Source organism: Panthera onca, chromosome B2, assembly GCF_046562875.1.
Source record: "Panthera onca isolate mPanOnc1 chromosome B2, mPanOnc1 haplotype 2, whole genome shotgun sequence".
Taxonomy (NCBI): domain Eukaryota; kingdom Metazoa; phylum Chordata; class Mammalia; order Carnivora; family Felidae; genus Panthera; species Panthera onca.
This window is the reverse complement of record NC_138343.1, coordinates 75,454,843-75,526,931: the sequence shown is the minus strand read 5'-3', so window position 1 is coordinate 75,526,931 and position 72,089 is coordinate 75,454,843. Positions and strand designations below refer to the sequence as shown.

The 72,089-nt window shown below is 38.2% G+C and overlaps 1 pseudogene; it reads right to left on the bottom strand.

Moving 5' to 3' along the window:
• Nucleotides 1-13,519: 13,519 nt before the first annotated feature.
• On the bottom strand, nt 13,520-48,381 carry LOC132667972 (protein CRIPTO3-like; annotated as a pseudogene).
• Between the last annotated feature and the right edge of the window lie 23,708 nt (nt 48,382-72,089).

The following is a 72,089-nucleotide window of genomic DNA, read 5'->3' as shown; positions in this document are numbered from 1 at the left end:
ATACACATTTATTTGTTTGTCTTCTATTTCCAGAACTGATTTAAGGCAGCTTAAAATAAAAAGAACAGAAAACATTGTGACATTGGCCTTGGTATTCCTCTGGTGCACTTTTTTTTCTTTAATTTTCTGAAACTTTTTTTGAAGTAAACTTCACACCCAGTGCAGGGCTTGAACGCACAACCCTGAGATCAAGAGTCTCATGGTGTACCATCTGAGCCAGTCAAATGCCCCTCAGGTGTACTTTTATTCCATCCATGGTACTTGACTTCATAGAATGAACAGTTTCCTTTTTTCTAGGTGATGTTATTTTTTTCTCTCAAATTCAATTTATATACTTAATTTATTAAATGTGTATTACCCTAACATCTTCCAGAAATCAAATGAACAATAAGAAGTCACGCAAGGAAAATCTATCTCTTACCCACCCCTGTCCTGTAATCACCTAGTTCCCTCCTGCCATTCTCAAGCCATCCTAACCAGAAACACTCGTAAGAATTTTCTTAGGTATCCTTTGTGAGTTTTTTAATGCATATTCATTATGCATGTATATGTACACATGTGTATGTGTACACACATGTACACACATATACATACATACATAAAATATTTTTTATACTATGCACCTGGTTTCATGCCTTGCGTTTTTTTCACATAAGGATCTTGGAGGTCTTCCTTCAGAACATAAGAGTGACGTCATTCTTTTTTAAGTTGGGTAGTGTCCCACTATATACATATACTCTAACATGGGTATACCCTAATATGGGTATAGTCTCTTTTAAATGAACATTGGGTCACCATGTCAAAGTCCATAACTTTATATTTTTCATGTATTTTATATAATTGATGCATGTATAATTTTGGCAACTTTTGCTGAGTTGTTTTCCATAAATGGTTGTCAGTCTACACTCCAACCAATAGGAGTGAGTCTGCCTGTTTCCTCACAGCCTCACCAAAAACTTCGTGTCAATCTTCTATTGGATTGTTAGTCTAGGGCTTTTTATTGATAATTTCTAGGAACTCTTGGTATGATCTTCCATTGTTAAAATCCATTGTTAAAAAAGTGAAATGGTTGAACTGCAGTGGTGAACTTTATATAAGGAGATCAGCTTTTTATTCCGTGATTATAATTGTGTGGGTTTTCCCCCTATTTTGTTATATTTTACTTTGCAGAAGGGATTATTTTTACTTGTTTTTTTTTTCTTTCTGCCATGCAGAAATCTTTTTTTTTTTAATTTTTGAATATGGTCTGATTACTTATCAATCTTTCTTTTATGGCTTATAGATCCTAACATAGTTACAAAGATCACAAGATCACAAATAAATGTTGCTATTTTTTTCTATTACATTTATGGTTCCAGTTCTACACTTAAATTTCCTATATCCATTTTGTAGTGTATACTGATGTACATGACATGAGGTACAGTTTCAACTTTATTTTTTTCCAGATGGTTACTCAGATGCTCCAACATCATTTAATGAAAAATTCATTGTTTATCATTAATTTGTGATGCAACTTCAGCTTTTTCCTCTATCCCATTGTTCTGTCTACCTGTTCCTGTGCCAGCACCAGAATTTAATTATTAACGTTTTCATGATACATTACCTGGGAGGTATAATCCCTCCTTATTGCTGTTTTAAAATTTTCCTGGCCCTTCTTTTTTTGTATTGCTTTCATTCAAACATTAGAAGTTTCAAGTTTAAAAAAAGATCTATTGGCATAGGGGTGCCTGGGTGACTCAGTCAATAAAACATTCGACTTTGGCTCAGGTCATGATTTCATGGCTCGTGAGTTCGAGCCCCACGTCAGGTTCTGTGCTGACAGCTCAGTGCCTGGACCCCACTTCAGATTCTCTTCTCTCTGCCCCTCCTCTGCTCATTCTCTGTCTCTCTCTTCTTCAAAATAAACATTAAGAAAAATCCATTGGTACAGTTTGGAGAACATAATCATCATGTAAGTTAATTCAGTGTGTGTCAACCTCTTTGTGGTAATTGAGGTTTCCTATCTAAGAACATGGTATGACTTTGCACTTATTTATATTTTCTTTGTACCCTTCAGAAGTATTTTAAAGTTTTCTTTATGTGTTTTGCATATTTATTGTCATATTTATACCTCTGGATGTTTCTTTGTATTGTTTCTATAGAAAATGGGATCTTCTATAGTAGCTTCTAAATTTGCTGATCACTTATTGTTTGTCAGGTATAGTAATAAGCACTGGAGTAGAGCACCAAACAAAACCAACAAGATCCCTGCCCTTGTGAAGCCTTACGGTAAATGAATAATCACACCAGTAGTCATATGATTATCATCATAGTGATAAAGCCCACAAGAGGGAACTACTGTGGCTGAGTTTAAATAGGAATATAATCTAGACTAGAAATTCAGATAAGATTTCCCTGAAGACACGTTACTTTAATGGTCAAAGAGAGGCGGTCCAACCTGTGTAATTAGGAAATCTTGAATAACTTCTTGTGATCCATTTGTGCTCCATTTGTGTATACCTTTTATATTTGCGACTTAGTCCTTGAAATACTGAGATATTCAGAGAAGAAAAATCCTTGTACTGTCAACATTCGTCAGTTTGCCAGGTTCCAGAAACGGTTGTGTCAAGGCAAAGCACCTCAACTCCTACTAGAGTTGCCAGATAAAATACATACTTACGCAGAAATAAGTTGTACCTGGCGATCATTCTCATGTGCTATTAGAGATATTTATAAAGAAGATTTCAGGGGCACCTGGGTGGCTCAGTCGGTTAAGTAGCCGACTTCAGCTTACGTCATGATCACCTGGTCGGTGGGTTTGAGTCCTGCATTGGGCTCTGTACTGACAGCTGGAAGCCAGGATACTGTGTCTCCCTCTCTCTATGCCCCTCCCCAGCTCACACTCTGTCTCTGTCTCTCTCTCTCTCTCTCAAAAATAAATAAACATTTAAAAAAAATTATGAGGATTTCACTAGGAGCATCTGGGTGGCTCAGTCAGTTGAGTGTTTGACTCCTGATTTTGGCTCAGGTCATGATCCCTGGATCCTGGGATAGAGCTCCATGTTGCACTCAGTGCTAAGCCTGGAGCCTGCTTGAGGTTCTCTCCCTCTCTCTCTGCCCCTCTCCCCCACTCACTCTCTCTCTTTCTCTCTCTAAAAAAAATTAAAAAAGGAAAAAACAGTATTTATTTAAAAAAAAGAAAAGAAAATTCACTAATAGCTAACAACTTTAAAAGAAGATCCCTAAGGTTGTTTTGTTGTTGTTATTGTTGGTTGGTTGGTCAGTGAAATTACCAAGACTGGGGAGAAATACACCATAAGGAAAGTGAGAAGAAATTTCAGAATAAACAAATAAAAACATGCCTAAGTGATAAATCTGTTTGAAATGTTCTATATTGAAACCTCATATTGAGTTCAGGCTCGTAAACAAGACTGGGCTGCCCTTGTGGGAGAAAACACTGAGGGAAAGACATGAAAATGAGGTATTTCAGGCTGTATGAATTAAGGGCACAGTTTCTCCTTGATGCCACTACAGGTATCCTAGGAAACGAAGCCAAGGGTCAGGAGCTTGAAGGAAGTCAATGTTCTGTTTGCAAAAGAGAGGACATGGAAGAGGTGAGACAAAGATTCTGATAAGTGTAGAAGATGAAGAGGGGAGCAGAAGGGAACTAAGTACCAGCTGTATGAGGAAGGGGGTCAGTAATCAGGCCAGTCAACATGAGAGTCTATGGGGTAGGAGGTTACCTATTTTCTGCTAAGTCCAGAGTGAGCCCTTTAGATCTCTCCTAGGAAAAACAAATTCAGAACACTTGGGGGAAGACTAGCCCTGGTTATGGAAAAGTCTACATTAGAGAACATTTTATTTTTTTTTTTGAAACGTTTGTTTATTTTTGAGAGAGAGAAAGTGTGTATGAGCAGAGGAGGAGCAGGGAGAGGAGACACAGAATCTGAAGTAGGACCGGGCTCTGAGCTGTCAGCACAGAGCCCGAAGCCAGACTGAAACTCACAAACCTCGAGATCATGACCTGAGTCCAAGTCAGTCACTTAACTGACTGAGCCATCCAGTTGTCCCAGAGAACATTTTAAATAAAACACAGTTTTTATATTCTCAAGTTTATTCAACAGCATGTGTTTTTCTAAATGTGTAAAACAATCTGTTCTCTTATACAACATAATCTGATTTACCCTCCTAATTTACCCTACATTCTTCATAGATAGGACAAAAATTAACTGTAGTCCCTGGCTTGTTTAAATGAGCAAAAGTATTTTATTGATGAAGTGCAGTTCATGAGGTTTTCCATGCTGTCTAGTTGCCTCAATCTCCCTCTTTTCATTCTGACAGACAGCTATAGTCTGTTTTGCTAATTCTAAGCCTACCCTTGTCTTCCATAAACTCAGGTTTTGTAGTAGGGGCATCCTGGGTTATATCTGAGTCTTTAAAGAATGGAGATAAATGATGCTCAGTTAAACAAGAAATCATAGCAGGCTGTAAGACCAGTATTTATGAGACTCTCTTGCTGGTTGTCTCCTCCCAGCTTCTTGGAATTGAAATTCCCTATGGCTGGAAATGACTTCCCAGATGTTATTCTTCCAGAATCCCTAAAGCCAGGTGCTTCTTTGATTCAGGGAGCTCTGGAAATAAATATTTTTGAAGCACCTTCCAGCAAGGGGATTCCTGTTTCTCTCCTTCCACCCAGGAGAGCTAGAGTAGGCAGCTGGGCTGAGGCTGACCAGAAACACTGGGGCCAAGGGCTGGCAAAGAAGAGTGCTTTTTTTTTTTTTTAATGTTTATTTATTTATTTTTGAGAGAAAGAGAAAGCGCACAAGCAGGGAAGAGCTGAGAGAGAGGGAGAGAGCAAATCCGAAGTTGGCTCCAGGCTCTGAGCTGTCAGCGCAGAGCCCAACATGGGGCCAGAACCCACAAACCGTGAGATCCTGACCTGAGCCAAAGTCAGACATTTAACCGACTGAGCCACCCAGAGGCCCCAAGAAGAGTCCTTTTGTATACCAGCTCTGATTGGTCATAGTGGTCTGGAGCACGCCACTGGAAGAAGATTGTGAAGCACACTCAAAATCTGTGGGGAGGTATGCCACAGTGGATAAGTAACATCTGCCATGGACATTGAGGAGAAGTGGCAGAATATGGGCTAGTAACGTGCCATTACAAGTCAAAATTGCCCCACAGATTACCTTCTGAAAAGTTCTTCATGAGCATCTGGGACTCTCCTGGATAGAATTCACACAGAAACAGGAAATAATAAGGAGCTACATTCTATGGGGAAGATATCTTCCCACTTGAGAAGATTTTGACGGCCCTGATTTTGAGGGAAAACACTTTGTGAATTGTAACAAACCTAGAGAGGAACGTTTGATTAAAGAGGGGAAGAAGCGGCACCTGGGTGGCTCAGTAGTTAAGTATCTGACTTTGGCTCAGGTCATGATCTCTCAGCTCTAAGTTCGAGCCTCGCATTGGGCTCTGTGCTGATGGCTCAGAGCCTGGAGCCTGCTTCAGATTCTGTGTCTCCCTCTTTCTCTCTGCCCCTCCCCCACTCATGCTTGCACAGGCTCTCTCTCTCTGTCTCAAAAGTAAATATATAAATACTAAAAAAAATTTTAATAAAATTTTTTAAAAATGAGAGAGGGAAAAAAAGGGGCACTGGATGGCTCAGTGGGTGGAGTGTGTGACTCTTGACCTGTGGGTTGTAAATTCCAGCCCCAGGTTGGGTATAGAAATCAGTTAAAAATAAAATCTTAAAAAAAAAAAAGGTAGAGAGGAAAATCTTGTTTATAACTTTTGGTGCAAAGAGGAAGAAAATAAAATAAAGGCAAGTGTGATGTTTTTTATTTGCTAAAATCAGGGAAGCTTGCGGCACACCAAAACATTTAATCCTACAGCAGTTTATGCTAATTTATGTGGAAAAGTCCCCAGAGAAAAAAACAAGGAATTGCTTCCTGTCATTCCGTGCCTCCCTCCCCCCTTTGCCGCCATTTGAGGAACTGCACAAACGTTTACTGATTGGTTTGTTCATTTCTGCAGTGTTTCCATTTTCTCCGGGTGCTGCTCCTGCTTAACACAATCCATATTACTTAATAAAAGAATGAATAAAAATACTGAGATTTTTTTGAAAACTGGAAAACCTAGACAAAGACTTGTACTTCATCAATGAGGGCTGCAAAGCTTTTAAGTTAGGAAGTAGACTTCCAGGTTGTGAATGCGCAGTACTTAAGTACTGCACCACTCCTCTGACACCAAGCTGCCGCACAGTCCCAGTTGGTGTGGACGGCGTGCCAGCAACAGCCCCGGACTACTGGCCACTTGGCCCAAATGTTCCTCCACATGGCATCAGTAGCAAGCAGCAGTTCTCTTGGCCGGTTGGGGTGTCTGACACATCACTGGATGTTTTTTCCACACACAGCGCCAAACAGTGTGCTCAGCTACTCAGAATACATGTGTGTTTCAACACACGGTATTACGAAAGAAAAACAAAGTATTATCAAGTGTCTTTGTTCATTTTAAGTTCTCATTTGTTCTTCTGCATTCTTTTAGCATTTCAACATGTTTTGGAGGGTGCAGCAGGACAGGGAAAGAAGCGAGAGGAAGGAGGTAGAGATTTCCCCTGCAGGCTGGAATCCATTATTGCCGAGTCATCTGCCTGATGCCCAAAGTGGGTCAAACCCATCACAGTGTGGGACATGAGCGCCAGGACTGAGCGTGAAGACCCAGAAGGTGGTAATACAAGACTCACTGCAAAGTGGAGGGCTCTCCTTTGACATTCAGAGAGCGTGTTTGAGAGAGATGAGAGGAAACCTTACAAGGTAAAAAGGAAGGATAAATGGGAGGTATGGTCACAAATCCTGAAACGTGTGTTTTACTGGGATGTTCCAGGTGTGTTGAGTGATTCCAGGTGTTTGGGTTTTACTAATTATATCTAACTTTTTGCCTGTATCTGGCAAGTTGAAAGCACAACCTTTCAAGTTTACAGGGGAAAAAAATGCTTCAATACTTGATATCCTTGTGAACTCTACATTTCTGTAGGCTCCTAAACTAAATGTCTAATAGTGTCAAATGCTGCTTCTCTATCAAAAAGCATGGGGGAGCTACGCTAACATCTATTACCCTCTTCACAGCCAAACCCCTATGTGTGTGCTGTCGTATTTGATTCACCAACTACTGCCCAGACCTTCAAGCCAGATACATAATCCTGAACTTGATTGACCTCACAGAACATGAAACTTGTTGGCAGGTTCCAAGATTTACCAGATTTTACTCAACCCCTTGTTTCAGATTTCACTTGCAAATTTAGAGAGTATATTGTATATCTCCATTCCAGAGTAAGAAGGTACGTATCATAGCATCTGCCCATAAGGGTTGCTAAATACATCTGTTATAGTATTAATTACCATAATGCCGAGTATTTTGTGAAAATGCTGGTCTAGCTTGACAAGTAACCAATATGTCAGTTTCTTAATTTGAGACTGGAGGGTTTTTATTTCTTTATTTTTTTGGTTTTGTCTTTTATTTTAAGCAGTCTGTCATTCTCAAAAGACCTGGCCCAAAACCAAATATCAGTCTACATGGCAGGCTGACCCATTCAATGCTATTCAGCCTCAGCAATCTAAATACATACCACATCGTAGCCATTGGCTGATCCCACTGAACCAGAGTCAGGGTTTGAAAATGGCAGTGATAAGGACCACACCAGCCCCACCCCCAGTGGCTCTCTTCCCTAACTAACTATAACAGAATGAGGTACCTCCTGGGATAAAACACAAAATAAATAGAACAGTGTCAGTGACTGCATCCATGCAGACATGTCAGCTGAATTTGGAAGACCAAATGAGAGCCAAATAAAACCAGAGGTGGGATAGTCGGGATACCTAAGAGTTGTCTCCTTACAGTGGAAGGAAACTGGCACACGAACTACCCTGCTGTGGAGCCCAGAGAAGACAGGCAGAGGGTTCCCAGGTGTAGAACCTGGCTTAGGTTCTCCAAAGACAGGTGAATGTGGCCACTGAAAGGGTGGTTTCCACTCTATTTAGTCACAGCTTGGGGCTCAAGGAGCCTTGCTTTGAAACTTCTAAATGAAAACACAGATTGGAGTATGTTCTCTCTTCATGTTCAGCAACCTCACAGAGCAATCAGACCACTTCGCACAGACAATGGCTCCCCTGCCAACAGATTTCAGGCTTAACTCACAGTGAGACTAGCAGAGCCTCCCTGAGCCACTGCCAATATCGCAACAAAGAGGGACAACCCAGACCAGCTCTAGAGGCACTTAAGGATCCCTCTTGGGGCTCCTAAAAATACTCTGGGGAAAACTCTTTAAGAGGGCATTACATTATTCTCATTTAATAAGATCTTTGGGATTGCAAGTGATGGAAAAACAACTCAAATTGGTTTAAACAAAAGATTTATTAGCTTACATTATGAGTAATCAAAGGGGATGGTGCTGGCTTCAAATATTGCTGGTTGCAGCCTCTCTGTCTCTGCCTCTTTATCTCTGTCTCTATCTCTCTGGCTCTGTCTCTGTATCTCTCTGGCTCTGTCTCCCTATCTCTGTCTCTTTACCTCTATCTCTCTGTCTCTCTCTTTCTCCCCTCTCAGTTTTGCTTTCCATCAATAAGCCCTTCCATATCAGCAAAACATCCACCAGGCTTACATCATCTTTGTAGCCAGTGTTCCTAAAAAGGAGTGCAACCTGCCAGTGTTCACATCAGTTTTCAGAAGGGCTTGAAAATGCCTGGATTGTGTAACTTGCTCATCCCAGAATCAATTATTAAGGCCAAGGTTTTGAAGTCCTGCAATGCTCCAGCCTGATTCAGATGTCTACTCCAGGGTTAGAAGCAGTCAATGCCTGTTGATTGACAATGCCTGAAATGGGAAAGACATCCTAGAAAGGAAGAAGCAAAAAAAGGAGGCCCAAAAAGTTACAAAGAACCTAATACTGTATAAGCAGACTGGGGCTTAGAGCGAAAATATTATGAGATTAACTACTAACATAGAATCAATAACACAAATACCATTTCCCCCCTAAAGTGTGTGGATTTACCAAAGCACACTTGGGGTGAATGCACATATCTATTTTCTTTTTCTGATTATGAGAAATGAAACAGTAAGCGGACCTCTTTGCTGATCTTTAACATGAAAAGCAGCTTCTGCCTCAGGGCCTTTGCCTCAGCTGCTCCCTCTTATGGGATCACTCTTCCCCCAAATATCCATATGGTTAACTCCCCCATCTCCTCAAGTCTTTGCTCATCCTGACCATTCTGTATAAAATTATAAGCTACTATCTTCACCCCCACCTCCTCCCATGCTTTTGCTCTACTCTTCCTTTTTTTCTATGGCACTTATTATTTTATAAATCATTATTTATTTATTTATTTTTAAATGTTTATTTATGTATTTTGAAAGAGAGAACAAACAAGCAGGGGAGGTGCAGAGAGAGGAAGAGAGAGAGAACCTAGGCATCTTTGCACTGTCAGCATGGAGCCTGATGCGGGGCTTAAACCCAAGAACGGTGAGATCATGACCTGAACCGAAACCAAGAGTGGGACACTTAACCACTTAACCAGGTGCCCCTATAAAACATAATTTAAATAACATATTTATTATTTTTCTCTTATAGTCTTTGATCCTTAATCAAATGCATGCTCCAAAGAGCAGGGATCTCTGTTGTATCCCAAGCACTCGGAATGGTAACTGGCACAAAGTAGATGCCCAGTAAATATCCATTAAATGAATACACTTCCCCAAAGTATCAAAGGCATAAGAAGACTGTTAAGATTTGGGGAATTTTAGCACAATACAAATAACAATGTCTAATTAAATATTATATATATGTTCTAAGAACTCATTAAACAATTCTTGGCTGCAAGGAATTTCTCTCCTATACCCCAGTTTATTGCCCTCATCATAGACTTCTTTTTTCTAAGCCTTTTTTTCTCTCTCCTTCTTCTCTGCTTTAGGACAACCCCTGGAGAACTACACATTTTCCTCTTTATTAGGTAGAACAATTCAGTTATTTCTTTTCTCACTTATTCAAATATGATACACGCAAGAAACCTCATCAAGAAACATGATGGTGTTAATAAAAGTATTCCCTATCTCTGAAATGTCACTGCCCCTCCCCACACTGTGGACTGAGTAGTAAGGTTTTTGCTCTAAAGCTCTTTTCTGCTACTTAAGTCAGTATGTCAGAAAATGCCAATGTCAAGACACTAACCTCAATATAGAAGACTTAATGGTGATTTTTGCTTTCTTCTTTTTGCTTATTTTCTACTTTTTCTGAAATAAATATGTAGTACTTGTGTAGTAAGGAAACCATTAAAAAATTATTCTGCTATTATGAGTATGTACATCTAGTAAGTAAGCAAGCAGCTTTCAAGACATCTGAGTCACAGATAAAGTAAGTAGAGCATATGTGTGCTGAGCATAGGTAGGAAAGGGTGAAAGGAGCAAATAGCCACCCAAGATTAATGAGGCAACTACCACTTCTGGTTTAAAGGAAGGAACAGAGACTTATCTCTTTAAACAATTAAAAAACTGAACAAAACACATGAATTAATGGTTTTCAGACACTGGAAAACAGGCAGCACAGGACAGTGATCCCTGGGGAAAAGAAAACAAATGTGGTGAGCCTTACACGGATGGGAATAACAGGAGACTGGAAGGGAATCTATAGAGAGAGTTTTGAGGCCACAGAGTAGGGAGGGAAGATTCAGAGAGAGCCCATCGGCTTCCCTGAGTTGAAGATAAAGACTTAAGAATTCAGGGAGACCATGGCAGCTGGAATTTGGAGGGTAGAGAACTAGAGAGGAATTAGCTTCATGAGGAGGAGTGAGTTTTGTGGAAAGGAGAGAGCTTCACGGGAGACAGCCAGAGAATTTCACAAAGTCCCCCTGGGTATTCAGCTGAATTCTGGTCAGCACATGTGAGAAAACTGCCTCATTCTGGGGAATGAACTGTAGGGAAGAAGCAAGCAGAATACTAGAGCTCATATAAGGTTGAGAAGAGTTTGTATTCCCATCAACCAGTAAAAAACAAAAACAAAAACTCCACAATAGACAAGAAATCAGATACAGTGCTAAGAAAGGTACTGATTGCCTCAGTGGGTCAAAATTAGCTCTAGACAAAAATGGTTTTCTTTTCCCGCCTAATAAAGCATAAAAACATGCCTTGAAAGATAAAACTATGTCCAAGTACTTAACTGTATGCTGGAACAAAGCTCAACAATATTTAAATAAGTAGAAAAATATCTAGAACCTAACAAGTAACATTACAATATCTGACATGCAATTTAACAATTACCCAACAGGCAAAGGAAAAAAAGAATATAATTCATAACCCAAAGAACAATTGGTCTATAGAAATAGACTTAGAAGTTATATGGAAGACAGAATTAGTAGGCAAAGAAATTTAAACAGTTATTATAAACATATTCCATATGTTACAGAAGACAGAGAAAAACATGAGCATGATAGAGAGACATGGAAGACCAAAAAAAAAAAAAGACCAAAATTGATCTTCCAGGTTGAAAATGACTGGATAAAATTAACAGCAGATTAGATAGTGTAGAAGAAAAGGTTAGTAAACTTGAAGACAGAGCAATAGAATCTATTCAGAATGAAACACACCAAGAAGAGTGACAAAAATGAATAGAGGATCTGGAAATGGTGGGAAAGCAACTTCAAGCAGCTTAATATACCTGTAATTGCAGGCCCCAAAGAAAAGGAGAGACAGGAAGAGATGGAAATATTTGCAATAATAATGCCTGAAATATTTCCAAATTTGGCAAAATCTGCAAATCCACAGATCCAGAAAGCTTAATGAACCCCAAGCATAAGAATAGTGAATAGGAGCACCTGGGTGCCTCAGTCGGTTAAGCATCCAACTTTGGCTCAAGTCATTATCTCATGGTTTGTGAGTTTGAGCCCCATGCCAGGCTCTGTGCAGACAACTTGGAGCCTGGAGCCTGCTTCGGATTCTGTGTCTTCCTCTCTCTGCCCCTCTCCTGCTCATGCTCTGTCTCTCTCTGTCTCAAAAATAAATAAACACTAAATTTTTTTTAAATAGGCGAATAAAACTATACTAAGGCAAATAATAATCTCATTGTTTAACTAGTAATAAAGAGAATATCTTAAAAGTATCAGAGGAAGAGATAGATATATTATTACAGAGGAAAAAGGATGATAGCCAAATTTCTCGAAGCAATGCAAGCCAAAAAACAGTGAATCAATCTTTCAAGTACTGAAAATAAAAAGTCAACCTAGAATTCTAAGTATATCAAGTATCTTTAAAAAATAAAGGTAAAAAAAAGATTTTTTTCAGATATGCAAGAGCTTATAGAATTCATCAGAAGAATTTAAACACACACACACACACACACACACACACACACAAATATGGAAGAGGAAACTGAAATCAAGTAGAAACCTGGGTCTACACAGAAGAAGGAAGAACATTGGTGGTAGTAAACATGGCAGGAAAAAAAACCTTATGAGATAGCAAATATTTATGACAGTTTAGACTCCTTTCATCAGCCATTGATGACCTCGTTTGGCCATGGATTCAAAGGTAAAGGTTGTGTCTGGTCATCAGTTATCAATGAGCTTCTGAACTCAGTGAACTCTGAACTTTCTGGCCTTGTGTGCTTTCTCCTGCATCTTTGCAATAGAGCAAGCGTACATTGGTTCTGGGCATCTTCTGTCTTTGGAGCCCCCTGTTCACTCTCAGCTCTGATCCTTGTAACCACTCAGTCAGCAGGAAAGGTTGATGTGGCAAAAAGGATTCAGATAATGATATCCTTCCACCCCCCTGGATTCTATCCTAAGTGTGTTAATCTACCCCATCTTTCCCCCTTGTTTCTGGCTAGAGGTTTTAAATTGACTCAATATATCATGTGATTCATGCATCTTAACTTGGCTGGTGAGTCTTTGTGTGTCTGGTCAATGAGGCTACTGTAACACCACAGTATTTTCCACTGCAATATACTAAGAAGTTTATTTGAGGGGGAACATTTCCCCCTGTATTAATTCATATTGCCTGTGACCCACTGAGCATTATTTTTTTTGTCAAAGTAGTCAGCTTCTTTCCAAAGATATTCTATGTGCTTTGTCAGATGAACTCTTTACTAGGAAATTTTTTTCTGTAATGAACTGCATTTTCATGGGCTATACGTAGATCATTGGTCTTAAGAACAGAATTCTGGGTTCAAATCTTACCCTGTTCTCTTGCTTCAATTACAAGGGTTCTCCAAAACTCATTATCTGGAAATCTATTAGAAATCTAGATTTCTCAGATATGGAGATGTATGGAGTGGGAATCAAAATTCCCTTTCTTGTCAAGTTGTTGTAATGATTAAACGGCTTAACACTTTTCTAGTGCCTGGTATGAAGCTTAACACATAATAAGTAACCAACAAATACGTTCACTCTATTTTTCTTCTTTCCTTTCCCCCTGCCTTTGCGACATAGCTATCCTCACCCTTTCATTTCAGCTCCAGAAATGGGGCATAGCAATCCCTGCCTGCATGCTATCTGCATCACCTTCTGTCTCCAGTTAGCTTCCTCCTCCACTCTGAGACACTTCCATTTGGGGCCTCACCCTCTACAGCCTCTTCCCAGGCTGGAAGCTGTTTTTGTGGTCCACACACTTGTTTATAAAGAGCGCTGAGAAAATGCCAGGGCCCACACTTTCTGTTCTTCAGGGCTTCAATATCATTGTCTTCTCCCTCTACTACTGAACCAGTTACATCTTTCCTAAGGCAGGAATCAAAGGTCTGCCACAGGCCTAGGCCAGAGGAACAACTGTAGAAAAATACATAATAGTTCAAGACCCTGCAGTCAGCTATTTTAGCATCGCTGGGAGATGATTTTCTCAGAGACTCTCTAAAACTTTGGGTGCCTTGGCCACTCCCACTCAATTTCCATGCTGAGAAAATTACTACCTTGTTTCTACTGAGAAGAAAACTTTATCAGAGATAGTGTTGTAATCCTATCCAAAGAGAAGAAATGGCTTTCAGAAGGTAAGGGCCGTCTTGTGATTCGGTGAACCCAAACTCAATTTCAAGAAAGCTCCCCCATTTCCTAGTTGGGTTTGTCACTGCTAGTATGTCCTTTCTCTCCCCTGGATCTAGACCCAGTCTTGCTCTACCAGACAGATAACTGCCTCCTGTTTTTGAACTTGTTACTCTAGTTCAATGAGGGAAAGAACTCACTTGAATTGATATTTATGTTGAAGTCCTTCACCTCTATCATTGTACTCACATACTGTTTGTATTTTATGGGATATTCATCCTTTCTAAGGCAAGCAGACTTATAGTGTGTGACTGTAAAAATGAGAGATAAATGCACTGGAGAAGAAGAAGAAAGGAGAAGAGGAGGAGAAGACAAAATAGAAAATACATATGGAGGGAAACAATTTCCTTGGCCAATAAGAAAAGCATATTATCAAATTCCTTGGGCATTTTTGTAAATTCCCAGGTTCCTTCTGGAAATTTAACCCCCCTAAGGTAGTAATTACACACACAACTAGAAAGCCATTTCCTTACTGTTCATTTTCATACATTCACTGGACTAGTCACCAGAGCTTCTCAACTCAAAGCAAAAGGTACCAGATCTTCCAGACTTGGTCAATCCATGTTTGTGTATTAGAGCCCCTTGTCCAATTCAATTCAGTTAGAGCCCCTTGGACACAAACACACACATGCATGTGCACACACACACACACACACACACACACACACATTTTTCTACATGGAAAATGACACGTTCTCCAAATTACCCGGTTTCAGATTAAAAATTTGAATACAACTTGAAGCATAAAAATTGACATAGCCTCAACTTTCTAAATGCGCTCCTGACTATATTAATTTATACTGAGGCCAGGAAAATCAAAGAATAAATTATAAAAGAAGTCTGTAAAACCTGAGCTTCATACTTGTAACTTGTTGGGAATAAAGTGGTTTTACTTTTTTTAACCTGAGTCTTCCTTCCAGGTTAACTGTGCAATACCTTTGACAATCAGTTCTCAGATTAGGGAACATATAAACTGAATAACTGAATTTTTCACTCTTTTAATCTTTTTCTTTCTTTTCAAAGTGTTTCTTTTCAATAACCGCATTTGTAAGCCACATTTCTAGATGGACTAAGTTGCCTCTAGAGTAGGAGTTAGATGAGCAAGGAATCCATTCAAATGTAAAGAGGTCTTCAGGAGATCTTCAATTTAGTATACTGGTGATACAGTGAGGTGGACAATGGGCCTAAGTAGAAAGGAAGTTACAGGAACTACATCCTCCCCACAGTTCTTATACACCTATCCTGCTCTCTCTGTCCTTCCTTTCCTGAGCAGAGAGGAGCCAGGATCATTGTATGGAAACAAAGATGAGGCAAGCAGGGGACCTCCCACAATTGTCTCTACCTACTCTGATGGAGACATAGGATCTTGGGATTTGAAAGCCAGAATGCATAAACTGGTTGTAGAATCAGTTCATTGTTTTGGCAACTAAATCACTTGAACTCTCACCACCCATTTCAGGGAACCAACTCCAGACCATCCTGGCAATAGTGACATGGTTATCAATCTCATCCCATTAGAATTGGTATCTGTATTTATTTTTTCAGTAGGCAGTTTTAGTAGGAAGTTTTAAAACTGTTAAAAATTGGTACTCATGATTTTTTTAAGGTGAGGACACAACATCATTGGAAAGATGGGATTAAAGGGTGAAACTTGTTCTGTGAGAGCCTCGTTTGTTTGAGAGCCATGCTAGAAGCCAACTGCATCTAGTTGCCTTTCCTTTCTTTTCCTTGAGGAAAGTGCAGGGAAAGAATAAAGGTTGATAAAGGGAGGTCAATAAAGGGATGCCTGAGAATCACAAGAATTCATTGTTCTAGTTTGTATTATAGGAAGAAAAATGCTAAGAGAGAGAGAACGTCTTATACTTGTAAAGCTAAAATAGGGTGGAGATTCTTTCTTAATCTCTGAATAAACTCCATTTCCCCACTTTGTACACCTAGAGAAGCTTTCTCTCAGCTTCCAGCAAGTGGAGGACAAGTGGAGAGAGAGGACTATAGACTGGCAACTACGATGAAGGACAATGAAGGGTTTTAAGAGAAAACTGTTGTAAGACAAATGAAAAACTGCAATAAAACTGCAAAAAGTACTTATTTGAATAAGATAATTCAAATATGAAAACATGCATGGCTCAGGGATTTCCTTTTTTTTTTTCTTTAAAGAAAGTTCATTTTAAAAAATGTTCTTGATATTTGAATAGAATCCTCAAAGCAAAAACAGGCTCCATGGCAGAATCTGGAGAATCGCATGAAACAAGAGCCTTCTGGCTACTGGGAGGTATTTGATGGAAAGATTAAAAATGTAAGTCTTTATAAGGTACTGATTTTTTCAGAGTGGCTAAAATTAACAACTCAGGAAACAATAGGTCTTGGCAAGGATGTGGAGAAAAGGGAACCCTCTTGCACCATTGGTGGGAATGCAAACTGGTGCAGCCACTCTGGAAAACAGTGTGGAGGTTCCACAAAAAATTAAAAATAGAGCTACCCTATGACCCAGCAATTGCACTACTAGGTATTTATCCAAAGGATATAGGTGTGCTGATTCAAAGGAGCACATGGCCCCCAATGTTTATAGCAACACTGTCAACAATAGCCAAATTGTGGAAAGAGCCCAAATATACATCAACTGATGAATGGATAAAGAAGATGTGGTACATACACAATGGAATACTACTCGGTTATGAAAAAGAATGAAATCTTATCATTTGCAACAACGTGGACAGAACTGGAGGATATTATGTTAAGTGAGTAAATCAGTCAGAAAAGGACAGATATATGTTTTCACTCATACGTAGAATTTGATCATAGGCAAAGGGAAGGAAAAATAAGATAAAAACAGAGAGGGAAGCAACCCATAAAGGCTCTTAAATACAGAGAAACTGAGGTTTGATGGGGGTGGGGGTGGGGAGAATGGGCAACAGGCATTAAGGAGGGCACTTGTTAGGATGCGCACTGTTATATGTAAGAGATGAGTCACTGGATTCTACTCCTGACGCCAAGAATACACTGTATGTTAGCTAACTTGTGAATTAATTTTTTAAAAAAGTACTGATTTTTTTATTTAGTATGTTTCTATCTTACTTTTTAACACAAATTAAAGTACTATTATGCTTTTTCTTTTCTTTGAGATAACTGACAATTTTTAACACTTTTAGCTTGCATTTAAGCATATTTTATTTTAAAGTTTTCTTTATACGAGCATTAGAAGTTTTTAAGAGTTTAAACCTTTTAAAGGCGTTCATTCTTACAAACAATATTGATGAGAAAAGTAATGCTCCTAAAATACAGTTAATCTCGGACTTCCTTTGAGGGCTTGGAAGAAAAACATAGTTTTGTAAAACACTTAACAAATTTTATTATTTCTAGCCACATTTTGGGCCTTATACAGCTGGTAGTGTCTATTCCATTTCATTTCAAAAGAGTTTTGATTTGGAATCCAAGACCCATTTCCAGAGGAAAAGGTATCATTTTGAGTGACTTTTCTGTACCACACCACACATCTCTTCCCATGACTTTCATCTTCTACTTTCCTGGGTGACTTCTGTCTATGGAGAACCACATCCTGGTAATTCTGATTACTCAGAGTCTCAAATGGCCTTCTTCTAAGAAAATATAACCTTCTTCAAATTGAAAAGAAAGCCAAATTCAAGCTTCCAAATTCTATTATGATAATTTATTTTAAAAATAAAACGTTTTATTCTTTTTGTTTTAAAGAGAAAAAAAAATTTTGAAGCACATAACTAGAAGCAAGACAATTAATTATAGCCATTTAAAAACAATAAACTGGTTATCTATAACCAACAGATATGTCAGCTACGCTTGTGTGTGGGGGGCGGGGGGTAGATTTTCATTTTTTAACCTAATTTTGATTTCCAAATTGTTTTTAACATGTTTGTATTATTTTTATAATAAAAACACCCATAAATATTTCAAATAAACATTAACTGAATGAGTTAACTGTTAAGTTTCCTCAAGTGTTTGCTATAATTTTTTATTCATAATTCGGATGCAGTAAAGCATGCCAATTTGTATTCACAGGAGTGAAATTCCCTAAATGTCTTTCAGGTATCCTATTCTTCAACTTAGCTAAGACTTTTAAGAGTTAAAAATGGCATTTTACAGAAACAGGAACATTAGCTTCTTAACATCGTTGATGAAAAGGAGATCTGTGCTCAGAAGACAATACCCAGTGGCACCAGAAAAGCAAGCAGGTGTGGATACCAGAATTGACTGTAGTTTCCATAGGAAACTTGTCCTCCCAAGGACGCAGGCTGGATGGGTTGTTATAAGTCATCCTAGTTGCCACCTGACTTTCTATCATTGTTGAAAATATCCGAAGCAGGTCAAGCATTTTTTCCATTCCCCCCAGTGGTCTCCTCTATGGGGAGGAATACAACCCGTTATTCATGAAGTTACATGATCCATGGCTACTGTCTTCTCTAGAGACCAGGAGAGAGCCTGCCATTAGTAGATACTCTATAAATACATGTTGAATGAATATGATATTGACGAAATGTAGTATTTCATTTACCGGTTTTGTGTGTGTGTGTGTGTGTGTGTGCGTGTTTGTGTTCTGTCATGTTTATGTGTTTTGTTTTGTTATCTATTTGTGCTCATTACAAAAATTAACTTTCTTAGGGGCAAGAACATGATCTTTTTGGCATCTAGTAGAGTATTGGTACCCAATTAATTTTAAGGAAGGTCCAAAGTTTTAAGTTCCAGGATAACACTATGGAAATAAGCAGGTTAGTATAATGGTTAGATGTTTAGTATAATGGTTAGGGACCCAGACTGTCTGGTTTCAAATCCCAGCTCCATCCTTAGGAGCTGTGTGACCTTTGGGCAAGTAACTTAAATTCTCTTTTAAAGTAGAGATGGTAACAGCACCTACCTCATGTGGTAGTTGCAAGAATTAAATGAGTGAAAACACCAAAAATGCTTAGAAGAAATCAAGCAATAGTAAGTATAACATTCAGCCTACATTTGAAGTCTTCTAATACTAACCTTTAGGTTTTTTTAGTTAGTTTACTCTTAGAAAAACACGACTTCCTGTTTCTAAGGAGGGAAAAAGCCTTTTAAAAGTTATAAAAAGACTCAAAGTCTCCTTAGACATCAAATAGCTCTTACAAAACAACATTTTGATGAGTTAAGTGTAAAGGAATCAAAAACATACGGATTAAATTTCCTTTATAATACACATGGGCTTAAAATGAAGAGAAAAGTGCTTAGCAAAACACACTTTGGGTTTGCCAAACCCAAAACATTGAAAAACACTTCAAGACATTCTGCAGGCCCACGACAGAACCAGGTCTTTCCCATCCACAATTAAAATCCTCACTCGTCTGGATTCTGAGCTTCAAACTGGGCCACAGCTTGTCATCTTTTGATCCCTCTCCTCAAAGGGTAACCTTCCCCGGATTTATGAGGAAGTATACTGCACCTTGGAGCAGTACATAAGCAGTTTATAAATTAGAAGGCAACAAATAGATTGTCATCTGCATATGATTTTCAGCTTAATATTTTATTGAAGATCTACACTATGCACGTGAATGCAGTAATATGTGTTGCAGATACTGAAACTAAGATGTAAACAAACATAATAAGTTGCCATTATATTGTTCTGTTTGCAACATAACCGTGAGAAAGAGGCAACTTGGACATTTGAAAGTATTATTCAAGATTGAATAATATTCTAAAAATTGTTTTCTGTATAAAAATATGCTTTTCTAAAATGATTTTGAATTTGAGAGTCTTGATACTATTCTGTCTACATGTTACAAGTATTGGAAAACATCTAGTTGCCTGACCTGGACACTCTTTCTCCCATGTATTAAGCCTATGAAGTGTTCTATAGCTGTAATTTATAAAAACAAAGAAGCTTCAGGTTTTAGATTTCTTATGAAATAGATAATTTTCTACACTGAACTGTTTACAGGCTTTCATAGAGGAGCAAAGAAAAGCAACCTGCAAAACTAACAGATACTCCAGAAAAGCAGACAGGAATCAAAAACCAATGTTAATGTTAATGACCGGTTCACATCTAAAGAAGCAGTTTTTTGATAACACAGGCAGATAAAATGAACTATTATTTTTTCCTGCTAAGCCCTGCTATGTTTGATTACTTCCTATAGCAACCTGGATCCAATATCATAAAACTTAATGCATCAGTTAGTAAGTTTCTCTGTAAATAAAATACTAGGGTAAAACAGAAAAGAATATGTTTCTGAATATATCTTAAATTGAGACTGACAGTGGCAAAACTAACTTAAAACATTTTTTTTCTCTATTTTGAAGTGTATTACTTTTAAATTGTTTCTATTTTTTTTCTTAAAACGATATTAGCCTTCCATGTATTTTTCCCTGTTTAAGAGCAATGGGATGACCCCTTCCTTTCAGGACTGTCAGATTCCCTTTGAGTAGGAAGTTCACCACTAAAGAACAATCTTAAGAACAAAATGTTGATCTGATATGCACTTGTGTCATCTCATTTTTAGAACAGATTAAAAGTTTGATGAATATAGACAGTAGTTTACATTTCATTAATTTTGTAGAAATGTCACAGAAGAACTCAGTGCAGGACCTTTTATAATCGCCACCAGTCCCCTACCCACAGGTGGAGTTTGCCTAGGAACCTTCCTTTTGATGAATTCTTAGTCAGATTTTCTGCAGACAGTTTATCTTGGCTTACAAAGAGACTGATAGGTTCTTGATCAGTCATGGAAAGTGTTTCAGTTATAAGATAAAAATTACCACTTTGAAAGTAAATTTTTTTAACTTTTTTTCTTTTTCTTTTCTGCACTTTCTTTTCATTTTGATTTCTCATGATAAAAGGGATAGATAACCTATCTCTGATTTTTGCCACAGTAAAGTTTGTCACAATTTTCAAACATTTCAGTGTTCAGATAGGAAGAGCAGTCAACATTAGTGAAAACCCTGCATTATAGATTATTTTCAAGAAAATGCACTTGAATGAATTTAAATTTTTTAAATGATTCAAAATAACCTTCTAAAGTTACCTATACTTTAGCAATTGGTTTGACTGTGTTTATGATTATTCATACATAAGTGAGATTTTCTGGAATAATTAATAACAAATAATGCATAATAAATAATAATGCAACTGTTCTTTAATGCTAGAAACATTTCCCAGAAATCTTTTTTTAAGTTTGTTTATTTATTTTGAGAGAGACAGACAGTGCAAGTAGGGGGATGGCAGAGAGAGAGGGACAGAAAGAATCCCAAGCAGGCTCTGTGCTGCCAGCACAGAGCCTGAAGCGGGGCTCAAACTCATAAAACCGTGAGATCATGACCTAAGCCAAAACAAAGAGTCGGTCCCTCAACCGACTGAGCCACCAGGCTCCCCTCCCAGAAATCTTGATTATGACACTTAAGAAAGAGTTAATTAAGGAAGAAATACAGCCCAGCCACTATGTAAACCATCAAAAGCATCAAATAAATGAAAATCAAATGAATGAAGCTTTAATACAATTAACATACATTATATAAAGGAAATGACTACAAGTGCTCACTACTTGACCTGTTTCATATTTCATGAACTGAGTTGACTTAAAATCAATAGCTGTAATAATATCTGTAGTCTCTGATTACTTATTGTCACTTAGGTAGGCAAGTATAATGGCTATTTGATCATGTAGAGATATTTGAAAAGCATAGTAGCACTCATCAAAATAAAATCTATAGGTTTACTATGTCTGTGGACAAAGACTCTAATTAACCTCCCTTTTCTTGTAGAAGCTGGTGAAAAGGACTCTAAGTTCATCAAGCATGTACTAAAGATCCCATTGCTGCTGGCCACTGAGGAATCTAAGACAAATAAGATGTCACAGTTTAATTATAGGTTATTTGTTTATTTATTTTTAAATTAAGACTTAAAGCCTGAAAAATTAGAGACCTAAGAGATCAATCTAATCCAACACTCCAGTTTTAAGTTCCAAAACAGCCAAAAGATTTGCCCCAATTCAGGGTCATTTGGTATGTTTAAAAACTTAGAAAAGAATGATACATAATTTATGCTCGTTTGACATGTATGTAAAATCTAGTGAATTAGTTTATGTAGCCAATATTTATTGTTTTATTGCCTCATAGTTGTCTGTGCCATTCTTTGGTTCAAAATAGGTTTGTTTGTGCTTTCCTTTGGGCCAAATCTCTAAACATCGCATTTGGAACAGTGTTAATTAAATCAAGGCTATGTGCTAAATCTTGTTTGAATCAGTTAATTCGGTTATGTGCCAAGGTCTTAAGTCTGACCAAGCATCTCATAAATATGCTTGAGGTAATTTGGGCAAGCTATTACAGCTAAATCAAACAAAATCCATTAGCTTTGCCAGAAAAACTACTGAGCCTAAATATCCTATTGAAAATGAATCTGTAGGCAGAACAGGCCTTGCTGATAGCTAGGTGAAATTACTCACTGACCTTTCAAGAATCATTCAATTTTCTCTCTCTTTCTCTAATTATCTCCATATCAGCTTGCCTTACAGGAGCAGCTGAAGTGACATCCATTCTCTGCTCATGTTCAGCTGAGTGTAACTATTTTGAAAAAGACATTGGTCATAGTGACTAGGAGACCCCATTGGTTGGCCTCTCCCTTCTTCTGCGGAATCCCAGTTTTACTCAGATATTCATTATTCAGGGTCCAGTGTAAGCAATCTTGGGTTTCTAGGGACTATCTGAGTTGGAGAGGCCCAGGAAAAGGACTGGATTTCTTGCTAGTCTGGGTAGATGGGGGCTAAACAGTCATTCTAATTTCATCTAAAAATAAATATGATCTTATTTTATAAACCACATTGGTGAAGCAAAACATGTCAAGTATATTACTGTAATCATTTTTTGAAATTTGGAATACTGGGCATTTTTTCCCGAGAACAAAAAGTTATTTGGGCACAAAATATCTTCTTTTTAAATCAGGTGTAGTTGCATAGGTGGAATAAATCTGGATGCATTATATACCTATTATAAAAAGATTTGGTTAGTGATAAAGAACAAATTAAACTGGGCACTGCCAAATAAATAGCAACCATCTGTAAGAATATTAAAGACTTCTAGAATTTTAATGACTATCTTAAAAAACTAACCGTACCTAGGTGCTCTCAGATAAAATCAAATTAAAGTAAGTCTAATTTACCCACGGTTATTGTTCTGTCAGTTCTATAGTTGTATGCACACAATATTCTTTATCACATACAGAAACATATAAATATTTGGTCAACTTTCAAGAGATTTAAATTTTAAATCACTTCAATTAGCTTTTAGCAACCATATCCTGCAACATGAAGATTAATAGTGACCTTAGATAAGAGTAGTTTCATAGAATGGGAGTATAAGCCTGGTTGGAATGTGTTCAAAATAAATGAAAGATGAAAAAGGCATGATCCTGAGCTGATGAGTGTGAAAGCTTGGTAAAGTATCTTCAACCACAACCTTGGTACTCTTGCCCCTTTCTAATGTTTGGATAAAAGAATATATTTGAATAGAATAGATGTATATGGATTGGATGTATGTATACATACATATACACACATGCACTTCCCCCCACACATCTTAAATGATCATGCATTGCTGTATCTCCTATGATTCACCAAGGGAGATAGTAACTTAAGTTTCTAAGTGATTCCCTCATAGACAGGTTCTAAAGACTTCAGTTAATGAACATATTTAAATGCTTCAAAATACAATTATATTAGTAAGATTGACTACATAAAGAATTAGATAAAATGAGTTTTATTGACTGAAATCTACCCCTAAGTACTTTAATATTTCCTCTAAAATTTGCCATGCATTCATTAATTTGAAACACTTTTTTTTTTAAGTTTACTTATTTTTGAGAGAGGGAGGGGGAGAGAGACAGAACTTGAGTGGGGGAGGGACAGAGAGAGAGGGAGACACTTTCAATATCCTCATGATCCTATCTTTTAATCCAGCCACTGCTACACCAGCTGGTTCCATACAGGTTTTGACCAGATCCACAGTATGATGGAATCAATGCATCGCATTGTCAACAGCAGATCTCTCTTCCTGTCCAGGTTTCTCTGAACCTGGCTTATGGTGCCCAGGAGAATCCACTCTGTATTGACACATGCACAGCTCTGAAGTGGGGGGACCTGTCCTGAGAGACCACCCCTGCCCGGTAGGAAATGGGGAAGATATATAAAAAATACTTTGTTCTTCTATCACCCAGGTAGACAGTTCTGAGATGCGTTTCATAAAGCTCTGTGAAAGGGCTCAGCCTCAGTTAGTTGCCTTCAATGTAGCTATCTCCATAACACACTCTTATGTTTGTTTTCCCTCTTCCACTTTCCTATCCTTATCTTGCACCCTTACTCCCTGGGATCACTTTCAAATAAACTACCTGCATAGCCAGACTCTGCTTGAGGTTCCTTCTTCAGATCACCATTTTTATTAATTGGACTATATTTAAAATTTTTTTTCAGCTTTTATTTAATCTCAATTGAAGCTGTAGTAATAATCAAATTGTAAGGGAATACATGAGGATGTTGGGAAACTGGTGCCAGTGTGGCCACAGAGGTTTTGGATCTTCTCAAATAACCAGATAAAACAGAGAATGCAAATAGATAGCAAAACCAAAAATCTCATGAACAACATTTCCCCAAAAACCCAGGCAAGGTATCTCCACACACCCCAAAAGACATGCAGGGGAAGACAAACCACGAGTAGGCACAGAATATGAGTGCTACCACCATCTTTGTGGGAGAAACCAAAAGGAGGAAACAAAGCATTTGAAAAACCAGAGAAAAGGAGCAGCAGGTATTCACTGGAAAATAAAAATGTTTTCCATATACCAAAAAATAAAGCAGGCCGAGATGAGAAGACCAAAATGGAAGGGATTTTGCCTACCCTATTAGTATTGAATGCAATCTACTCCAATCTTATGAACCCTTAACAGTGACCAGGCAGATCCTTCTCAGCACTGGGCTTCACAGTGAACAGAAAGTGCTAGGCATGGAACAAAATTGAGCAGAAGAGGAACAATAGACACAAAGGAAAGAAGATTTAGATACAGTGTGAGAGAGCAAAAGAGCCAAGAAACCTCAGAGAGCAAGCCACTGTATTTTTTAATAGTACATAAAAACAATAAAAGAGGGTGCCCTTTATTGGGTTTTGTTTGTTTATTTATTTATTTTGAGAGAGAGAGAGATCATGGGAGTGTGAGCGGGGGAGGGGCAGAGAGAGACTCCCCAGCAGGCTCTGTGCTGTCAGAACCCAAGGCGATTTGGGGCTTGATCTCACAAACCATGAGATTATGACCTGAGCATCAAGACCCAGGCGTTTAACCGAGGCCTTCTGAGGGTGCCCTTTAAATCTAGAAAATTTTATCTGAGGGGTGCATAGATGCTCAGTTGGTTAAGCATCTGACTTCGGCTCAGGTCATGATATCTCAGCTCGTGAGTTCGAGCCCCGTGTAGGGCTCTCTGCTGACAGCTCAGAGTCTGGAGCCTGCTTCAGATTCTGTGTCTCCTTTCCTTTCTGCCTTCCCCTGCTCAAGCTCTGTCTGTCTGTCTGTCTCTCTCAAAAAATAAACACGAAAGAAAGAAAGAAAGAAAGAAAGAAAGAAAGAAGAAAATCTATTTGAACCAAGCCTCCTCCAGAGGTTTTGGAAAACTGAATTCACATTTAAAAAAAAAAAAAAAAGCAACAGGAAACTATGAAGGTCAAATCCCTTAGAAACCATGAAGGTTACTATAAGAAAAAAGAGAAAAAGAGGTAGAATCACAGTCCCATAAATAATTACAGTATTCTATAAACATGCTCAAAAAACAGGTCAGTATATAATGTAGCATTTCCAAATAAGCAAAAAGGCATTAAGGAAATGATGACACAAGATGTGCAAAACCAACATAAATCAGATTAAGAAAAATTCAGAAATGAGGTGACAGATTTAAAGAACAAAATTGAAAATAAAAGAAACATACCATTTTAGAAATGAAGACAAGAGCCAAAGGATCACAAATATAAATAAACACAACAAAAAAGTGCCTAAAGAGATATAAGTGAAGAGAATGAAACTTTTGAAAATCAGAAGTAAATGGAAAGGGAAAGGGGAAGAATGGGTAGAGAGTTTCAGTTTGGGACCATGCAAGCGTTCGAGAGATGGTGGTGACGGTTGCACAACACTGTGAATGTAGTTAATGCTACTGAATTGCACCCCTTAGACTGGTTAGATAGTATATTGAATGCAATGTGTATTTTACCCCAATTTTTTTTTAACGTTTATTTATTTTTGGGACAGAGAGAGACAGAGCATGAATGGGGGAGGGGCAGAGAGAGAGGGAGACACAGAATCGGAAGCAGGCTCCAGGCTCTGAGCCATCAGCCCAGAGTCTGACGCGGGGCTTGAACTCATGGACCGCGAGATCGTGACCTGAGCTGAAGTCGGACACTTAACCGACTGAGTCACCCAGGTGCCCCGCTTACCCCAATTTTAAAAAGCAGATTAAGAATGAGGTTAAAAAGGGAAAGGGAAAAAAGATATGAATAAATATTGTCGGTAGTCAAAAAGTTTCTGCTAACGAGAAAAACAAAACAAGAAAATGAATAAATACAAACAGTATAATTCAGGAAAACTTACCTAAAATTAAAACAAAATGAAATTACATATTGGAACACAGGTACTTGAGAATATTGACTCAGAACAACCAATATCTGCACATAATTTAGTGAAACTAATGGACTTTAGAAAACAGGAAAAAATACATTTTTGCATCTATGTAAAAATAGCAGAGGATTTATAAGGAAAAAATAGATTATCGTTGGAATTTTTGACAGCAGCACATTATACCAGAAAAAAAAAAAAAATGAAGTAACACTCGAGGGGAGAGAATGAGAGTGTATAAAGGCCAGAGACAAACTGTTGTCAACATGTAGGAACTCAAGGAATATTATTCCCATGGATCTTTCTTTGGAATTTATGAGAGAATGAGCTTCAGACATCTAAAACGGCGAGGACATTGACATATGTCACAGGGGGGTATGAGCATTTAATACACCGTTACCTATAGAACTAAGATTTAATAAGAAAGGTATCCTAGAATATAAAGAACATATGACCTGATAATATAGATACAACATAATTACCTTTAAAAAAAAAAAGGTAGGGGAAGAATAGAGACTGCATATGGCAATAAATCTAAATGGCTTTACATTATCATAATAGGGACCTTAATATAAATTTTGTTATTCTGAAACTATCCCCTGTGTAACATGGGATAAAGGAACTGAGTACTATCGAATTCTATCATCTCCTCAATCTTTGATAACCAAGATTTTCAGTGTAGACAGAAGAAAATACAGATATAATACAGGAAAGGTAAAGCACAAACCCTGTAGCCCTATATTTGAATTGGAAATATTAGAATGAATTCTCTGAAAGAGCCTAGAAATGATGATAAGCCAGTGAGTGATCCTAGAGCTAAGACTGTGGTTTTTATGTATCATTTCCTATTAAAAGACATTGGGGCTTCTTGGAGAAATGGCCAATTCCAGGTCAGAAGCATATATAAGATGACCTAAAATATCTTGACATACCAAAGAGCAAAAGAAGACCATTCTATAATATCAGAAGACTCTAGAGCCAACTGGAAAGAAGCTCCCACCGGCCAAATACAGGATAATGAATATCAAGAAGGGTAAAAATGATAATCAGTTAAAACCCATCAAACATATTTATATTTTGTAACAATATTTACAATAAACTAATTGGTCATCTCCTGAGAATAACAGATAACTTCTCCATTATCTAAAAATTGAGTAAATAAAAGAAAACAATCAAACATTTATACTGCCACTCCTTTATGAACTGTATGTACCATTGGGTAGCCAAATAGTAGATGAAGAAAGCATTTTCTTACAAAATTATGCCAACCAGTAAATGAAAAAGAAGTAATAGAATTAAATATTACCTTTTAGTAACCCCAATAAAATAATATATCTACGCTTTGAACATCCACTGCTATAAAGATTAAAAATGAGCAAATAGCAGACGTTATGTGTCTCCTGATGAAAACCATCATATTGCCAAAGGAATTGAACCTGAGTCTCAATAAGTATTTGGATCCAGCTGCCAGTCTGCAAGAGTACAAAAGGACAGAGAAACACGTTGAACAGCACCATGAATATGCATTCAGCAAAATTCAGATTGTTGACTCTGGAAAGGTGAGATGCTCTGGGTTCTTCACAGATATATTGTAAGAAATGGCTGAGAATCCTGTAGACTACTGTAGATTAAAAGAGGTGTAGAAGATGTATCAATTGTTTTAAATGGGAAAGACTGTGCCATAGTGTTCAAAGTTGCTCACTTGAGTGTTAAAACCAAAGGAAAACGCAAGGGGGTCTTTACCACACATATCAGGATCTTCCTTACTTGTAGAGGGAGGGGGGTGTTATGATTGGGATAGCTCCATGAAAGTTGTTCTGGAGAGGCTGCTGTTATTAGTCAGGGTTCTCTAGAGAAACAGAACAGGTAGGACATATAGATTATGGTTATAGGCATAGGTGGTATAGATACACATGTACATATACATATGCATATGCATACACAGGCTCATGTGATGATGGAGACTGAGAAGCTTCGCCCATCTGCCTCCTGCAAGCTAGAGTACCCAGGAAAGCTGGTGGTATAATTCAGTCCAGTCGGAAGGATTGAAAACCAGAGGAGCAAATGGTGTAAATCCCAGTCTATGAGTTGGTGAAGATGAGATGTCTTAGCTCCTGTCTCAGCAGGAGAAAAGGGGGAATGCTTCCTTCCTCCAGTTTTTGTTTTATTCAGGCCTTCAGTGGATCTCACCTACATAGAAGAGGGTGATCTACTTTACTGAGTCCATAGATTCAAATGTAACTATGTCTGGAAGCATCCTCACAGACACACCTCTTAGCAATGTTTAATCTGGGCATCCTGTGGCTTGTCAAGTTAACACATAAAATTAATCATCACAGCTAGTAATATTCTATTTCTTAACATGAGTGGAGATTTCAAGCTGTTTGTCTTATAATAATTTTCCAAGCTATACATTTTGTGTGTTTTTCTGTACCTGTTTTATTTTACAATAAAAGGAATAAAATAAATAAAATACAAGCATATCAATTATAATTTATATATCTACATGAAAGGTACATTTTGTAGGTAGGAATATTTTTTTTTAATTTTTTTTAACGTTTATTTTTGAGACAGAGAGAGACAGAGCATGAATGGGGGAAGGTCAGAGAGAGAGGGAGACACAGAATCTGAAACAGGCTCCAGGCTCTGAGTGGTCAGCACAGAGCCTGACGTGGGGCTCGAACTCACGGACCGTGAGATCATGACCTGAGCTGAAGTCGGACGCTCAACTGACTGAGCCACCCAGGCGCCCCGGTAGGAATATTTTTTATATTGATCATGTGTAATGTTTCAACCTACTATACAGAGCCCAGGTTCTTAATATAATAGAAAAAAATATTATTAATATTATAATCTCTTCAAAAATATAGGCAGTGTCTTAAACATCTTTTATGTTAGCCCATGGACCTAACATAATGGTAAGACTAGCTACCATTATTTTTTATTTTTAGAATAGCTACCATTTACTGAGAGTTCACCATGTGGTAAGCACTATACTAATTGCTTTACATGAATTATTTCATTTAATCCTCCTGCCACCTTAAACGAGGTGATTGTAATTATCTTAAAGAATATTCCAGATAAGGTGATTGAGGCTTATAGAGGTTAAGTCCCATATGTGAGGTACCCCAACTCTACATGAAACAGTTAGAATGAACCCTAGCAGTCTGACTATAGAGCAAGTTGTACCTCCAGAGCAGATGTTCCAAAAATACTTGCAGCATTGAAATTATTTTATTGAAGTATAATTAACATACAGTGTGATATTAGTTTCAGGTGCAAAATATAATTATTCAACAATTCTACACATTACTCAGTGCCCATCACAATAAGTATACTCTCGATCCCCTTTATCTATTTCACCCCTCTCACCACCCCCTCCTCTCTGGCAAATAACAGGTCTATTTTTTGAGTTCCACATATTAGTGAAATCATCTGATATTGGTCTTTCTCTGGTTAACTTATTCCACTTAGCATTTTACCCTCGAGATCTATCCGTGTTATTGCAAATGACAAGATCCCATTTTTTATGGCTGAGTAATATTCCATTATATATATATATATATATATATATATATATATATATGCATATATATATAATTTTTTTATCTGAAACTAGATTACTTTTTAACACCATACACAAAAGTAAACTCAAAATGGATTAAAGACTGAATGAAACGTGAGATCTGAAACCATAAAACTCCTAGAAGAAAACATAGGCAGTAATTTCTTTGACATGGGCTATAGAAACATTTTTCTAGATATGTCTCCTGAGGCAAGAGAACCAAAAGCAATATTAAACTATGGGGGCTACACCAAAATAAAAGCTTTTACACAGCAAAGGAAACCAATAAAACAAAAGAGCAATCTACTGAACAGGAGAAGATATTTGCAAGTGATAAATCCAGTAAAGGGTTAATATCCAAAATATATAAAGAAATTATGCAAGGCAACTTCCAAGGGGAAAAAAAAAAATCTGATTCAATGAAATTTTTCTAAAAAGCGAAATTCACTTTGCCTTCCTAATTTCCGTTCATTGCATCATTATAGATATCTAAAAAGTCAATTATAGTTGTGTTTGAGTTGAATATATTATACCAAATAACATAGATAATAAATAATAATGTAAATAGTACATTACATAAAATTAATGAGATACCATATATCAAGAACGTATGACAATTTTCACAAAGTATATATAATCCCATGTAAAGTGAGTGTTTGGGCTGGTAGTTTAAAAACAAAAGGAAGAAAAGGGACCTGTCTTCAGATTTATAATCCTTAGGAAAATCATTTAATCTCCCGGAGCTTGCTTCCTCATTAGCTTCCTTTAATTTCCCAGTGATTTTCTTAATCAACACTAAATGAACAAAGTGAGATGGACCCAAAGGGTACTTAGGAGAATCAATGATCATGTTGATCATACTCTCCACTTTTTAAAGTACTTAACATGTTAAAATAAAATACTGTGGGTTTTGGCTACATTGCATATGCTACGTTAGTGTCAGTATGAACCTTTGGTCCAAGTGATTTTCATAGTTTTAACTGTCTATTCAAGCAAATATATGCAATCAACAGAATACAGAAAAAATGATGCAATTATTTTTATCAAATTATTAAACATAAAGCTTTTATGTGGGAGCACCTTAAAAAGTCGTTCTACTCAAAACAGCATTTATATCACCCAGTTTAACTTTAGGTTTTCTAAGAAAAATTCATATAGACTAGATAATTGGATAATGAACCTATCCAGAAGAATGATGACTCTAGAAATACCCTCATTTGCGGTTGTTTGAAGATAAGAAAAGTTAGTAGTATTATTGAAAAAGGTAACCCAAGGACCCATGAATGTAAATACCTGAACTAACCTCCTCAACGAATAGATAGCTGATGCATTATTGAGAGGGAGAGAGAGAAGGTAGTGGAAAAAAAATCTATTCAAGCAAGAGTCACAACCGGAATTATGAGTTAACATTGTGATATCTGAATTTCAGTAGGATATATGATTTTAATAAAATTGTACATGAAACTCTACATTCCCGAACCTTGCTATTTAAGAACACTTTTACATTATGCAATTAAACTTTGGAATCTACATAAATACCAAAGGGTCTCTTCACTTTACAATGAGGTTTATGGTTATGTTACATGTTTGCTATTGCAAATATTATTACTAACCTCATTAGAAACAAATTGCTTTCTGGGGCACCTGGGTGGCTCAGTCCGTTGAGCGTCTGACTTCAGTTCGGGTCATCATCTCATGGTTTGTGAGCCTGAGCCCCATGTCGGGCTCTCTGCTGTCAGCATGGAGCCCACTTTGGACCCTCTGTCCCCCTCTCTCCCTGCCCTTGCCCCACTTGCATTCTCTCTCTCTCTCTCTCTCAAGATAAACAAATAAACTTTAAAAATATATTTTAAAAAAGAACCAAATTGCTTTTTGTTGCTATCATTTGTATTGGATTATACCCAGCAATGTTATGTGTGAATTTTTTTACTGTTGTTATTACCAGATTCTGTATCAGTTTAAAAATTCACTTACCCTCTAATTTTTTTTTAATATTCATTTATTTTTGGGAGAGTGCAAGTGGGGGAGGGGCAGAGAGAGGGGGACAGAGGATCTGAAGCAGGATCTGTGCTGACAGGATGACAGCAGAGAGCCCACGTGGGGCTTGAACTCACGAACCGCGAGGTCATGACCTGGACTGACATTGGACACTCAACCAACTGAGCCACCCAGGTGCCCCACCCTCTAATATTAATTTGCTACTCCATGACACCTTTTTTTCCCTTTTTTTCTACTTGCCCTCCTTTCCTTCTATCATCCATTGAACGAATAATTATTGACTGTCTACAGTATACCAAACACTATGCTAGACAACATAGTGTGATCCTGCCTTCATGTTGCTTGACAAGGGGACATAAACAAACACACAGGTAAATATCACCAAATGTGATATTTGCAAAACAGAAATAAACTCTGAATGGTTTGGGAACACAAGGAAGAAGCATTGGGCTCATTGGTAGGGGAAGTGGAGATTGACACGCTTGTTTCAACATCACCACCATCAACAGTGAGGGGAACTGTTCCAAAGCTGGTAGATAGAATCAAAAATTTTCCCATAGGATTGTCTGCAACCAGACCCATTTCCTTCCATAGCTCCAGCTCATTGCTCTCCTGAGCTGGTCTCCCCTATTTAAAGCACCACTTAAAAAATGTTGCCCTTAAAGGACTAAGATCAGGAAACTGACAGCTCACAAAGCAGTCTGCTGGCACCAGGGCTCCAAAGAACAGCCTCTAAAAGCAGAGGCTCCACTCGTTAGCCCAAACACAAGTTGTTATAATCCCTTTCTGCCTTCTGTGCTTATATAATACAGGCCTTCTTCGATTACAAGACACTTTGAAGATCTCACCTTCTCCCATTACTTGTCTTCTACATAAAATGCCCACAGATGTGAGTCTGTTAGAATGTGTGAGAACTGCACTTGATAATTTATAAACCAATACTTCCTAAGGTTTGAAATTCGTTAGGATTCAGTGGCATTGAAACAGGGCATGTTGCTGCAGGAGCACCCCCTACTGACCACAAGGAGAGATGTTGTAAAACTGGAGGTAGAAGCTGACAGGTCTGGAAATAATACTTAATTCTTCCCATCTAGTCACAACTAGTTATTGAGTAGTATTCTGTGATACAAAAGGACTGAGATTATACACTCAAGTGGCCAAAGCAATCATCTTATTTTTAAAAAATTTTAAAAACTAATACATTTAATAAGTTGACCTCTCCTAGAAAAAGTCACAAAAGGGACATGTGGTTTGGCCAATTTCAAGCATTGTGGAGGTGTTTTATTTTTTTGTTTTTCCTCTAAATGTAGTCTACACCTAAGTAGACTATGTTCTTACACGGGAAGATTCAATAACATGAAATTTCCAATTGGTCCAGATACATCTATAAATTCAACATAATCTTAACCAGAACCTAAATGGGATTCCTTAACAGATAAGATAAGTTGATTCTAAAGCTCATCTCTAAAAGAATAGACAAGAGGTTTTTTATTTGATATACAAAATATGAAAACACAATAGAAAGCTACGATAATTAAAACATTATGGTATTGGCAAAGTCAATGCACCAGAAACAAATCCAGTTATTTAGGGGGGAATTAGAATGTGGTAAAAGTATCTTTTAAATTAACTACAAGAGGATTCAATGAATGATGTTGAGACAATTGGATATGATGCCTATCTTAAGAGATGCCCAAGAATATGTTACAGCTGGGTTAACAAACAAAGCAAAAGAAATAAAAACAATAGAAGAAAATGTAGGACGACATTTTTATCAAAACTAAGAGAACATAGGCTTTCCTAAACCAAACATAAAGTGATCCATAGTTTCTAGCTCTAAGAAATATGTATTATTTTGCACCTTACATAATATCTAACACGTACAGAGTGTATTTCCTCTGTTCTGATCTCTTTAGCCTCACTCTTAACACCTATTTTGTTATTGTTATTGGTCAGGAGCTTTTTTTTTGAGATGAGAAAATGAGGCAAATGGAAACGAATTAGGCTGGCTAATAAATGTGGGGCCGTGGACATAGTTTCAGGAATTCAGAGACATTACTTATCCTTTCAAACCCTTGGATTTCCTCAAACTAGTTCAAAACTCACATGTGAGCTGGAGTATCTAGGTATCTGGCACGTGCTTTGAATATTCTATTTTTCCCTGAATACTTATATCTCAGTCCAGAAAAACAACCACCAAAAAAGCAAGGAGCAGAGACAACATCCTCTCCATTTCTAGGGAAAGAACAGGTGAGAGGTAAAGAGCTTCAGCTGCCAGAAAACTCACTTTTAGAGCTAATGTGAAGAGGCACATTAATGACCATACTAATCTGTGGAAGAAGGCCACTTAAAACGCCACTGTCTGAACTGGGTTAGGAATGTGTTGAAGAAGCCACTACCCGCAATTTAACATTCCAGTAATTGCTCTGTAAAAAGACCCTTGAGCCACTGTGTGAAGGAAATGGTCTAGACAGCCCAGCACCAGGAATGTGCCATTGTGTGTGTAGCAGATTGAGTTTACACTCTAGTCCTGATTCACAAAGGGGGCGAGTGTGCCAGTGGGCCGCGGGCCAGGATGTGGGTGGTTAAATAAGTGTTCTCGGAGGAAGCAATATTCTTTTGGGATCTGCATCAGCACACCAGCTGATCAACAAATGCAACAGTTTTGAATGAAGTTAGACAAAAAGATAAATTGGACATGCTCTTTTCCAATGTGTATTGGATTCGTGGGTATCCACGAAGTTTCAAAATTTTTACAGACGGTTAAATTTCCAGGTGATTCTGAGTAAGTACCAATGTTTCTCTGCAAGATTCTATGCGGAGGACTTGTCTCTGCCAATTATACATGGGAGTTCTGTGACTATACCTACACTACTATATTTTCGAAACTACCTACGTGATTTGATTGCACTTGCATAACTGCATTCACTTTCTACTCACATTCAGACGAGCAGATAAAATGGGGACAGGAAAAAAATCTAGCTGTTCCTAGTGGATTGGCAATACATTAGAGAAAAAGAGCTTGCTGCCAGAAACAATTTTTTTCTTCATTCATTGAGAAGAATCTTAAATCGTTTTTAATGTTTATTTATTTTTTAAAGACAGAGACAGAGCATGAGTGGGGGAGGGGCAGAGAGAGAGAGACACACACACAGAATCCAAAGCAGGCTCCGAGCTGTCAGCACAGAGCCCAATGCAGGGCTTGAACCCACGAACCATGAGATCACGAAATGAGCTGAAGTTGGACATTTAACAGACTGAGCTACCCAGGCGCCCCTCATTACAAAAGAATCTCAAACCCTACCTCTTTCATGAAGAATGTCGTTGTTTAATGAAAAAGAGTAACTACTCCCAGACCCCAACTTGTTCGATTTGATTTCCCAGGATTATCTATTTACTATTTTGCCTATTATTATTATAATATAATAATATGATATAATATATAATATAATATAATATAATATAATATAATATACTAATTTGCCTATTATTAACATAAATGCTTTTATATTCCAGGTGTTTAATCTCATAATATTGCAATATTCTCATATTGCATCCTGGGTTTTAAAGAAAAAAATAATGGGAAAAAAAGATTTACTTAAAAATTTCCCCACCATTTACTTTTTCCCAGCTTTGGCAGAAACAATACTACCATCATGAAATTCAATTATGCAAACTTCTTTTCCCTATCAGAACAAACACAGGATTTTTAAAAAGATCTTTATTCCAGTGAGATGCAGGGTCAGACATCTAACGTATAGAAATGCAAGAAATTATTTTACGTGACTATGCTTGTGGTAACATGTTACAGTCAACAGTAAACGGATCCAAGGTCCTACAGAAACCCCTCAGTCACAGAGCTAAACACACAGGCCAGGCTCAGGAGACAGAGAAGCTGATGGAAGACCGGGGGAGGCAGAGCAGTTACAGACCCAGCTACTGCTTCATGTCAAGGTGAGTCAGCAGATCAGCAATCACGTGTGTGTGTGCTACAAAATAGCTTCCTTTCCACTTCCAAATCTCTCAAGCATCTCCCCTGCGGCCTATGTCATACAAAGAAGAAGATCTCGGGAAATTTAGTTCAGCCTGGCCAAAATGACATTTTAATTAAAAGCCATTTTATAGGTTTTCCGTGCCATCGACTTCACCGCTGATTTTTTTCTCCTTCCTTCCCCTTGAGAAAACGAGTATCAAACTGACTGATTTTAAGATTTTAATCTGAAAATGTTTAAATGTACCAGGATGTTTTCTTTAGAAATAACAAAGGAGCAAAATAAAATATTCCCCATAACCCTAGGGTACCAGGCATAAAGATTATGTTTCATATCCACATTTATTTGTTTCATGACTTGCAAGAGGCAAATTAGGTTCCTAATTGAGATCTGCACAGTTTCATGATGAACACTTTATGAAAATGCACGCAAATTGTCACTATCATAAAAAAAATCTATTCAAAGATGCAATGCATCTGTATTTTGATGTGGGAAAATGAGTAAAGTTATAAAAGGCAGAAGGTGTATTTACGTTCTAGGCCCCCCTCCACTCTGGATTGGGTGGGCTTATAAAAAATCATCTTATTTATTTGATATTTAATTACCTCATCTGTAAGACAGGAATGAGCTCTTTAGCAACCTTCAATTCCAGGAAACTTGTAACTTTGAATTATCTATGATTTTCTAAAGTCCAGAAATGTAATAGGAACAATGGTTCCTATGAGGTGGTTGTCCTGGACAGATTTCCTGTTTGATATAATCAGACTCTACTCAGGCAGAAAACACCAGAAGAGTAACTGGATAGATAGCAGCCATCAAGACCTGTTTTTGTTTTTTGGTTTTTGGTTTTTTTTAAGAACTTAACTGAGAAGAACAGTAAAATGCCTGGACATGCTAGGGTTATCATCTATTTGGGGAAATCCTAAGCCTTTGAAACACACGGCAAGGAAAAACTGACCTTACCTGAAAAATACCTTACCCTGAAAAATAATGTAGCTGTGTTAAAAGAACCACAGACATGGAGTAAGTGAATGCTTTGAATCTCTATTGTTTTACACTGAGCCTTAGTGACCTCAATCAGGCTTGTGCTTTTCTGATCCGCAACTCTGAAAAAGCAAATTTTGACTGTAAAATGTATTAAGATTTTAACTTATTTGCCATATGTGTTATCTGAAAGAGGGGGAAAAAAAAACCCTGCTGTGAAAACCTTTAAAAAAAGTTTGACCACATTAAAAGAGTAAGGCACAAAAGGACAAAAGGATAATGATTTTTTTCCCCCTAAACGCCTGGCCTGAACATAAGTCCTCCAAAAGTCCCTCTTACCAGATGGCTAACCCAGCAAGGGAAGACAGCCAACTTGATTTCAAATGTGAGAGTGATTTTTTATTTAAATGAAAGATAGAAACTGTCTCAATTTTATTATATCTAAGAGGGGAGCTCAAGTGTTCAGCATGTGGGTCTGGTTTGAGTAAAAGTTTGTCTTTTTTTGAATAGAAATCATATGTAATCCCAGGCAGTGGCCTGAACCATTTGCTAATACTAATTGTTGTTGGTTGAAAGTGGAGTAGGAGATTGTTAAAGTCTTCCCTGGCAGAAACCTGATCTGTGGAAATGTACTTCACAGGAACTGTGATGAGGTTTGCAGCTGGCAGGGGAGTATGACAGTGCGGCCACATGCGTCTCCATCTTTCCTTTGGCAACCAAATCGAGACTCACATGAAACAACTCTGGGAGTTAGCTGATGGCCTGAAATGCAGATCTGGCATTCTTTTCCTCCCTACCCCCTTCTCAGCCGGTGATTTGACAACAAAAACTGAAGCGGGTGTATGTCCCATTTCTAAGAACATATATTTTCAAAAAATTATTATTTAATGATGTGGCTATTTTGAACTATGATTAATATAAGTGCATTTAAGATATAACATTGGCAAGTTAGAAAACCACCAAGTAAGGCCAGATGTGTAAACTGACTTGATGTTTAAATTTAAAACACCAGCATCAGACTGAAAGGTCTGTTATTCTATGAGTCAAATCACAGAGAATTCATACACAAATTATGCTTACCTGTTATTCCCAGAACATAGAAAGAATTGCCTTTTAAAGTTATCATTAACTAATCTATACATCATCAAGATAAGTGGATTTTGTTAAAAATATTGAATTATAGAATGAACTTTTGATTTCATGGTAGTCTTGACAGCACTTGAGAATCCAGTTATGTTCTAGAAACTGTACTACAAATTGTGTTATGCTTTAAATTATTGTGAGATATGTAAAATTGTTGCTAAATTACTGTTATATTCTTTCCTGATTTAGCTTTGTTCACTAATACCTAGATATCCCACCCCCATCAATACTGTAGGAACTCTGTAGAACTCTGTGATTTCAGTTTTATTGGACATTACCACGACTACTTCCAGATCATGGAGAAAGGAATGAGCAAAGTTCATTAAGGGGAACTAGCACATAATATCAAGTAGATATTCTAAATGCACTTCAGAGAAGAAACACGTTCCCACTACCCATGCACCTACTAGCATTCACTTAATGAGTATAAAAACCTGTGTATGGTCCTTTCACATTTGTTAGATTTAATAACACTCTATTAATAATAATTAATAATAATACTCTAGCTTTTCAACCATTTACTATCACCGTTTCACAGACAAGAAAACACAGTCCCAGGGATCCTGAGCAGACCTGGGGCTCAATACCCACCCCTTTCCAGACACCTACTCATCTAATAACAAGAACAAGTGCAATTACAGATCCTACCTGGGGAAAGGTGTAGAGTAGCCCACCCCATGAAATAAACATAAAATGAAAACATAAAAATAAAAAGAACCCATGGCTTATCATTTATCAGGTATCTTATTATCTTTGGAATATTATAGAATAAAACCCTATCAGAATGCTGCCATTGGCCTATACAATAAAATTTTGTCCTGCTGCCTGGCAAAAGCTCTTCAATTCTAACCATTTAAGAGAAAACTATGTCTTTTACAAGTTAGTGTTCTTTTTTACAGTGTATTTTAAACAAATTATATTATGTAAATTTTATCTAGAAGTGTATTATTCTTTTTAAGCAATTTTATAAAAAGGCTTCTTGATTTGGTTTTGGGTTTTTGTTTTGTTTTGTTTTGTTTGTTTATTTGTTTTTAAATCCTTAGGAGAGCCTGGAGTAGATAAGCAAAAGTAATGGTGTGCTATCCACAAGAATGGTGTCCTAGCTTCTAATCCCCTCCTAAGATAAAATTTTCCTCTAATGAGTCCTTCTAAATGTATGTTCCAGTTTCTTCAGCTACGAAGCATGACTATTATCAGATATTTGCTATGATCTTCTCTTCCTTTCACTGATGCACATTTGAACCAATTTTACCCCCAGTCTATGGCCCTTCACCACCGCCCCCTACCCCCCCATCCTCCAGCCCTGCTAAGCTTAGCCTCTCTCCCAGAGCAATGACACAGTTGAAGCCAGAACCCATGTCTTAGCCCCCAAGACCAAGCACGGTGTCTGGCATGTGATTTAAATGATTAAATCTGAGCTGATTAACTAGAACTTGCTGTTTTCATATAGCAGGTAATCCTATCTAATAGACCAGCGCTTCCCAAACTGTGCTGTGAATTGGAGTCACCCAGGGAGCTTTAAAACATGCTGGTGCCTGGGTCCTACTTCCTGAGATTAATTGGTCTAGGGTATGACCTGAGCATCAGAATGTTTCAAAGTTCCCCAGGTGATTCTACCAAGAAGCCAAGAGTGAGAGTCACTCCAATAGCCAAATGCTTCCCAAGTTGAGAAATGCCCCAAGTGATCCCGTGTTTGCAGGGTAACTGCAATGTCTTAGGTTATAACATAGAGCTATTTTCCCTCCCTCAACGGCCTCATTCCCTGTTCTTTGGGAATAAGAAGTTACTGCTCTTTAGTCATTGGCTTTCAAACCAGTATTTAGATCAATGCAACAAAAGAAATGCTTCCGAACTTTTAATGAGATGCATTTAGATGGAATTTTAAGTTAGTTTTTGAGCAACTTTTATTCTAGAAAAGAATATCATTTTACAAACCCAGGCAAAAAGGGACAAAGGAACATAATTTGCAACTCTCACTGCCTGTGATACACTGAATTCCATGCCAAGAAAAGTGACTATTTGTGTCTTCACACAGAGCCAATACATTAAAATACCTGACCTTAAATTATATTACTGAGTGTGGCATTATTTTAAACAGTTTCTTGGTAGAGGCATTTTAAACGATCATTATCTTTATGTTTTAATTTACTTTGAAAACTGTTTAATATTGATCTGTTTAATCTCTTTTATTTCTGCCAAAGAAGGAAAACTAGAGCACATGTCAAGGTTTACCCCAAAGTGCTGAGGCCATTATCTTACTGGAAATCCTCTAGTGCTCATTCAGCTTGACTCATTTGTTTATCTTGAGTTGCAGTCCTGTGGTTCTTGTTTGTTTACTTATAATTAGTCACTTGCAAACAATTTGTACCAACAAGTAGCTACTTAGCACCCTTACCCCCATCTGCTGCAAAGACTGCTAGCTGACCGCTAAAGCTACTTCCTCTTCTTCCCGGACAAGTAACAAGCTACACTTTCCACTCCCTTGCAGTCCCATATGGTCACATGACGTGAGCCAATGCTCTATGAGCAGAAGCAATGGGAGCCCCCTTCCAGGCCTGACCCAATCTCCAATGCACATCCTCCAGTAGCACTTTTGTTTCCCTCTTCCACCAGTGCTAAACTTCTACAGTGTTAAGTGACTGAAGATTCGGGGGTATATCAGTGACAGGGATACTACCCAGCTCAGAGCTGGGTCCCCTTCCTTTTTTTTTTTCCTTTTCAAGTTTATTTATTTTGAGAGAGAAAGAGAGTGCAAGTGGGGGAGGGACAGAGAGAGAAAGGGAGTGAGAATCCCAAGCAAGCTAACTCCACACTGTCAGCACAGAGCCCAATGCAGGGCTCAAACCCACAAATCTTGAGATTATGACCTGAGCCTATGTCCGATGCTTAATCGACTGAGTCACCCAGGTGTCCCGAGCTGGTTCCCCTTCTAAAAGAGCTCCACACAATATTGATGCAGAAATGGCTGTCACAGCTGCCACTAGTGTCTGGGACAATTACCACCCTTGAGTCCTCACTGCTCCCCTTTCGGGAACTGGTTACTCATCAGGGCAACACCCCACAAGAGCCTCTTAGCTCCTAACCCTTGCTCTATAGACCCAGAAGGAGCCCCTTTTTACTCATTTTGCTTCAGAGTTTGGTGGTGGTGGGCATGTGGGGAGGGGGGTCCAGAGAACATTTTTGAGTGTCTGCTGTGTGCTCCTTCATTCATTATCACATTTTAGTCATCACAAAGCCCCATGAGGTAGGCATCACTATCCCCACTCTATATAAGGAGAAACTGAACACTCACACAAGGTTACCAGCTGGTGAGTGGAACGTTCCAGCTACAGACTGGTTCTTCTGACTAGAAAGCCAGGGATGGCGATGCTCATCATGGGCCCTCTTGTGCTGACATATACCCTCTCTACCTCCCTGTCTCAGGGTCTCCCCTGGAGCGGGCGCCTCTGGGAAGGACAGTGTGGGAGCCTGTCTGTGGAAGCCAAGTCATTTCATGGAGACCAGAGTGGGTGGAGGATGTGTTCCTGGCCTCCTCATTTAAAACTTGGAACACATTTTTCCATGGAAAAAATATTAGGCAGAGAGAATCCATTTTTGTAACGTATGCAAAAGCACTTTGCAAACCATCAAGGAGTATGTAATATGCCTAAAAGGAGTTACTACTCTGCAGTGCATTTGCACTGTAATTCCGACACTTTGTGGATTAAATAGCCTGTTGTGAAGCAGAATTTAACCGCTGTTATGCTGACTGTCTCAAAGGAAAAATACATTCCAACGGCCAAACAACTGACTTACAACAGACATTTGGAACCCAACCCATTCATAAACTGAGAACTGCCTGGATTAACATGAAGAGGACACATCATCACCATCTTCATCAAGTATTATTTATTAAGGGCAGTGCATGGGGTGAAGGCTTCAGTGTAAAGGAAAAAAAGAAGGGAAGTGTTAATCTAATTTTTAATGGCTGCAATTCCACGTCCTGGTTGTGAATGAACTCAAGCTGTTCCAAAACATCCCACTCATCTTTCTTTTTACTTCCTTCCCCTCAATTTAGCACTTATCTTTTACTCTCCTTTCTTTTTATTTTCCCCTTGCCATTCCATTTTTTTTTTTTTTTGTCTCTCTTCCACATCTATTCAACATTTGTTCCTGCACTAAACAATCTCTTTGCAAGGGCTAACTATATTCTCAGACTCTGTGGTAGAGTCTAGAAATAACCAAGATGAGCAAAATGCAGTTCTCAGCACACTCCCGACCTGACAGTCAGAGAGGGGAACCTGAAAACAAACCAGATTCTGTCCTGAAAAATACAGAGAGACACAGAGTGAGTAGAAAGGGTGTTTTCTAGGCAGGAGTTAAAGGAGCAATGCCATTTCCTTTTTCGCTCATCTCACACCTGCATGCCCTTTTCCTCCCTTTCTTGGTCCACACCGGTGTCCACCTTCATCACTTCTCTTCATTACTTCTCTTTGCTACTACTCTGCAATTGTCCTAACCAGTCTCCTTGCCTCTGTCCCTCCCCACTGTAATCCAACGAATATATTGCTGCCAGATGAATGTTCCTTTGGAATGGCTCCAATTATACAGTGCCCCCTAATTATCTCATTGATACTTCTTGCTCTCAGAATTTTATGATAATTCCTAGCATTGCATTTGGAGGCCTTCCTTGGCCTCATCCCTACACAGAGCTCCCTCATTAGTTAGTCAATGGAAATGCATAGTATTCCCCAAATCACTTCCTTCCTTAACACTATTCCGTCTTCCTTCCTCTACAGTGCTTCTCATACCACGTAGACTGAAATTCTATGCATCCTATAATACTCCTCTCCAAGGCCATCGGCAGAGCTTTCCTTATACCCCCAGCTGTGGATCTTTTATTGCTTATTTGGAGGAAGGAACCAGTGTTTGCTGAGCATCTTTCATATATCAGGCCCAGTGCTGGGCACTTTTCATGTATTAACCTGTTTACTGTTCATAACATCTCTGTGAAGCCTGTTGGTTTCCCACTTTCAGATAAGGAAACCTAGGTTCTGAGACGTAGAGTGTGCTCTAGGTAAGGAAATGGCAGAGCCAGAATTTGAAGCCATACACCCGTGGACCTTGAAGGCCATGTTTATCTCTTTCCATCAAGCCTCATTGCTTCCTTCATTATTTCTCTTGCAGCAACAGACTTGAAAAGTGGTACGTGCATTCCTCAATACCTCCATAATATTGTGGATACTTTTCTCTCGAAAACATCTTTGTCTATTAGACTGTCTCCCACCATAACTGGAATTGTAGAAACTTTCAAGTAATGTGACATTCATGTGAAAGTGCTGCACTGGCATGACATTGCAGGATTCAGTCAACAAGACATATGCAACTTAACTCATCAGCAAGCAACCAGTAGAATCCCATGTCCACAGATATATGAATACAAAGAATCAGACATGGAGTTCTCACTGGTGCAATTTTCTAAAGAGATTCCGAATAGAACAAAACCTAGAGATACTGGCCTTTGGTGTTTGCATCTGGCAAAGTTTGAGGATAGGATAATGAGTGTCAGCAAATACTGAAAATGCTTTGTTTATTTGCTTAGATATTCAAAGTGAGCCATTTGCCAAATTTGTGGACCCAAGGACAAGACTGAGACACAAACAAATGTTTCTTCTCAGCCAGTCATAGCTTCTAATACCATCTGGAAACCTACACCAGTTAAGAAAGAAACAAATATGCCTTTTTTTGCTTTCCTTCTAAGACCTCAAAGCTTGTAAATTTGGGGTCTGTTGGGGAGGGAAAAGAAGAGAGTTCCAAAAATGGAGGCCCTCCAGAAACTCAAGCCCCCTGGCAACCAAAACTTCAGATTGCAGAAGCAATCAGAGAGCATGTTTACACTGATCTCAGTGGCTCAGGAACAAAATAGAGGTTGCTGCTATCTCTGTTCACACTGAAGGAGCTTCCCTGTGACCCAGTTTAGAGTTTAGTCCAACTCCGTAAATTACTAAGATATTTTTATTGATACCATGAAAGTGCACCCTCATTTCTCTATTGTCACAAAAGCATGTTGTTGAAACACTTAAAATATCTTGGCACACTTTAAAAGTGCTTTTTACAAAAGAGACATGAAATTAATGGTGCATTTCAGTCAACACGTCCTTTGCAGTGCTTTCTTTCCCCTTCCTCAAAGCCACGGAATAAAACAAAGTGGGTCCAAACAAGACCTCTGAACATTTCTGTGATGGGAATAACATCTGGGTAGTCAGGAATGGGAATCAATGTTGCAATCTCCTCTCCTACCCTAATGTACACGTGAACAGCATTAAGCTGGTTTTATCATTAGATTTCACTTTTCAGTGAAGTTTTAATTACCAACCCTTATAATGTCATTTCTGGGAGGGGGTCTTGCAGTTTACCTCCTATTTTCTTGCTTCCCAAATCTTTCTCTTGCTGTGTTCCAGCCTACTCTGTTTCCTGCCCCCATTCAGAAAGCTTCAGATCCAATGTGATTGCTCACCATTCCATCACCATCATTTTTTTTTTTTTTTGAACAGTGTATTATCCTAACCACACAACAGTTTCCAGCCATCAGGCACATAATCTTAGCTGCACATTAGCCTGGAAATGGGCTTTTCCCCCCTTTGGTTATCTTATCCATAACATGTGCAACTATTACCTCATTCACCCTTGTGCTGGTTCCAGAGATTAACCCCAAAACTGTCATGATAAATGCACAATTTAAAAAATAGTCAGTTTCCTCAAACTTCTTGTCAGTCTTGTTTTATATTTCATCCCCTGTTATGACATGGCTACTAGAACTTGCCATCTTTTATACTGTCTGGTTTCCAAACATTAGAGCCAAGTATGATGTCATATGGTCTAGTAGCATAACACTTATCTAAAGGAAAAAGCACATCCAGAGCTTTTCCCAATGTTTTTATTTGTTATAATAACACACAGAGCCCAAGTTAGAAAACATATTTTTAAAGGAAACCAATGAGACAAGCTTTAACCTTTAACCATGAAAAAGATTCCTTAAAATTTCAAAGGAAAGACAAATTCTATCCCTTAGACACATTAGGCTTTGACTGGCAGAGGCTTTTTCATCCGCATTCAATATCAGCAAGATCACTCCGCTAGTCAGGCTGCAATTTTGTCATAAGCACTGTGCAGGCATTATGGAAAATGTTAAGAAGTGTTCATGTCCAAACCAATTTAATATTTATTCTTTTTTAAAAAGGAAAATAAAACAACAACCAAGGTTCTCCCATTTTCTAATTAGCACCAGTGGCGTCACATTTAAATGCCATAAAGGGAAGATGGTGTCATGGGAAACAGAAGGTGTGGACCTAGGAACAAGAGATGGGGCAAGTCTCTTATGTTTCTTCATTTATTAGAGATAATCTGTTCTATCTCTAAGTGCTTGAGGAAGAGCAAACAAATAATGCATGCAAACACATTTTAAAACTATAAAGTACTATACAAACATAAGGTGTCATCTCGGTCAATTTTCAGTCCCCACTCTTAATTTTTAAAACTATTGGAGTTGGCGCCCTGCATGCCATTTGCACTATGTACACCCTTCTCTCCGAGCATTGACCACACAGCAGTATGACCATATCTACGTGATTGTTCCCCCTACATGCTTGCAAGCTCCCTCAATTCATCTTTATAGCTCTGCTGCCAAGGGCAACCTTGGGTCATGTCTGTTGATTGATTTACTTGCTAAGTGAGTACCTATATAAGGCCCCCAATTTTTATTAATTCATTTCTCATTTTCTCTCTTTTCATTAAAGCCTGAAGCTCTTGTCTTTGCCTCATTTTTTTACTGACTACACAGAATGTTCATTTTTGTTCCACCTCCCCAAACTGTCTCTAGTGTTACTTTTCTGTGGAGGAAGCACGGGGGGGAAGTAAACCTAAGAACCTGGGGATGAAGAACAAACATCTTCTAGTAGCAAAATTCCAAAATAGGAATCCAAAGTTGCAGACTACAAATACCTAACTTAGAGAGAAGGGAGTGGCTCTGGGGTGTGGACTTCACCGTAGCTGATTACGAGTGTTGATATGGCTGGAGAAAGGATATGTCAGTCAGAAGAAGACAGTTATCACCAATGGATACATGGAAAAGAGAACCAGAAAGATGGATATTGACAGAATGACTACAGCATTGTTGGAGAGAGAAGAAAGATACCCTCCAGTGGAGGGGGCCGCATCACACTTGGGTGAGGCAGTGAGAAGCACAAGAGTGTGAGATCCAAAATCACCTCAGGCTAAATCCCAACTCTATCATTTACCAGCTGTGTGATCTTTAAAAATTTTTTTTTCAAAATTTTTCCAGTTTTACTGGGCATACTTACATGCACAATGTATTTAAACAATGGGTTTTACAATACATAGTTATATCACTTGGTTTACAACCAAATATGCTGTGAGTGTTCTCTCTTTTACAACAGTTAAAATACTTGCAAGGTATGGAGAAAACATAATTTATTAAGCTCCCTTGTTGGGGAAATTTAGATAGAATTTTTTTTTTTTCCAAAGCCACTTCAATCTCTTTGCCACGCATTGAGAAGAAAGGGGTGTCCTTGTCTTCTATAGCTTTCTATAGATGATAGAAACTTGCCTTCCAACTTAGCTTTTTAATTTGCTTCTCAGACCCATCTAATCGTCAACCAGGTAATCCATTTTTGTTTGCCCAATTTCTTTCCCATTTGCTTCCTCTTTTCTAGCATCCCTGGTACACATGCGCACTTCCAATACTTCAGTGTCCTGTCCCCCACCTCTAATATCTGCCCCCTGACCTCTCATCTGCTCACTTTACAGAGGCTTCCTTTCCTTTCCTTTTAAAGATGAGTTCTTGATTGATTTTGATCAACTCTCTACCCAAAGCTTTAGCCTCAATTCCATGTTAGGAGCAGCCTTTAATGATCTGAAGATAGAGTTCAATTGTTTAAAGGAAAATAAGAAGAAAAAACCCTTGGTAGAGATACATGTACTAAGAAACATAGAACCTGGTCACAATGTATATATGGCTGGTTTTTTTTTTTTTTAAGTTTTTTGGAGAGGGCAGGGCAGAGGAAAGTAGTTTGTACTTTAAGAAATGTTAGGGAAATGTTAGGGACCATGATGAAAATCTGTCCACTATTTCGAGGCAACTAACAAATGATTATCTCCCAGTTAGGGAATTGGAGTGACAGCCTTTACAGGTTATGGAATTGTATGACAAATATTGCATATGCAAGTGTCCTTTAACAGTAACTTTGAATTTAAAAAAAAAATTTATGTTTATTTTTGAGAGAGAGACAGAGCACAAGCAGGGGTGGGGCAGAGATAGAGGGAGACAAAGAATCTGAAGCAGGCTCCAAGCTCTGAGCTGTCAGCACAGAGCCTGACTCAGGGCTCAAACTTATAAAATGCAAGATCACAACCTGAGCTGAAGTCGGACACTTAACCGACTGAGCCACCCAGGCACCCCAACAGTAACTTTGTATAGCAAGGCAGATGCCAGCTAACAAAAAAGTGGTGCCCAAAGATGCTTATTAATTCTGGAGTCCTGGAAACCAGGAAGTGCTCATCCATCTCATGGGCCTCACATCCCGGTAGAAATGTCTGAGGAAACCAGTGAAGTTGGCTGCACCAACATTTACACATGGAATGTCTCTTGGAGAGCCAGGTGTCATGGGGGCACAGACTCACAGTTGTCTTTGTGTGAATCATGCTCACAGTTCCAGCCATAGAAGGAGGGGGGCAGGCAAAGAAAGACCCCAGCATGTAGGTTCCCCCATTCAGACAGCAGGTTTTATTTAGCTCTTTACTGTCCTGGATTCCTATGGACAGCACAAATTGGAAAGACCAATGATGAATTGAAGGCTCCTCCTGGGACCAATTGCAATCATCTCTTAAGGCTGGGGTCTCCCTGGAGGGACATGCAAGTTCACGGTGGCTCAATGCAGCAACTAATTCCAGTTCAAATGCTTTGGAAATGGCCATGATGAAAATCACACTGCAAGAGAAATGCTCTATCTTTCTGTGGTCCATGGCTGGCTTTCCCCAGAAGGTCTTAAAGGAAGCAGGAGCCAGGATGTCCAGAGACAGGGGCTTATCACCAAGTTTTGTCCTAAGGAATGCTTTGAACTCAGCCAGGGACTCAGCCTTGCCTGGGACTCTCCTTCTCAACAACCACTACCTGTGTGATCTTATGTAAGTCACCTAACTCCTCTGATCTTTGTATTTTCATATGTAAAATATGAAAAACAGAATGTTTATATGGGCACAGAGTCTAAGTGTGTTGGTTGTTTGCCCTTGGTGGGAAATGCACCTCACTGCCCCTACTCAGCCTCACGAGAGGATCGTACCACATATCGCCAGCTCAGGAAAAGATCCAAATTCAAAATTCGAAGTAGTTTTCTACTATATATCATCAGTAGCTATTTATTTATGTCTTTCTTTCTTTCTTTCTTTCTTTCTTTCTTTCTTTCTTTCTTTCAAGTGTATTTATTTTTAGAGAGATAAAGAGTGCAAGAGCAGGGGAGGGGCAGAAAGAGAATCCCATGCAGGCTCCGTACTGTCAATGCAGAGCCCCACGCAGGGCTCCAACTTATGAAACTCTGAGATCATGACCTAAGCCTAAATCAAGAGTTGGACGCTCAACTGACTGAGTCACCCAGGCACCCTTCAGTAGCTATTTATAAATGATGTCTGAATCATTCAAAATATGTTGTATAGAAACATCAATGAATATGTTTCATTTCCAGCTAAGAAATAGCTGAAGGGTTCTATGCCAGTGATAGACTTACTTTATGTATTATTTGCAGAATTTTTATGTTATGTTTTTCACATGAAAAAGAAGTAGACATCCCCATATTGACACCCAAAACCTTCTGCATACAAAAAGAATAATAACATTATCTGTGAGGAAATATTTATTTATTTATTTATTTATTTATTTATTTATTTATATTTGAGAGACAGAGAGCAGGGGAAAGGGGGAGAGGGAGAAAGAAAAGGAACACCAAGCAGGCTTCACACTCAGCATGGCACCCAATGCAGGGCTGGATCCCACAACCAGGTTCAGAATCTGACACAAAATCAAGAGTCAGACAGTCAACCTACTGTGCTACCTGGGCAAGCCAGAGGAAACATTTTTTAAAAAGAAATTATTTATATGTGTTTCTTATTGTTATGTTGTTGCTTTCGTCACCTTGGAATCTGACTGACAGAAAGAAAGGAATGTTAGCGGGATTTTCATGTATCTGTCTCCCACTTTGTGGGCTCTACGCCTTGTGCAGACTCTGGTGAATGCTACAGCCCTTTCTCCCACAATTAACAGACACAAAATTTTGCTATCAGTTTCATCAGCTTATGGACCTACACACCCAGGGTCAAGAACTCTGGGTCAATCTATAAGATTTCTGGTCATGGTGGGCTCATGATCTCAACTGCAAGGGAGCCAGAGTCACATGACTTGGCTTATTTGCGTTTGCCAGATTTAACTTGTAGATAACTACATTAATCTCCACCTTGTAAAAGAGGGAAAACTAGGCACTCAATCCATGAGCTGATTCCTCCTAAGAAAGACAGTTGGGAGCACAAACCTTATGGTGCTCACAAATTTGGAAAATTATGTAAACTAGCAAGAGCCATATCAACAGTGTGCACATTTGTATTCACAAAAGAATATAAAGAATACCGCTAATGTATGTTTTATTATATTTTGTCATTTTAATCCTCCAAATTGATAGAAAGCCCCGTAATATAAAAATAATACTCCTACACGGGCAATTATTGAAATTGTATGTCTATATGACTTGAACATGAAGAGCCTGGGGTATGCAGGTTTTTCTCTTCAACCCACTGCCATAGGAACAGTGTGATGCTTTCCACGCTGGTCTCTGCTTGTAGTCTCTTATCTTACAAGCAGCTGAGTCTAAAGAGATAGAGTCAGAACTAGAAAGAAGAATATTTCTGAGAGTATGGATTTTTACTTCCTGCCAAGCATTCTATTCTCATACACCCTTGTGACCCTATGGAAATGGGAACCATAAAAATATTTTCTGGCTTGGAGGTTAATCTATAGTTCACTTTCTCCAATGTGCTCCACCAAAGACCAGATGGGATACTAAAATGAGCTAGGTTCTGACTACAAAGCACCCTTGTAGCCTGAGGCAGGGGAAGGCATTACAAATATGTATGTTATGTGGAAGTCCCAGCGGGATTTCCACAAAGAGCCTGTCTGAAGGCGCATGTCCACTCTGGGAAGCAAACCACTCTGAAATTCCCAATTCATTCTGAGCACTGACCCTGCAGCATGGGTACGGAGGCCAATTGGAACCATGTGTATGGGCTACCGCTCTGGACAGACCGCAGTGCCCTTGCCACACTGACTTCAGATTGTGGCCCCAGAGTCTTCCCAGTCACACAATCGTAGGCAAGCTCTCTAAAGGTGTTGACTTAGGCTTCCAGAAAAAGCGTAGCTCTTGTGACGGAGAAGCACAAGCTTTGGCATTGTTCAGTCCTGGGCTGAATTCTGGCTCTACCAGCTATAGAGTGCTATATTCTGGGGGAAGCAACTCAGTTGCTGAACTTCCTCTGTCCTCATGTGTATGCAAAAAGAATAATTATGCCCATCTTGCAGGATATTATAGATATTGAGTAAGAGAATAGAGTAGTATAGGCAAGCAAGCTAGAAACTGCTTAAGAGCTCTAAATTCTGTCTGCTTCAGTTTCTTCCTCTGCAAAGTGAAATAACAAAATACTTACCTAATCAGATTCCTGGTAAGGATTCAGGGAGTTAATATACTTAAAGGGCTTTAGCTAGAGTTTGACACATATTAAATGCCCAATAAATGCTCACATTATTGGATAATGTACATAGAATACTTAGAAGAATGCTATGGTTAGGTGGGAGATCAAAAATGACAATATTATTATCTTTTTATTTTTCTCCCTAAACATAGTATGAAGGGAAACTAATGTTTATTTCTCTTGTCCTACAGACAAATTCAGTATGTTAAGTGTCCTCAAAACCACCTCTTTTAAAATGCCTAAAACTTTGTATACCATATCCAGATTGTCTCTACCAAACTCAGTCTGTGTCAACTCCCCAAATTTTCTGAGAACATTAAGCATAGGCTAAATTAAATGTATTTGGTGAAAGTTAAAGAAAAATGCACAAGGAGAGAAGGTTGGCCCTGGATTAAAGATGTGTGACAGAAGAATTTGGTAACCTCTACCAAAAATACTATGGTACTTCTTGTAAATCTCAGGAAAAAAAAATGTTTTCCAAAAAAAAAAAATCCTTTTTCAAGTGGCCAAACGAAAGATTTGTATAGTACTTACTCAAAACAGCAATTTTCATTCTGCAGCCAGGATACTTTAAAGAGGAGAAAGACCAATTGTATGTACTGCCATGAAAATGATTCCAGGTGCAACGAGCCCTCAAGATTTATATAACTCAGCTCTTAATTTATTTCCTTTAATCCACACAATATTCCCAGCTTCTCAATTGTCAGCCACATGTTTCTCAATAAAGACCATGGTGGCACCAAACTTCCAAGTTAGATGCTATGATTGTGTTTCCTGAGTGCCCAATATAAAATGTAGTTAGTGTTTTTAATAATCATTTCTCTTGCAGTATTTCCAGCAAAAGTCTGTGTGTAATGCCAAACCTTGGTCTTCTGCATGGAACCGGTCAGTCTGCGTGTAGTTTACTAGAAAGCCGGGTTTTCAAACTCTGGTGTTAATTTCAGTCACCATGTTTTAGACCGCAGTAAGGAGCAGGGCTAGAATTGATAAACAGCTATCTCATGGGTATGATGCATGAGGAGAAAGTAGCTAATTAGAATAGAAATCCATTGTAATCTCAAAATAGAGGCTTGCTTTGAAAAAAAATTGCAATATAGGCATATTATCCAATAAACAATGAACTCCTATTGTCTATCTAAGAAGGAAAAGCAATATAAATCTGTGTAGATAACACAAAAGGTCTATAATATAAGTTTCAGTGAACAGAAATTCAAACTCATTTAGCAAAAATTAATTTTTGAGAGAAATAAACTTTTACCTATCAGAAGTTCTATTTTTACATTTGCCCTGTTTGTCCTTGTTTACATGCAAGAACAATTTCTTGCAGCCAATTAAGTAGAGATGATTATGCAAACAGATAGAAAAATTACTGTTACATTTGTTTTACATTAGATTCATACAAAATAAACTATGTGAAATTGAAAGTTCAACCTTTCCTCTAAGGGGTCTAAATAAGAATTCATTAGATTGGGAAGGTAATTTTTGAAAGTTTTATGTGAACAACAACGACATAAATTCTTTCTTTTAATATTCAACATGAATTTGTAACATCCTTCCTTCCACTAACAAAACCTATTGTACACCATCAGTTACCATTGAAAATTCCAGAAGAAGCCTTTGTTACCTTCTTTGTGGTATTTTAGAGCCTCTGGAAAGATAAGCAGTAGTCATTTCTCATCCTGTGACTTGTGATAATTGATGGAACGTTCAAATGAACAACTTTTCATACGCAATGTATACAGTGTTCATGTCAACATCAGGCAGAACAAACATGGCTTATGAACAGAGGTTAAATGACAGATAAATCATTTCATGAGTAACATACATAAAACTCTTGACTCTTCATGTCTATTAGTGCTTTGGTGCTGTCTTTATCTTCACTACAGCCAGCATCCTTCTTTTTCTTTTTAATATGATTCTCAGCGTTTTGATGTCATATGTTTTGTCTTATTCAACCATTTGGAGTACAGGTGTGCCACTGTGTTTTTGATGGAGTGTTGCTATTCCAGAAAGCCCCATCCAAAACACAACCCCACACATGTAATCCAAACCCGAAGATGAGTCAGCCATTGAGACTTTGCTCCAGTTCTTGAGAGAACTCCTCACATAGTTGGACAGAATGTAGAATTAGTAACACACACAATAGTTAGGGAATAATCCTGAGCTTTAAAAGACCTCAATATTCCTCTATGAATTTTCAAGGAAAAAAAATTTGTTTTTCAGTTCTGTGTCCATGCTACTAGAATTACAGTCAATGTTTTTAGACTGTAGAAGTCTTTCCTTAGCAAGAAAAACCCCATATGCTTGCATTCCTTATACCACCTCAAAAATTCCTTATACCACCACAATACTGATTAAATGATTTTCCGAATCAGAATGAGGAACTTGAGCTCCACTTGCAGTACAAATATTTCCTAAAGTGCTGGCCATCAGTCTATTGATCCTGACCAAATTCTGATTTCTTTGAAAATGTTTCAGCTTCTTATCACATTAAGGAAATGAACATTTTCAAAAAGCTTGCAACAACAAAGAGAACAGCCTGGTCTTTAGGCTTAATCTGGGTATTATTTTCAAGACACATTTTGGAGAGAGTCTTTGAGTGTTCTGCCGGAGGCTGGTCTCTGCCAGTGTTTATTTCTTGTACTGATGCAGTTCAGAGGTGATTAGTGAAAAAGATGCTGAAAGAAAGGGAATAAACGAGAGGACAGGTGTCATATTCTTTGTGTTCTCTTTCAGAGCTTGCACAGACGATTCCATGGTGGCAAATTTGGCACTATGTGGGTGGCTGCGTGACTTCAAATGCTCAGCTGCTCTGGCTCCCAGGGCACTGACAGACTGTCTCCTCCACTTTGGAACCCCCAGATGATGAGTCTCTGACCCTTTAAACAAAAAGCCTGAGCACCATATGGTGATTTTTTTAAAGTGCTATCTAAAGATACAAGGACTTTATGAACAGCGTTTGGACATCACTCCACTGCATGGTGTCGGTTCATTCTACTGTTTCTGTTGTTAGAAACCACCTTCCAGTCTTTATCCTATAATAGAAGTATCGCCAGAGACTAATAGAAGTTTAAAGTTGGAACTTATAAACCATCTAGCCTAAGCTTCTAGAGGATTAAAGAAAGAACATGTGGAAAACACTTTGCAAACTGAAAAATTCCCCCTAAATGTATTTTGTTTTGAAGATGGGAAAACAAAGGACTAGAAAGTTATGACTTACCTATTATTCCTAAGGCTGAGAGGTAACTGGATAATCAATTTTAACATTGTCATGCACACTTTTAATACGAAGTTCATATAAAGTTTAAAATTAGGCCATGGGTCCCATGACTTCTTTTTTGAATGTATATTTTAAATGAGGAATTCAGGATTTTTTAGTGCAAATCTTATAAGCAATACACGAAACTTCAAACAAAGTAGTTGTCAACTGCAGCCAGAACTCTTCTGTATAGGTGAGCATACAATTTGGCCCAAGGAAAGTGCAAATCAGGGACCAATGTTATATGTTTCACAGGACAGACAGACACGCTTGGTCAAAGTGTTTTCTTTGGGTAAAAATAAGAGTATGATATAAAGAGTTGTATCATATTTTAATACCAGAAGTCTCCCAATGCCTTAGTGTAGGAGTACCTGCAATCCAAAAAGCAGAAAGGTATAGGCGGCCATCTAGAGGGGTCATCAGATCTCCGAGTCTGATGCCAAGGACGCCTAAACTAACAGAGCCACAGTGGGACCGAGAAGCAAGTTCGTACATGGCATCACATAGCGGGGGCACAAGAAAGAGACAGAACTGAGCTCAGACCAAACAGTTGATCTCAGGCCTGGTGACAGGGAAACCAGGAGGATCTTTACCTCTGTGCTTAGGGGCCATCAGTGGGGCTCTCAGGTTTGAAAGAATGGAGTTGAAGTAACGGTTTGTTTACTTCAGGATCCCCCATAGCATCCATTCTGAGGTCATACACAAAAGACCTGCGTGTCCACAGAGAACAGCTTCACAGAGACTTGGCTAAGAGGCAGAATCTGGTGGAATGATGGTCCCTGCTGGGATCTTGGCTGAGCCTACCGTCCTGTTTCCTCATCCTCTCATATAACCTGAATGCCTCCCAGCTCTCTTCACAGACTGTAGGATTCCCTGGCCCAAGCGTGCTCCAGTTCCTCCACTAAAACCCCCTCCCACATTTGCCACGCTTCCTCGCAGCTGCCCACACGGTGGCAAAGAAGACTCAGGGTATTGCTGAAGAGAGAGGTTGAGAAATTCAAAGAGGAAAAGGAAGGAAATGTAGCAGGGTTAACTTTACTCATGGCTAAGATTCAAATTAAATGCCTTGTTATAATCTGACCTTCCTTTAGCTTCTTCAGTTTTAACAGGGACGTCAGCAATAGGAAGAAATGGGCAAGAACTGGAGTGATTTTCAAGTTATCAAATGAATGTGACATGCAAGACAATCCCTCCATCTTAAACAGTGAGATTGAAGTACAGGGCACGTTCGTGATTTCCCAAGCCTGAAAGATGCCAGATGTCCACTATCTTGTATTTCAGTACTCAGCCCCTTTTATTTGTTTTCTTTCATGAAGTGGTGACGCTGGGGACAGGGACGCCTAACGTTGCTTATTCAGTAGCCCTGTCAAAGCTACTGATGACAACTGTCAGCACATCGACCCCCCATCCCACCCCTCTCTGGTCAGACTCTGCCTCCTGTTCTCCAGGCTAAAATCTGGCAGACCCAGGAATCCAGTGGTAGAACTGCGATAGACTTTATTTCTCAACTCCCCCTAAGGGAAGAACCTCTACCCACACTTACTCCCGGCATCCGCTTCCATTTTAGTAACTGAGCGAAAGGACCGCATTAAATTACTCCAATATCAAATTAGAAAACTTGAAACAAATATCCACTTTTATAACTAAAATATTGCCCGATTTACCTTCTAAGCTCATAAGAGGGATGAAAAATGGTTAACATAGAGCACAAACACTACCAGAGAGCGAATATCTCTCTCAGTGTGGTGCTTAGGATAAACATACATTCACATACTGTTTATTATACTTCAAAAATTAAAAAAAAAGTTTAGTGTGGGGAAAATTTTTCTAGCTGTATTTAGAGAGTGACCTGAGATGTGGGAAAGTTGTCTAGTGCTTATGTTATTTTTTTCACCCACTTTTGAATTCTTTGAGGCTACATTTCCCCTGAGTTGAGCAGAGATTGCCACCCACCTTGGCTCTTCCTGCCTCTGCCCTGACAGAACCTCTTTGTTGTTTTATCTAATCAGATTCAGAGGCCCTGCTATGGTTGGCTCGCTTGGATTTTTCAAGGAGGTTATATTTCTCATTTCCCAGGCTTCAGAAGAACTAAAAATAACTGGGTGAAAATCTGAAAGGCAAAACTGCTCTGTCTGCCAGCATTGTAAGGAGATAGGATCAGCCAGCCTTCACCAAAAGAGAGCATCTCTGTCCTGTGATGATTAAAGCAAACTTCTGTCTCATACCAGTTTGGTAGCTAGAGCCTCCGCTTGGTTTGATGTCTCTATTTAATAAATGTATTTTTCCTTATTTGCCACCTAAAAATATCCATCTGAACACCTATGCTTCCGTGACCATCTTAAAAGTAAAATTGCTTGGCCTTCACGTTGGTGCATGTAATATTTAAAAACAGAACACAACAAAACAAAACAACTAGGTGAGTAAATTTAAAGTGGCACCAGTAGAAGATGTTTTATCCGAATGGCCGCTCCCACCATTGGTATACTTGCAGCTACTTTCTGAAATTTAGTCTCATGCTAGTTTTTTTGCCGCTCAATGTAGAATTTCCTCCAGCAGCCGAATAGTATAGGGCCCTAAGATTCATTATGAAGGATTTACTAATCAAGACAACTAGTCCTCTCTTTTCAAGAGGCTTTGCTGGCAGCAATATCCATCTCCATGTTTTCAAAAGCTGGATTATGCCCATGAAACATGGGTGAAGGAACATCTGTCATACATGAAAGATAAAATATATCTGGCGTTGCCTTTTCATGTTTTATTTTTTAGAGCCATAAAAAATTAAGAGACTAAGTCAGGGAAAAAGTTCAAAAAAAGGAGTTTGTACCATTAACTCTGCTAGGGCGTCAGAGGAGATATAGGATTTCAGTTCTGAACTTACAAATATGTGAAACTAGAGATTATGAAAATAAATATTTAGCCATATTCCTAGTTGTCTTTTTGTAGAGGTTAACAGTTTCATACTGAATTAAAAGCAAACAAACAGTGGTGAATTAAGAACTTTGTTCAAACTCCTCTCTTTGTCATGTTCGCAGTGATAACTCCTCCTTATAAAGCTAAGCAATAAAAAAAGATAAAGACTTTCTAAGATAACACTAAAAAATGACATTATTATTGGAAAGCATTTCCATGCGACAATGAAATTTTAATAAGTAATTCATCTTAGATATAACACATGAATATATATCACACATAAATGTAAATAACTGAGTTCAATCATCAGGTTTGCCAGACAAATTGTTTCATATATCTGAGCCAAGTCCCAGTTAAGAAGTTCAAATAATAAAATTGATTTAAGGGTCAGACCGTCAGCCTATGGGAACAGGAAGGGTATCATTCCCAATGTCTTTTGTGTTTTTCCTACTGAATACAAAAATGGTGGGCAGAGATTCTGGGTTCTCTATGTGGTTTTTGCAAAAATTTTTTAAAATTCTGACCACTGTTAAGCCCTGCCAGGGCAAGGATCATCTCTACCTTATTCATAGCTCTTCTGCAGAGCCTATCAGTCACCGGTGCTCACAAAATATTTGTTGAATAAATGAACAAAAGAATGAATGTATGAACTACCTGGATGGAAATGGTCTCATTTCCAGTGATAGATTTTACATGAGAAATATAGGAAACATGCAAAACTTTTTGGAAGCGTAGATGATAACATTTTACTGTCCCTCTCTAAAACATTTTTCCAATCTAAAGCTTTGCAAACAAGGAAATAGAAAATTTAAGCCATTATCTGAAAAACTGAAGCCTTCTGTTACTAAATAGTTATTCCATGCAAGGCTTTGTTTAAGAGAAAGAAAGGATGAATGGATTAGCAAGGAGCAGGAAATCTCTTTGAGGAACTTTCTGTGTCTGATATAAAATGAGACGAAGAGAAGAACATATGGTGCAAAAAGGTCACAAACAAACTGACAAAATACTATTTTACAAAATGAAAATGGTCAACATCTGCATGATTTTGCCTGTCCAATAGCCCTTGTGCTTATTTTCATTCCAAAATCTTGTTTTGCTGAAAATGCCTTTTTAAAGCATAAAAGTTCATTCCAAACCATGTTGTTCCAACAACCATGCCTGTTCCAAAAATTTGTTCAGAGTCAAAAGCCACAAATGCTTTGGTACAATATGTCTATAGGTCCACCCTTGCTCACAGATTGTTATTTGGGAATATCTTGAAAATATTTATGCAGTTCAAGTCAATTTGAAGTGGGATCTTGTACACACAAAGTTTTAAAAAAAACACTTGATCTCCATAATAAAGAGAAGATATAGTTCCTCATCCATATTAAATGATTTCACATACTTGACATCTCTCTCACCTGTAAGTGCATAGCTCTCCTATAATACACATGTGCACACACGCAGGAAAGGTCAGTTTTTTTTTTTAAACGTTTATTTATTTTTGAGACAGAGAGAGACAGAGCATGAACGGGGGAGGGTCAGAGAGAGAGAGAGGGAGACACAGAATCTGAAACAGGCTCCAGGCTCTGAGCTGTCAGCACAGAGCCCGACGCGGGGCTCGAACTCACAAACCGCGAGATCATGACCTGAGCCAAAGTCGGACGCTTAACCGACTGAGCCACCCAGGTGCCCCAATGGAAAGGTCAGTTTTGAATGAAAAGGACAAAACAGAACACAGTGGAAGCCCACTTCGAAAGGCATATACTAAGTACACCCATTTTAATTTTCTAGGTAAATAGATCAGACCAATTTTCATAATTATTTGCTAAGCACCTACCAGTGCCAAGTACATTACCAACACCATTTTGTGTCTTAACAACCCAGAGAGATAGGTATGGTGACAAAACCATCGTTCTTTCCCAAACTGTCCAATGATTTTTTAAGTTGTGTTCCATGTGTAGCAGGTCATTTTTGACTGGGTATCGACGCATGTAGATACCCTCCACCTTTTCCCCGAACACATATGCATGCATATGCATATACACGCACAAGCACACCTTTACAAATATATCTGTTTGACTTCATTTATTCGCCTTTTTTTTTTTTAATCAGGGTGAGGCTCGGTAAAAGAAGGTATAGACGGAAGGGATGGTATGGTGTCTGTTCCCCTCTGGACTAGTAGACAGGATTTATTCAAAAGACAATGAGTATAGGCAGATGGAAATGTTCAAATGTGCTTTGGACTGTGGAAAAAGGCATATCAGAGTGTGGGAGAAAGGGCCCTTATATTCACCTGTGTGGGCACCCAACATTGTTCTGGCATCCAGGTTAGGGGGCTTTGAGAGTACCTGAGACTACGCTGGTGTGGACATCAGGTCTTCATGGAGGCAGTGGCAGTGTGTAACTCCTCCACATGGTATTGCAAGCAGCTACCAGGGCAGCAGAAGAGAAACAAGGCAAATCCACCTTAAGCACAGGTGAGGACTGGCGGACACTTTGGAGGGAGGCTGTGAGTCTTCTGTTATAGCTCCACACATGCATACATAGAGATGTATGTTACACCTGGAGCCTTTGGATTCTGAGGGGGTGTCCCAACGCCGTCTTGGGACTTCTGGCCTCTGTGCCTGTTTTGACCAGAGCCTCTTTATCTTCAAATGTTTTATAGATCGGGGTTCCATGGCATATGCCCTTTGAAAAAGTATTCTTCTGCTTTTAAAATGTAAACTACAAAATTAAACCATAATGTACCTCGTTTCTAACTAAAACTGAGGTTGAACATCTTTCATAAGTTATGCAACAAAAAAGCTTGTCATGGATGAAAGAAGTTGTAAAGTAGCTTTGAGAATAGTTGCCTTTGATAGTCTGAAGATATTTTCATTAGCCAGCTATTTAGCTATCTGTAACTCTCAAAGGTCCTTTAACTACTCTGAGCACCCAAAAGGTCATTCATACCTTTCCATCCCTCACTTTTCTGCTCCAATTAAGTTCTGTATGTGCACCTGCCTACTGGGTAACTCCAAATATACTTTAAATTCAGTAATTCGACATAACCAAAACCTCTTTGTTTTACTTAGTCAATGGCCCTATCACCCTTCTATCCATCCATTCTCCCAAGCTAAAAGCCTTAAAGCCTCATCAACTTCTCCCTCTACCCCAAAGTATAAGTCACCCAAACACATACATTTAGCTTCTGGAAAATCCTGCAAATCCTCTTTCCCTCTCTTTTTATCATTGCACTTTTCTTTTAAAGCCTTCATTATCTCTTGCCTGACCATCACAATAGTTTTCTATCGGAACTCCTATCTCCATTCTTTTCTTTACCAATCACATCAACAACAGAATTATTTTTTAAATGCAAACATGATCATATCATTCCCTTATTTTAAGCCTTTAATATGAAAAATATATTTAGCACAGCAGGAGATCTGTCACACTCTACCCTAACTTTCTCAACTCAAACATGAACACCATTGACCTACATAGGGTCATTAGTCGCAAGAATTATGGCTGATAAAAAAATTATGACAGGATATATTGAGTAGCTCATAGAAACCTTGGGAAGATTAAAGAACCAGACTAGAAAAGGCAGGAAGAAAGAGAGACAAAGCAGAAAAACCACAGCCAAAAGCAGACTACAAAACCGAGGCAGCGGAGACTGTTACTACAGCCACCACAGGACAATGGTCGTGTGCTTTGTACCACTCTCTCTGGACACTGTCTCTGGACAGTGTGTGCGGCACTAGCCCCACAACCACGGCCCCTGGAAATGTCAACCCCGATGATGCTATTAACACCAGAAGGATTGTCCACTCGATGTGTTTTTCTGCTTCCCTTCCTTGCTCCATCTGAGTGGCAGAGCCTAAGTTAGATAGCCATTCCTTGCCAAGAAAGGGGGAAGTGGTAAGGACTGCAAAAACAAGAGTCCGAGTTTTGAGCTTCATAGGGAGAGCCCGGCCGTAAAAAGTGAAATTAGATGTTGGACAACAAAAATCAACAGAGGTACAATCTCTGCTTCAGCTACTCAGGATATGCAACATTTTCCAAAAGAGACAGTGCTGTTCTCAATGTTTGAAAGATGGTTCCCTGTTTCTAATAAAGCAGCACGTATCTCCTTTATTAGAAAGGAGTTGGTGCTTCTGTAATTTGAGGTCACTATGCTTTATTGTAGCACTTCCCACAAGGTATTGTAATTATTTTACCACTTCACAAGTCAATGTCCCATGCCAACAGGGAGTTCCTCTTGGCAGGGACTATGTCTCCTATCTCTGTGCCTAGGCATTATGCTCAGGACAAATTATGTCCTCGGTAAAATTTGTTGAATAATTTTTGTGGCTTCCCTAGGAAGAATGTTTGGGGCCTACAGGTGACCCCTGAAAGACCCTGGCCTCCACTGTCAGTAGCAGAGGCACCATCTTTCTCTTGCCCGGTGACAGGAACTTAAAGTTTCTAGAACTTTCTTTACAAGACAATTGCAAGCTGGGAGGCACTCCTGACATGAACAATGGCCATCAGTCTCATAATCAACACCTCTCAACTCTGCTCTCGGTCCTAACGTTTATTATGGTGTAGACTTTGGTATACTGCTAAGGTGTTACATTCGTACTCAAGCTTATTGCAATTGTTTTATTGCAATTGTTTTATTGCAATTGTTTATTGCAATTGTTTTAGTTATAAGCTGGATAATATAGCAATCGTGTGAAAAGTCTTCTATTATTTCATAGATGAAAGTTAAAGCAATTTTAAAAGTATTGAAATCCTGTTGGGTAGTACTCATTCACACTAAAATATATGTTGTCTTCTCTGTGCTATGAAGATAGTAAAAAGCCCATTGTCTCTACCTAGATTTCAGATTGCAAATGAGACAAAATTCTCCAAGCTCTTTAATGTCACGCAATATGTCAGCATAACAACATAAACTGATAATTTTCAGCATATCTTTATACGCTTATATTTATTTTTTAAATATATTTTTAAATGTATTTATTTTTTAATGTTTATTTATTTTGAGAGAGAGAGAGAGAGAGAGAGAGAGAGAGAGAGAGAGAGAGAGAAAGAGTGGGGGAGGGGCAGAGAGATACAGGGAATCCCAAGCAGGCTCAGAGCTGTCAGCCCATTGTAGGGCTCAAACCCACAAACCATGAGATCATGACCTGAGCCAAAATCAAGAGTTGGACACTTAACTGACTGAGCCACCCAGGCACCCTTATAGTTATTAAATTTCTAAAGACAATAAATGTCATGCTAAGCATTCAATTTTTTGATCCATAACATAATGGACGATAGCGTTCTTCATACTGTTAGTATTAACTGCGAGGTAAAGTATTTGTGAACAAGTTCATTTGTTTCACAGATGAGATTTTTTTACTTGGTATCCACTTAGAGGTTGGCACAAAAGCAACATGATTCTTCAATAAGCACCACTGTTAGTTATCAGCTGGATACCTGTTGGAGGTACAGAGAACTATTGTCCCCCAGGTATTTAAGAGATAGTGGTCAAAAGACATGGTAATTATTCCTCCAACATGCACCACACTTGCTCAAAGGAAATCAAACTGAAATAGCTAATTGGAAAGAGAAATGATAGAATAGTTAAAATAAAAAATTTGTGTGAGGAATAAATATACATAAATTCCGGGAGAAATGTAATTATTCTTTTGTAAGAGTCATGATATATTGTTTGTAATATATCTAAACATATTTTTTTATTGTACAACTTAAAGCTTTCATCAGTGTGCCTGGGAAGGTTGGGCAGTCCAGCCGTCCTTTATTTTAATAAAATCTTTCAACTTGGCTTTTTAAAAGAACCTTTCTATTCCATTCAGTCTTGCTTGTATTCTGTCATATGTTCTGCCAGTTAAGGTGTGAGCAGTATTTTTATTAAAGTGTATCTTTGTCCTTGCCTTACTTCTGTCTCTAAATTGCCTTCTCATCTTCACCTTGGTCCCCTGCATTTTGTCCAGTACTCTAAGAAATCAAAGAATATGTGAGTTTCCAGCCTTATGAAGAAAATATCTAGATTCACTGTGACCTACATAAATGCACAACGATGGAAGGAAGAAGTTTTGTTACAAGTCTCAACCAGCATATCTACCATTTCTGTTTTAATATTCATTTATTTTATTATTAAGGCATTATTACTCTGGACCCCTTCCACATGAAATCTTAATTATACATGTACAACTTCCTTTATCTTCATGTAAGCTATAAATGACCTTAAACGTTTGATTATTCAGCATTATGTGGATTTTTTAAAATAGAAAACTCTCACATTAGGAACTGCCCGTGGAATGGGGATAAACATGGGAAGTGGAGGCCTGTCAACAATCGTTTTTCAGAAAATTAAAGTATTTCCTTTTCTGATTATAAATGTACTTTTAAATAGATATTAAACAGAGAACTTTAGTTTTATCTCTGATAATTTATTTCTGTTCCAAAAAATCCCAATCAAAAAGTTAAAAAATATAAATAAAAGTAGTGAATACTTGCATGTTTCATTTATTACTTTGAATTTTCCCTTTTTCAAACTTCAAAAAAAATTGCACTCCCCATTCCTATAATTAGAAAAATATAATAAGATATAAAGAAAATTAGTCAAATATGTGCCCCAGCCCAGATAACCTTCATGTATAGCCTATGCATTTTTTCTATTATATATATATATATATATATATATATATATATACACACAAACACATTTAACAAAATTCAAATTACAAATTCTAAGTTTAATATTTAAAATTCTATCATATACTAAGGTTTCCATCTTTAAACCCAGAGAAGTTTTCAAAAATTAGAAAGAAATAGAAAAGAAAATAGCTTTTTGTTTATGAAGAGTTGTCAGAACTGCAAATGTAAAACAAACTCAGATTAGCAGTATATTCTGGATGTGTTATCCAGACCTTAAAAGACTATTGATCTGAGCCAAAATTACACGATTCTCTTCTAATGTTCAGATGTTACTTTCTAGGTAGCCTGTCCCTAACTAGTTTCCATTCCTGTTCCTGCCTACCCTGCCAGCACCCCTTCTCCACCAGTGTGATTCACAGGGCTGTGGGTCTGCTGCAGAGGGCTGGGAGTTCTTAGGCTTTCCAACTTAATCTCCGTGATGGTAGACCTCTCTGGTCATTGGTCTGCCATGTTCCTAGATGTTTTGCTTCAGAGTATATTTGTGATGGTGACACTTCTAAGCTCTATAAAGTGTCTGCCTCTCATAGCTGAGACTGTCATGAGAGGCCTTCCCCTGAATCAGCCTATGGCTTTTTCTTAGATTTACACATAAAGCTTATGTTTAAAAACCCATGGTTAATGTTAATAATGTTAATATGTTAATATGTGACTACATCTTTATTTCTTACAGTGTGTGTTACACATTTTAAAATAAAAAATTCAATTTCAATTAAAATTAAATAAAATTTATCTCCTTTTAAAGAGTATTAAGAACTCAGAAACAACCTTGACATATGGAGGTCATAATGTCATGGATTCTATTCTACTTTTTAAGAAAAACAAAACATTAACACCTTTCTTCCTGGGGAGGAGGGACAGAACGGGGAGTACAGATCCTGCGTCTTTACCTAGGTATTACAAGTAGCTTTCAGAGTAGGTGAACAGCTTAAATGTGTTTATTGTTGTAAGAGGAAGGAAATGAAACTGCTGGAGAAAGTTACTTTAAGTTACATTAACTTATGAGGAAAATGTGGCACAAATAGTAGAGCTTCCTGTGGCTTCTCAAGGACATTAGGGCAGGTAACTTATCCAGAAGGTCAGCACCAGTGGTCATAGCTGTTCTAACTCTGAGGGACTCTATTCTTGAGCACTAAGCAATTAATCAAGATCTTTTATTTGTTCTGAGCGCTTCAGAATTAAGACACAAAATGAAAGAATTTCCCAGGGGCGCCTGGGTGGCGCAGTCGGTTAAGCGTCCGACTTCAGCCAGGTCACGATCTCGCGGTCCGTGAGTTCGAGCCCCGCGTCAGGCTCTGGGCTGATGGCTCGGAGCCTGGAGCCTGTTTCCGATTCTGTGTCTCCCTCTCTCTCTGCCCCTCCCCCGTTCATGCTCTGTCTCTCTCTGTCCCAAAAATAAATAAAAAACGTTGAAAAAATTTAAAAAAAAATAAAAAAAAAAAATAATAAAAAAAAAAAAAAAAAAAAAAAAAAAAAGCAAGAAAGAAAGAATTTCCCAATTGATGCATTATTCGTTCAAATTAAAAGAAGCAACTTAGTCATCCATTCACTAGACCCTGGGAGGGTAGAGCACATACAGATTGGTGCTGAGCAGATACTGAGCTGATAGAGGGGATTCTACAATTCCCACATCTCATTGTACTAACCCTAGACATGCGGCTACCATTGCTCTCATTGGGATTATAGAGAGTAATAACAGATCACCACATTTATACTGGAATTGTAATTACTCCTGCCTAGAAGTACTATATTTGCCTACACACAGGCCAAGGACAATCTCTCTACCTAATACTCAAGGATGGGCTAGAAGGTGGGGGGTGGGAGGGCACGGGTAGACCATTAGCCCCATCCATGTGACAGCCATAGAAAAGCTTTAAGCGATAACTTAAACCAGCAGATAATAAAATGGGACCAAGAAATAAAGCCAATAGTTTCGATGACTAGCTATGGAATCTATCTGTGCAAAATATTTGTATAATACAAAAATTAATAATGCAACACCCAACCTCAAGGAGTTTATGATATGCTAAGAGAAAGGAAAAAGAGGAAGAGTAGAAATTCAATAAATCAATTAAAATATAAAAACATAAGAAAAATATTTTCTATTTATGATACAAGCAAAAAAAGAACTCGATTCCAACTTGAAGTATCAGAATGTCACTGAAAGCTTGGCTGTAGGCATGAAAAAAATCTTAATTGGATGTCCTTTTGCTCCTTATGCAATTTTCCCAAAGTCAAGTAGATCATTTAATAAGGCATTAGTGTTATAGAGCTATTTCTATTCTCATTGTCCTTGATTATTAAATGTGGAATAATGCAGGTGGTGGATTATTCCGAATTTTTCTTCCTTTGGCTTTTACCATGAGAACCAGTTCATTGCTCATTAAAACCTGCTGCAGAGGCCAAACAAGGGAAGGGATGGAGATGAAATTCATTTTGGAACTTGTTAGAAGCATTGGTGAAAGATTTGGTGGAATTGTAGAAACAGTTTCTTCATATTTTCTTTCTCTTTCAAAGAAACCTTGTTTTCCATCCATGAGATTTATATGGTGACTAGAAAACGGCACGTGCATTTTGACTTTCTGAATAAGGGAGTTCTTCAAAAAAGAACTTCAAGAAAAAAATCTCTCCCATTTCATATCAACTATTAATTTATATTTTTCCTTTTAACATTGATTACATAACCAAAAACAAACAAAAATAGAATACGATATTTCTCAACTAACAGAACACACCAGTATTTACATAAGTAGCAGAATGTATTTTCATGTTAAAATTGATGGACCTTAAATTTACTAATGAATCAAGCAAGTGTGAACAACAAAAAGTCTAAAAGTAATATTTGGAAAACCCAAAGAATGACTTTAGAATAGTTATTATTATCAAGAAAGGAGCATGGACTAAAATAATAAAATCTGTGAAGATTGCTGAAGCTGCAGCTTCTAATCAACCTCTCCCAACCACCACACATCATGGTCATTGTATGTAGAGAGTGATTTCACGTAGGAGTAGGCTGCACATGTAACAGTATGGAGGCTTCCAGAACTTGAAAGCCACTGGAAGATTAAAGAGTAAATCCAATAAGACACAACTGACTCTAAAAGGAGAACAGGGCACCTGGGTGTCTCAGTCAGTTAAGCATCTGACTCTTGATTTTGGCTCAGGTCATGATCTCTGGGTTTGGGAGATCAAGCCCCACGTCAAGCCCTGTGTCAGTCTCCACGCTCAGCATGGGATTCTCTCTCTCCCTCCCTCCCTGCCCCTCCCGTGCCCTCTCTCTCCTTCTCTCTTTCTAAATAAATAAATAAACATTTAAAAAAAAGAGGAGAGAAGTGAGGGGAGGGACAACTGTACGGACATTAGTAAAGACTAAGGAGGTTTAGCTATTGACAAAAATAGCCCATGAAAAAGGATTCCTGTATTAGTCACAGAAATGTGTTCTTACTATTTAGAAAGACTTTTTGCTAGATGTCATGTGCCTGACATTCCAGGAGATGAACAAAAGATATCTTTTTATACCCTATATTGGAAAAACAGAACAATAATAATGGCTATGATAATAGGTATCAAATCATTGTTTACCATATATACACTATGACACCTCACAAATAATACAATAGCTAACATGTATTGAGCGTTATGATACATTAGTCACCATTCAAAATGTTTACATGTTGTAACTCATTTATTCCTCAAAACACTATGATGTAGATCATATTGTTGTACCTGGAATTTTGAAGGACGGTGTCACATTCAAATCTAAGTTTCTTGTACAAGTCAAATACAATATCTCTCAACCAGGTCCCCACACTGCAGGGGTTCCTTTTGCCCACTGGCATCTCCTTTGGCTGCCCAGACTCAGCTGTTGAGAGGCAGCACAGGTGACTGCAGGTGCTGGTGACATGGGACTCCCAACTTCAGTGGAAAGAATTTTGATTGTCCAATGTCAACTCATGTGCCACAGTATTTTTTATCCCCATTTTGTTTAATTGTGGTAAAATATACATAACATAAAATTTTAACACCTTAAATATTTTAAGTGTATAGTTTAGTAGTGTTAAGTTCATTCACACTGTTCATTCATCTCCAGAACTCTTTAAATCTTGCAACACCGAAACTCCATCCCCATTAAATAACCCAAGACCCACCATTTTACTTTCTTTCCCTATGAAAATGCCTACTCTAGATACTTCTTAAGGGGAAATCACACAATATTTGTCTTTTTATGACTCACTTATTTCATGTGCCACAGAATTTTTTGAAACATTTAACACTTTGCTAATGCAAAAATATTAATAATTATCGTATAAGGAGGTTTTATTATTATTATTACCAAAAAAGGGCAATGGCAACAGATGACTTGTGTGTTTTCATGACCCGAAAGCAAATTTTGAATTTCTAATTACTTACCCAGAGCAAGAAAAGTTTAGAACCAACACATACTACTAATGATTAAAAAAAGACATATCAACAGTAGATATTTAAAATAAATTTATTGTCAATAAGATATTTGAGATATTCTGCATTGCCAGTTTCTCAAAGTTTCTAACACTTCACTAAGTCATGTTATGAAGTATATGCCATGTTCACTAAAAAATGTATTCCTAGACCTTTCTAAGTTTTAATGTTATTTATTAAATGTTATTTATGTGTTCTTTATATTATATATTATTAATTATATAATATATAATATATATAATATATAATATATTATATATAATATAACAATTATATTGTTAATTATTAAACAATGTTAATTATTAAATAAAATGTTATTTATTTTCTCTTTTTAATAAATTGAACACTTTTGTCAATTATAGGCCCCCCAAATCCAGTTGAAATTAAATATTACATATTTCCAAGACAAATAGTCATCAATACTTTCCACTTAAATTTTTATTCTTAAACTAAAAATTGAAAGGACTGAAGTCAAATAATAGCCTGATGTTCTTGTAACCCATCAGATAATTTTATTCTTCAAAATTATTTTTCTTCCTTTATAAACTACATTGGAATTAAAACAAAAACTTAATAAAACCATAGTATGAGATCATAATTAAATTAAAAAAACATGATCAGACTGCAATTTTTTCTTTTCTAAAACCCTTAAAGGAATGTTAGTTCAAATTTCAAACTAGTTTATTTTCACCAAAGTTCTAATTTTCTGTTCAACGTTGTCCTTTCATGACCTCTGATGGTGAAAGCATAAACTGACATTACAAATACCAACAGAAATAATGTCACAAAATCCATTTACCTTATTATTGAAGATCCTTTTCCTTTTCATATTTATTTACCTTGAGAATGTAATGGTATCAATTATTCGACAATATAGAAAGTGTTGGACAATTTCATGCTACTTCAAAGCATAAAAAACACTTCTTACAGTCTGTAAATGTCTGTGTGTGCACTTTATATAGCAGAATGAATATTTCAATGATACAGCAACTTATTACTGTGACTACTAGCTCTCAAATACAAATTGAATAAAGTTTGATAAGTTGAACTAATTAGGTTAATTTACAAAAACATCACTCTTCCTAAATCTCTGTACATATGAATAATGAAGCATAATTGTATATTAAGACCTGAATTATCTGGATGAATTTATTTCAACTTATTTAATAAGATTAATGTCTTAGCCTGAGTTCCTCCTAAAAAGGCTTTCCCACAGGTAATTTATCTGGGAATATGACTCCAGGGAGCAGGAATAACAAACAGGGGAGTAAAAACAAGGAAGAAGGAAAAGCTGGATTAGAGATGCATTATCAAAATGACTATGGCTATGGCCAATCTGTGCTGGACTCCATAGACTTTCTTAGAAACTTTAATGAAATCTATGAAATAAAACAAGAAAGATTTTTCTATGGGCTTCCATCCCCCATGGGTGGAGGTGGCCCCTTGAATTTTGACTACTTACTGCATAACCACTTATAGGTTGCTAATGTATGGCATTTCAATGGACATTCCACACTTCTATGTTAGTAAAGTTCCAGGGAAGGAAGCGAGAGGCTCATACCTTGGGCAGAGGTGAGGCTTTCTCAAGTTGCACCTGTAGGAAGCTGGTCAAAACCTATGAGAACTGGTTGTAGCAACAATGACTTCAGTAAAATGTAGGGCTGAGAGGATTTTAAGTGATGCACAAAGTGGCAACTGATGCAGTAAAACTTTTGCACTACTCAGATTCACCCTTTCTCACCATTAACTCCAACCTGTCACCAAGTCTCTTTCAACGTGCTAGCCAGCTACAATTTCTGCAAGTGGCTCTAGGGAATTAGCTACAGTCCCTACTGCCACAGCTGGTTCCAAAGCCTTGTTGATAATCATCATCTCTCTCCTCCACTGCTGATTTTAAATTTCTCTCACCTTTGGCCAGAAGCTTACTGATCTAGAGTTTCTTGCCCAGTAGAGTGACCCAGACCTTCTTATTTTAGGTTCGGTTTACTTTGCCCTTATCAGTACATAGCTGCTGTAACTGTCCATTCACCATTACCACCTATCACAAAAACATCAGGAGGTGCATCAGTCAAGTCCTTGGATATTTCCCCCTGCCTCCATTATATAACAGTGACACAGGCTATTTATGTTAATCAGGGCAAATTAATCCTGTAAATATATTGACATATTAATTCCCTTTTGCTTGATGACCCAGGAATGAGGAGCCCAACCATTGGAATGAGGAGCCCCAAATGACCAGGTAATAGTCAAGTTCTGTGGAACTGTTTTACTTTGTCCTCTGGTGAAAGTGTTCTCCTTTCTGGAAGCCAGAATCTCTAATTCAGAAGGGCCTAAGGTTTCAGGTACAGAAGAAGTAAACTTGAAAATGGGTCACTAGGAGTAATGGGGACAGGGACCAATTTTACTTCCATCCCTTGCTTCCTGAAGGGACATAGCACCACATGTTAGCTGTTGATACAGCACATATATCTCATCCTTTCTCCAGCCTGGAACTTTAGCTGAGCCTTCAACAGGTCATTCCACCATTGCATTAGTTCATCTGCTTCTAAGTGATGAGATATATGGTAATCCCAGGGGCTCCTGTGGTCATGCACCCATTGTTTCACCACCTTTGCCAAAAATTAATCCCTTGAACGAAAGCAACACTGCAGGGAATGCCATACCATTGAGTAAGGCATTCTGTAAGCCCTGAGTTGGGGCACTGATGAAGGCTTTTCTGGCAGAGAATGCAAATTCATGACCATAGTAGGTTTAAATTCCAGTAGGGATGAATTGTTGCCATCTCTAGGGTGGAAGGGATCTAATGACGTTAATCTGATATTAAATGGCTGGCTGGTCATCCTTGAGGGATGAAATCATGGACTCAGTTTCAGTCTCTATTGCTGACAAGTTGGGCATTCAGAAAAACGGTAGTAGCTAGATCAGTATTGGTAGTGGGAGCCCATTCTGTCGTGCCCTTAAACAGCCTTCTTTCCAGACACGGTGTAATGTTTATTCATGGACCAGTTGTCCAAACAGTGAAGTCTCTAAAGATTAAGGGGGAGTGTAGCTCATATCCACAGGGCAAACTAACCTATTTGGTTTTTGCCTTCTATGTAGAGAATGCTCTCTGGTGGGCAGTAACATGAGACACAATGATCTGCATGTTATGTGCCCACTCCTCTCATAAATCTATCTGCAAGCTTCTTTACCTAGATTTCCTTGTCTCTGTTTTATTGATCTTGTTTTATCAAGGCCTCTGACCAAATGCCCAAGCCATTTGTCACTATCCAGTAGTCTATGTATACCCATACCTCAGGCCACTTCCACCTCCAAATAAAGTAACTGGTGAAGTGTTCTGCTTGGGCTCTTCCTACTGGGAGGATTTCCCTTCACCATATTCTTTTAGGGATACCTATGAGTGTGGCAGTAGTGTGACAACAGTCTATTTATGGCTACCATCAATATGCCACCCTAACCTATATGTGAACAAGGCCAGAGTATTTTTCTCTGTCATCCATGGACACAGGTATTTCTAGCCATGATCAGATCCGCTGGGCCCAAGCTTCCAACAAGCTTGTAAAACTGCTTGCACATACAACAGAGCCTATTTCTCTGGGTAACATTCAAGTCCAATAAATGGATTGGTGCAATATTCTCCAGTACA